Raw genomic sequence first — 70,390 nt, 5'->3', positions numbered from 1 at the left:
GTAGTAGCATGTTTTAGCAGATGGTAACAAATGGAGAGCCATCATGAAGTACAGTGTGCATTGACAACAAATCATTCAAGAAATGCATCAGTTTACTCTGAAGCAAACAGTTCTCTAGTTATGCTGTTTTCCTCAGATCAGCATGAATGAATGCAAATTTCCTTATTTTAACAACCATATCCATCTGAATCTATGGTGCATATGAAACTGAAAGTAACAAACGTGTTATGTGAGGTTATCTTGTAACAGCAAAAGATGGATACCAGGTAATCAGCATACTGCGACAACGAATGAACTCCTTGCACGTAATCAGCACCAGCATCTTCACTAGTCTTATTCTTGCCAAGATTGACTCCCAAAATCCCAGGGCCTGCTTTCCCTCCTTGCTTTACATCACTGGAGCTCGAAGTTTCCTCCATCTTCCTCTTACCATGTTGTGCCCCAAGACGCTTAGCAACTACCACAATTCCTTCACTGTTGAACCCGCAGCGATTGACTACAGCACTGAAGACAAAGCAAGAAAACACCGTTATAAGAAACCACCACACAACATTTTAATTTGTTTCATAATTAAAGTGGCAGCGGACAGTTTGAATAGCAGTAGCAGAACATGAAATGCTTACCCATGCTCTTTCAATCTGAATATTCGCGGCTTAGGATTCCCCTCTTGAGGCTGAGGTGTTACAGAGCCAACTTCCACAAAGCCAAATCCAAGACCCAATAGACCCTCCACAGCCTCAGCATTCTTATCAAAACCAGCAGCAAGACCAATTGGATTTGTAAAGTTCCTTCCCCAAACCTCTATCCCAAGAACTGGTGGATCAGGTCTCTTTTCTCTTGGGACAAATCCATGAGCCGCAGCAGAAACAGCCAAACGATGAGCAAACTCTGCATCTAGTAGCGCAAAAAGTGGATTCACGAGTTCTGTTGATTTGAATAGCCACCCACTGCATGATCACAAAGGTCGTATCCATTAGTGAATAGGCTCCTAGTTGATAGTTGTAGCCAAAAACGGGTACAAATAAGCAGGAACATATGAATTCCTAGAATACCAAATTGTGGCTATTTCAAGCACCTATGGGGTGCTTTCGTGCTATTCAGATGTAATTAAAACTTGTTCTAATGAAAAATTAGGTCCAAGAACTTAGTGGCATGTACCAAAACGTGGCCTCGTCGGTAGTACTCACGTAAGCACCTCCAGCAATGGCCAATCCTATCATGGCCCCAGTCAAAAGCCTACCCTGCATATTGACGAGGAACAAGGACTAATTAATAAAGTAAATGACACAGTAAAGGGACAGGTAATCACTATAATAACTGTATGATCAACTCAATCTTTCATAAGGTCCTTCACAAGCAACTAATTTAAGAATGCACTTTTTTCAAACAAAAGAGGACAAGTATTGTTGTCAAAATCTCAAGAATAGTGCAGTCAGTAAGATTCTCCATCTACAGGAACATCAAGTCCGGTTATTATTTCCACCTTTGTATTTGTGTTCAAATCATGATGGGACAGAGCACGAGTAAGTAACTGTGCTACAAAAGGTCACACAAAAATATTATCTTTGATCAAAAGAGGTGGCATAGACCAGATCACCGGCGCAGCGTGCCACCACTGGCGGCAACCAGTGAGCGCGGCATCTAAAACACGCCAGCTGCTTGCTCCATTACTCGAGAGGAAGCGGCGCGCGTGAGGAGCAGAGCGCAGCGCGCGCGCGCGTGAGGTGTATGCGTGAATGCCAAGAAGGCGGGGGGTGGCTGGGAGGGACGCGTTACCTTGCGGGGAGGCGGGGGCACCTTAATGGGCGCTGCGACGGCGGAGACCGTCCTGCTGGCCTGCCGGGCGCCGGCGGGGGCGGGGGCGGGGGAGCGCCACGGGGAGCCGCGCAGGAGGGCGCCGCGGAGGGAGCGCCGCCACGCGCTCGCGGCGGCGGAGGACGACATGGCGGGGGCAGGCAGGCGCGGGGGCCGACGGCGGCGGCGGGGCGGGCGGGCGGGCGGTCTGGTCGGCGTGGGGAGCAAGCAGAAGGGGCGGGGGCGAGGGCTCAGGCGTGGAAGAGAAGTAGCAGACTCTGCTTGGGCTGGGCCGGGAGACGGGCCCAGGCCGGCCTATATATATCGGCTCGCCATCTTTTCTTGCTCGCTCGACCGGATTTTTTTATTTCTTCTGTCCGAAGAGACCAGTAGAAATAACTCCATGCGCTACAACTTGGGAAGCAAGGCAGAAATGGCTTCTTGATAGACAAGCCATACCTACTCGTAGGCTCTCGAATGCTGAGATAGCAAGTACTCCCTCCGTCCGAAAATACTTATCCTAAAACGATGCATTTTGTAAAACAAAAAAAAACGGAATCAATAAATCCCGAACTAGCCTCGTTTTAGCTTCTCATTCCGAACGTGCTCATTGCCATTGGATCGAAACACACACATCTTGACGCTCCCGGCTGGCCACGTAATCCCAGCGGCTCGTTCGGGACGAGGGCGAAGTCTCCCGGACAGCGGTGACGACGAGGGAGCCGAACATGCGGCGGCTGGATCGAGCGCGTAGAGGCGCACTGCGCGCGCGATCTCGCATCATCTTCTGTGCAAGCAAGTCGTTGCGCCATCAGGGAGCTCGAGGCGGCCATGTCGTGCACCCAATCCACCGAGTGTCGCCTCCTGCACCAAGATGTCGTCTTCGCCCGCCTCTACCAGGCCCGCCCTCCTCTCCTGGGTGCAATTCGTCGAGCAGCTTGTGCGCGGCCAGCTGGTCTGCTGCTCTCGTGTGCGGGGGTCTGATAGGCGGTGAGCAGGATCTTGCGCTGGGGTCTGGTGGGCTTGGTTGGTGAGCAGGATCTTGCGCTGGGGTTCAAGTTCAATGCCAAGGGCACCATAGACTGCGACAGGTACCAACAGAAGATGTTTTCATTTGTTATTTGCTAGTGTCGCAGGATTCTAGATGCAATATGTGAAAGGATCGATATAGTTGACTAGAGGTGGGGGGTGAATAGGCAACTAACATTTTTTTAGCTTTTCTTTACCAATTTAAACTTTGCATCAAAGTAGGTTGTCTAGATATGCAACTAGGTGAGCAACATATATAATGCAACAACAACAAGCACACAAGCAAGCAAGGGATACAACACAATAAGCTTGCACAAGTAAAGGTAAGAGATAACCAGGAGTGGAACCGGTGGAGACGAGGATGTGTTACCGAAGTTCCTTCCCTTTGAGAGGAAGTACGTCTCCGTTGGAGCGATGTGGAGGCACAATGCTCCCCAAGAAGCCACTAGGGCCACCGTATTCTCCTCACACCCTCACACAATGCAAGATGCCGTGATTCCACTATTGGTGCCCTTGAAGGCGGCAACCGAACCTTTACAAACAAGGTTGGGGCTCTCTCCACAACCGAATTGGAGGCTCCCAATGAAATCACGGAGCTTCACCATAATGGAATGTGGCTCCAAGGTGGCCTCAACCGTCTAGGGTGCTCAAACACCCAAGAGTAACAAAATCCACACAAGAAAGTATGGGGGAATCAAATATTCTTCGGTGGAAGTGTAGATCTAGATCTCCTCCTTCTATCCCTAGCAAATCAACAAGTTTGAGTGGCTAGAAAGAGAGAGATCGGGCAAGAGAGCTTGAATGGCATTAATGGTGGAGAGAGAGAGAGGCAAGAGGTAAGTGTGGTAGGTGGAAGAACCACCCTTATATAGCAAACCCTAAAATCCAACCGTTACAGCGGAAACAGCACTGCAGCGGTACAACCGCTCCTTGTCCCGGTACAACCGGGACTCACGGATATACTACAGAAACCCTACCAAGCAGTACAACCGGACAGGCAAGCGGTAGTACCGGTTGTGAAGAACAACCGGAACAACCGCTCAACCACCGCTATGAAACAGAAGCGAGACACCCCTGTGAGCGGTGATCGAGCAGTAGTGCGCCAGTGCAACCGCCTGGCCCTAGAACCCTGGGTGGCTAAGTACTAAGCGGTACAACCGCTTAGGGCACCGGTGGTACCGGTGTGCGGAGCACAACCGAAACAACCGGGCCACCACCGCCCGAGTACCGCATCAAAACAGAACCATGACCGGTTGTTGAGCGGTACCTGGCCGGTACACCCGCCGATGAACACCACAGAAATTTTAAGCATGGGGCGGTACCACCGCCCGGAGGCAGCGGTACAACTGCTTGGGTATGCACTGGGATGTTCAACCCCAGGGTATCACCCCTGGGGGAGTGGTTGGGTCGGTGTCAAGGGCCAGCGGTACAACCGCTCGAACGAGCGGTACAACCGCTGAGGGTACACAGCAACAGTTGAAAAGAAGGGGAGCTCTCTCTCTCTCTCTCTAACAAGAAACGGAAGGCAAAGGTGGGTGAGGAAAAAGTGTGCGTGCAATGATTCACCCAACTCCTTCCGATGTGGATTCCCTCTTAATAGAACGGGTTTCCTACGACCAAAGAGATAAACACGTAGACAAACATCGTCTTCGATCTTTTCCTTCCAGAGAGAATAACTAACCGATGCAAGCCTAATCACCGAGAACCTGAAGCACTTAGCACAAGATTAGACCAACAAAGGGTTGTCATCATCATCCAAAACACAAAGTAGGGAAATGACCTTACAATATGTTTCGTCAACTAATGTTTGTGTGGGTTCATGGTATAATTGATGGCTACGCATGACTCTGAAACTCATCTAAGTAATCTGGTTCGCACTTTGTTCCTTTGTAGATCGATGCTACTACTGATGAAGTTGGTAAATTTCATTTTTATTAACTCTGGCAAATTTATTTCATTGGTCATGGTTAGTATTTTTGACCATGGCAAATTTAGTTAACAAATCATGGAAAATTTTATTTTCTCGTTAATTAAGCATGGCAATTTTATTTTCATTTTGATCACGGTAATTTTAGTAATTGACAACTACAAATTTAGTTTATACACCATGGCAAATTATAGTTTCATGTATTTGCATGTCAAATTTACTTTAATTTCCAAGACGATGGCAAATTTTTAGTAGATCATCATGGCAATTTTACATGACAATGTCAAACTTTTCTTACCATGGCAATTTTTTCAGTGAATTTGCCATGGCAAATTCACTAGACCTCCCACGACAAATTCACAAACATGCCCATGGCAAGTTTGTTTTTTCAAGCCGATGTCAAACTTTTCTTGCCATGGCAAGTTTCTCTTTTCAAGCCGACGTCAAACTTTTTCTTGCCATGGCAACTTCTTTTTTCAAGACGATTTCAAATTCATCACTAGACGTCCCACGGCAAATTCACTTACATGCCCATGGCAAGTTTCTTTTTTCAAGCCGATGCCAAACTTTTCTTGCCATGGCAACATTCTTCTTTCAAGACGATGTCAAACTTTTCTTACCATGGCATTTTTTTGTGAATTTGCATGGCAAAATTCACTAGATGTCCCACGGCAAATTCACTAACATGCCCATGGCAAGTTTCTTTTTTCAAGCCGATGTCAAACTTTTCTTGCCATGGAAACTTTCTTATTTCTAGACGATGTCAAACTTTTCTTATGATGGCAAATTTTTTAGTGAATTTGCCATGGAAAATTTACGTAAATTGCCATGGCAATTTTTATTTTTTATTGCCATGGCAAGTTTTACTTTTTATTTGCGGTGGCTAATTTACCTTTGTTAACATGGAAAATTTCCCTAAATTCCCATGGCAATTTTTAGCTTTTATTGCCATGGCAAGATTTACTATTTATTTGACCTTTATTAACATGGCTGATTTTACTTTTTTTTGCCATGTCAAATATATGCAAATTTTAATATGATTTTGGTTATGATCATGGAAAATTTAACTATATGCACCATGACCATTCTTTCTTCCTTTTTGCAACATGGCAAATTTCTTTCGCACAGGACCATGGCAAATTAAGTCTATGCATCATGGAAATTTTATTGTATGGATCATGGCATTTTGTAGTCTACATTTTAGTCTATGGATCATGCCATGAGATTATAGCCTATGCATTTCTATCATAAGATCATGGCAACATTCCGTAGGTTTTTTCATTTATTATTTAATACGCAATTTTTTTGCCTTGTACAATGGGAAATTTACAAGTACTTTCTTTTTAAAAATTAACATCCCCCTCCCCAAAAAAAACTTGCCATGTATTTTTTTTTAGAAAATAAAATTTGTAAAACTTGCCATGTGTAACATTTTTGCCTTTGTTCATATTCATCATCACAATTTCGTACTAAATTTTCTTTATTTATCATGCATGTTTTATTTTTGTAACGTACTGAACGTAGCCATTTTTCGTGTGTCTCCGTTGGCAATTAATCACTCATTGTAAATTCTAATGCGGTATCATTTTCTGAATTTTCTGTATTGTACAGTTTTTTCTCTACTAGCTTTACATCTGTCTACATTTTTCTCTATATTTTTGGTGCACAGGGATTTTTGTTTGGGCCAGGAAGCTAGTATTGGGCCTGTCTGGTCAGGCGTTCGTGCTGAGAGGCTGTTCGTATCAAACAGAACAGTTCGGTCGATCCCTGCTCCCGTGCCGAACGAAATGTTCGGTCTGGTGCCTCCCCAGACTGAACGTTCGACCGTTATTGGCGTCCAAAAAAAAGGACGACGCAGCTAGCGACAAAGAAATTAAGGCCATGCTTCATTGCCAAAGCTTCCACAGTGGAGACTTCCGAGGCAAAAGGAACATGGCAACAAGCAGCAGCTACAAATGTGTTGCGGCCATCCTAAATGACAGCTCTCGTTGATCCTACTATTGTATGGTTTGCCTTGGAGACTGGATGCATGTTCTAACACCCAATTTAGCCAAAAAGAATGAAAAATGGTATCAAACAAAATCCAAAAAATTGAACAGACCAGTAGAAATACTTCATACAACTTGGCGAGCAAGGCACAAATGCCTTCTTTTTGACAAAATGGAGGACTAGGCAGTAGCCTAGTGGCAAGGGTCGCAGTGGCGAACCCTGCGTCCACGGTTTGACTCCCGTCGGGAGTGAATTTGTGGCGTCTCACCCGGGTGGGCTCCTTCTATAAAAAAATACGTCCTAGGTGCTAGTGCTCATAGATCTTTTTTTTTGTTGACAAATGTCTTCTTGATATAAAAGTCATAATTTTCCATACAAAAATCTCCATCATGATTTTTCCCCATTTTTCATCGCTTCATAAAATACGTTTTGAAGACAATACAAATGTAGATGCCCACATACACCCACCCTGTAAAATACCACTTTTGTAAATCAAAATACAACAGTTGGCACTTTGGCACATAATTAATATGTGTTAGCTCTAAAAATGATAAAATGTTGTATGAAACCATATATAAATGACAACAATGTAACATTAGCATGAGAAAAACTATAGATATGTTTGACATGTATTAGTGCACTGCTTATATGATATGGACATATTATATGTACACTTCTATGTCATGAGCATGTGGGCCTATTTGGTTCTCAGCCTACGGTTGCCACGCCTAACCTTAGTTATACCACAACACTTTAGGCATGTGTTTGGTTCATCGTCACACTTGTGGCTTGCCATAGTTTTCTAGTTATATGGTCCACACGTCACATGCTTAATTTTTTGCCAAATTTTGTCACACTTATGGTGGCCATTTTGTTAGCCACACTTTTTGTGGCAGCCACACCTTGTCTAAGGTTAGTTGTGGCAAAGTTAGTCATGAACCAAACAGACTCGTAATATATATTCACATACGCTTTCTTTTATGCACCATTGTAATTGGAAGAGATGCTGCTAGTGTGGTTGACACCCTCATTAGAATTGTTGGTGACACAAATGAAGTTATATGTGTGTAGAGCTCATGATTGACATAGAAAGCCGGTGTTCAGGGACGGAGCTGCCTATGTGGGACTAGGGTCAACCTACCCCAATTACTTTTGCAAAACAATCAATATATCTTACTCAATTAGCACTAAGTGTTTCCTTATTTGTAAAAGCTGAACCCAATGTAATAGAGATGACACCACCAAATTTATTTTCTAGTTTCATCCGTCAGTACTGAAAACCGGCAGATTCCAGTAGGCAAGGAACTTCATAAAAGAACAAAAATTGGTATTTCATTTGCTAAGAAAGCGTCCATTGTTGGCAATGCAATCAAAGTCTTGCCCTGTTAACACAATATTACGTTGTGCACATATCGTCGTGGGCACCAATCTAGGTTTATCGTACAGTTTGTGTAAAGGGAGGGGTATTGGCCCCCTCCCTCTTCCTCCCAAGCATGTTAACCATTATCATACCGGTGAGGGTTTTAATCACATCTGCACATTATTAACCTACACATTATACTCTGTCTAAGACTTGGGTAGTCATAGCCAGCAAGGAATGTCTTGTTACCTTCTTTGACAAGATGGTGACACTCACCTTTGTCAGGAATGATGTCGGTGGGCAAATTAACGAGTGATTACGTGGTTATTTTATGTACTACTTATATGGGATGCATGACGAGGTGAGGGAGGTATCCGCAGCATGAGTGTGGTGGGTGGAGGGAAATTCACCTCCTTGTTGTGTAGGTTCAGTTATGCTGCGATGAGGGATGCAATCAAATTTCATATATGTTAAGTCGGTGACCTTATCGTAAGCATTTTCAATGCTGACACATTTTATATAACTCGATGTCTCTTATAATGGCATGCATGCCATTTTCCTTGATATGAACATGTGCATGTGACATCAACCTCAACCGTATTGCCTTTACCATCCACCCGGACGTCATTTCCGTCATCCTCAACCTATTAAAATCCCACCATCACTGAAAATTTCATGCTCAACTATTCAGATGTGGGATGGAGGTTTCCTGACAACCCAAACTTCTAGGTGTCGGAAGTGCAAATCATCTATATTAATCAATGTAGCCCCTCTGTAAACCCTTTTTACTAATTAATCAATGACGCAAATCTTTTGCCTAGGTTTCGAAAAAGAATTGGCCTCTTAAGTGCCATATTGGAGTACCATGTGTTAATAATAAATAATCGTTGACATTCTAGTGATCAATAAAAACTACCTTTCTAGTCCTCCTGACAACATCACCAAAATGAGGATTCCACCGTTTAGCCAAAAGAAACTATACTCTTCCTAGCAATTTTTTTTACTACTCCCCTTATTTCATATGCATATATATTTTTATAAATGTCAACTTTGTAGAGATTGACCAAGTTTATTGAGATAAATACCTTTTTTTTTGCTGGTGAGAAAAAAGTACCAAATTAATACTCCCTCCGTTTTTATTTACTCTGCATATTAGAGTTGACTGAAGTCAAACTTCGTAAAGTTTGACCAAGTTTATAGGAAAGAATATAAATATTTACAATAACAAATCTATATGATGCGAAAGTACGTTCAATAATGAATCTAATGGTATTGATTTGTTATTGTACATGTTAATATTTTTGTCTATAAACTTTGTCAAAGTTTATAAAGCTTGACTTTGACCAAAGCTAATATGCGGAGTAAATAAAAACGGAGGGAGTACAATGTAAAAGCATATCTCATGTTGTATGCAATGATATTGATGATATATATTTGGTACTATAGGTGTTGATTTTCTTCTTCTGTAAACTAGGTCAAAGTTGACAAAGCTTGACTTTAGACAAAAGTTATATACAAACCACATTTCGGAATGGAGAGAGTATGAAACAACTTTGCAAGATAAAAGTTAACATAAATTTTACAGGGTCAATGCATACACTTCTGCATAAATTAGTGATCAATGTTTTATAGGATTGATTGCATTTTTCTATTCGCAAATCTAATACGAGTGCAAACGCGTTTGACAAACTTGCACAAACCAGAGCTGAAGCTGTTAACGTGACAGGTTCCCACACCCATTCACATACGTCTTCTGAAACCTCGCTCGCACAAAACCGCATGACAAATCGCACCCGTCGGCCATGGCGTGCCAGCAGTCCCGCGCCTACGCGGCCATCCTCCAGCGCAGCGCCGCCGCCGACCCCCGCCGCGTCGCCTCCCTCCACGCGGCGATCCTCAAGCCGGGCCTCCTCGCCTGCGACCAGTTCCTGGCCAACCACCTCCTCATCGCCTACTTCAGGTCGCCGCTCCGGCCCCGCCGCCACGGCCTCCGCCTGCTCGACGAAATGCCCCGCCGCAACGCCGTCTCCTGGGCCGCCGCCGTCTCGGGGCTCGCGCACGGGGGCCGCCCCCGCGAGGCGCTCGCGCTCTTCCGCGCGATGCGCCGCGAGGGGGCCCCGCCCAGCGAGTTCGCGCTCGTCAGCGCGCTCAACGCCAGCTCGCTCGTCGCCGGCGGCCCGCACGCGCACGCGCGGCAGCTCCACGCCCTCGCCGTCCGGCTCGGCTTCGAGTCCCACGCCTTCGTGCTGAACGCGTTCCTCGCCGCGATGGTCCGGCACGAGCGGCTCGCCGACGCGGTGCGGCTGTTCCAGTGGGCCTCCGGGCGCCGCGACGTCGTCTCGTGGAACACGCTGCTCGCCGGGCTCGCGCGCCGCTCGCGCACGCGCATGTGGATTCTCTGGCGGAGGATGGCCCGGGAAGGCGCCGGGGCCGACGGGTTCTCGTTCAGCACCGTGCTCTCGGGGCTGACGGCCGATGCCGACACGGTGAGCGGTTTGCAGGTCCACGGACAGCTTGTCAAGAGCGGCTTCGGCGACGATGTCTGCGTGGGCAACTCCCTGGTGGAGATGTACACGAAGAATGGGGCCCTGGAGTCCGGCGCCAAAGCGTTCGCCGAGATGCCCCAAAGAGACGTCGTGTCGTGGACGGAGATGGCCGCCGGTTGGCTGCACTGTGGCGAGCCCGCCAAGGCCATCGGAGTCCTTGGTCCCATGATGCTCGAAGGAATTAGGCCGAACAACTACACATTGGCGACGGCAGCCAATGCCTGCGCGACCCTCGCCGGTCCGAGCGAAGGGCGCAAGGTTCATGGATACGCCATCAGACTGGGAGAGGGCTCCGATGTCGCCGTGAACAACGCGCTCATCGACATGTACTCCAAGTGCGGCCTGGTGGACACCGCGCACAGGGTGTTCCAGTCGATGCGGCAGCGGCCCGTCATATCCTGGACAACGATGATCATGGGGTTCGCGCGGAACGGGCAACCTCAGGACGCCGTGAAGGTGTTCGACGACATGCTTCTGGAAGGCGTCGCGCCTAACCACGTCACGTTCCTCTGCGTCCTCCATGCCTGCAGCCAAGGCGGGTTCATGGAGGAAGCCTGGATATACTTCAGAGCCATGGCAGACAAGTTCGGCGTGGAGCCTGGAGAGGACCACTACGCCTGCATGGTCGATCTCCTCGGGAAAGCAGGCCATATAGAGGACGCCGAGGAGCTGATATCGCGGATGCCTTTCCGCCCCGGGGTTCTGGTCTGGCAGGCGTTGCTCGGCGCCTGTCAACTCCATGGCAATGAGGCTGCAGCGAAGCGAGCTGCAGAGCGCGCGCTCGCGCTCGAGAAGGAAGACCCGTCGACATACCTGCTGCTGTCGAGGACGCTCGCGAGTCGGCACGATTGGGGCGGCGCCGGAAGGTCGAGAGGGCTCATGGGGGACAGAGAAGTCATGAAGCTGCCTGGGTCTACCTGGTTGCAGTCCATGCCCGAGACTGAGAGTGCCCAGGCTTGCACAGCATGAATGAACAATAATGCAAAATGTACATTTTTCCTGATGGAAGCACTTGAACCATTTTCTGGCCTGAAAGGCTTCAGGCTACGAAGGAAAGTAGGTATTTCAGTTATCTGAGTGAATGCCATTTTGGCTTGGATGGAAGTGAATTGGCAGTTTTCGTGAATGGATTTCTGCATGATCCAGCTGGTAAGAGTCTAATGTGATCAATGGCTATCAATTCTGTACAGGACAAACTAGTTATCCATTGACCTTGCTTAATAACAATTAAATAAGTATACATCCTCCTGATAGCCCTTGATATATGCTCTTTTTTTCAAATACAACGAAAGCCATACATAGTCCTGATCGTGTAGGTAATTAGTAATTACAGACTAGAGCTCATGGAGTGGGAAAAACTGTTCAATGTGCAAGCTGTGCAGCTCAAGCCAGTGCCATTTGGCATCCTCTGAAGCATGAACCATTACAAGAATCGGTCCTGCAGACTGCAGGTGATGATATCAGGCGACATTTGAGGTCTCCAGGAGAGGCTCGATGTAGTCCTTGAACTTGGCCTTGTTTATCGCGCCTTCTCTTCGGCTCCCTGGCACCTCCTGCCCATTCTTGAAGAGGATCAACGCCGGGAGACCGTAAACCTTGTACTTCTCGATAATCTGAGGATTTGCATCATGGTCGATCTTGACGATCTTCAATCTCCCCTCATATTCCTGTTTCATGAAAAAAAAAATCTATCAGAGCTGGTGATCCGAATTAAAAACAGACTTCCCTCCAAATTCTTTAGACCACACCGAACATTTAAATGTACCCTTAACCTGCTTTTTGTTCAGAAAAAAGAGTGGGTTATGCGCAATCTAACTAGTTGATTTTTCATATATAGTACATCTGTACATGGATATTTACAAAACAATGGTCAGTTGATCAGAGGGTTTTCCATGACAGCTAAAAATGCCAATGTTGGAAATTGCAAAGCAAGTCTCTCCATTGCCCATCGATCTTCCATACTAATTTAGGTTCACAACATGAACCGCATCCTTAAGGCTATGGGTAGTCTTATGCAGTCTACACCTATTGTTGCTCGTATTTTCACAACCATGGTCGATCATACACTACCCCTGATTCCTTACAATGTCTAGGATTCCTTAAGGGTTGATGCCATTGCTTTTGGCAAAGCATTTTGGGCCTTTGTTCTAGCACTTGTTATAGACTCACTTTGAAGGCAGCTTTCCCTTTCTTTTACTGTTGTACTATGTAAGATGTAGTACAGCTGAAACCACAAATGCAGGGATTGCTGAACTGCCCACAGATTCACAAACGCCGTGACAGGTCAGGTTGCTGGTAAGTGCTGAGTTTCCCCTTCTTTGCTAAGCTGCGGCCATGGAATGCAGTTCATGCATCCACTGTTAACAGACCCTGCCAAGGACTTGCGGAAATTAATTCCTACGCCATTCATAGTCTAACTCACAGAATTGGACTTGTGTGCCCTGTGTGGTTTGGTGTTTTTGCGATTCGCAACTGGAAGAACACGACGAAGCACCAGGGGCATTTTCCGTCAACCAAAGCGGGCCGGCAGCGCGTACCTCGGAGGCCCAGTCGACGACGGGCGCGACGAGGCGGCAGGGCCCGCACCAGTCGGCGACGAAGTCGACGAGCACGGGCAGGTCCGACTGCATCACCTCCGCCTCGAACTCGCCCTCCCCGACCAGCTTCACCGCCCCGCGGCACCGCACGCGCGCCAGGGCGAGCCCCCGCGCGGGCGCGCGGCAGAGGAGGAGCGCCCCCGCCGCCCGAGGGAGCGCGGCGGCGGAAGGGAGCCGGCGGGAGGAGGAGAAGGAGAGGGGCGAGCGGAGAGGGGGCGCGAGGGTGGACGCGGTGGTGCTCGGCGCGGATGCCATGGGAGGGAGGGAGAGGGGGGAGGAGAGTGGGGAGGAGCGCAGCACGATGCCGATGAGGCGGAATCTTCTGGAAGGTGCCACCTGGCGAGGACAGCACGGGCGGGTTTGTTTGTGATGGTGAGGCGCGCAATCCAATCCAATCCAGCCCACGGCCTCGTTCGGCCTGGTCTATCCAGCACGCATTTTCGTGTGGCCCATGTATAACACCACAAAGAGGTTTTCTCGTCAATTAAAAAAGAAGATGAAAAAACCCTCATAAAAAAAACTTGGCGCCATTTTCTCCTTCGGTGTCTCCGATGATGGCGCTCGTGGCTTGTTTGGAGGCATGCTTAACTAGGTGTTGGTATCCCCATATTTCAAAAATAAAAATAAAAATGAAATCCTTGTACCCTATACTATTGGGTTCTACTCCCTCCGTTCCATACGTTCTAGAGTTTTTTTCACTACATTCGCAATATTTAACAACTAATGTCAAAAACATTCTTATATTAGGGGACAGAGATAGTAGTGTTCATCGAAGTATAGTTAATGTCTTTTGTCTGGAAAAAAGGAACGGATGCAAGAACTAGCTTTCTTCCTGTTTGGCAGTGCTTTGCTTGTGTTTCCAAGTTTCAATCCCATGTAACTCCTTCTGCTAGCTTCAATGCAAATTTTCGTTAAAATGATCTACTGATAGCTGGATGGTTACAATCCCTACTTGTGAAACAGATCACAGGGAACAAATCTCACACCAGCAAGGAAAAACTCTATCAACCACGGGGAACAGCGCTCTCGATGGATTGCATTTCCGGAATCACTGACAAGGTCCTTGAGTTACGGAATTGTGATCCACCGGACCGGATGCATCTCTTTGGTCACAAGTCACAAGCGACCGCTGAATATGCTACCAGCAAAGCTCACACACTTACACCTTGGTCCCACCTCACCTCAACAAGCCTTGACTCATTCCTTTCCCGCATGATAATAATGTTTCCAAGGCACATGAGGTCTGGCTGACTTGCGGGGTCCAGCCACTTGGTCGTCTTCTCCTGCTTGAGGAAGCGCTTCAGCTCGCTTGGCCATAGCATAGCATAGCATGATCATGATCACTGCTTTTCTCCAAACGGCACTGCATACGGGCCGCGTAACATCTTTCACTAATTGTGTTTCTAGAAAAGAGAATAACCTTATGAAATTCTTGGAATTTTTTTCTGTAACACGGCATGGCAACTCTGGGCAAATAAATGATTACGAGTGAGCGTCTACACAATTGTAATTTACAGTGCCTTTCAAATTCCTCAATGCACCAGAACTAAACATGCACGGTGGCCCCTGATAGTCCGTTCCTGCTGCTCGCTCTAATGGAGATCTATGCCATCCGTCACAGGACAGCACCTCCAGTGCCTGCAGCCCTGCATTCATATTCACCTACTACTCATTAGACGAATGCTAAGAACATTCACAGGACAGTGCCCCCTGTTTCATTACAAACTGTCAAAAGACAGTCCGAATTCTCAAGATTCGTCATGCAAAACATAACGCGACGATCAGTCAAGGAAATAAGGGAAACTGCAGCAATCAATACATAAATATCAAATCTGATACATCGGGTGTTCGTCTTGATGTCTCACTTATTGAAGGTACAGCAAATCAAACCATGGAAAGTTTGGAACGGAAATTTAAGAGGCAAACCATTACAAGCTTATTTTGAAACAGCACACAGGAAAGCAAACACAGCAAGTAAACACACACGCATAATGCAATCCGATGATTCCCGGCGAGCAGCCTTCTCCAAGAATTGCACTCAATTTGGTTCTACTCATCTTCTTCCGCACCGTGTATTTCCTGTCCAGTGTGAGTTACGACAGGCTGGTTTGGATGTGTGGAAAGTGCTTTTTTGATAGCAGTCAGGTTGCAGTTGCCAATGAGCTCAACCCGGTTGAGGCGTGGAAGGCGGTTGATTCCATGAATTGATTTCATCTCTCTGAATTTCCAAACTAACTTCTCTATCTTGGGGTTCTCGTGGAAGCTGATGTCAGTAATGTCTGATCCTTCTATCAGAATAAACTCAAGATTTTTGAATGTTCCTTTCTGAAGGGTCAGCTTGGTTTGGACATATGACTTGTGCCGGAGCCTGAGACAGCGTAACCCACTGAGCTCGCCAAGGGGTACCATGTCTTCTTCTCCCAAATGAGTGTCGCGCAGAGTTAACTTTGCAAGTTTGTTGAGCACCCTGATCCAACTAGGCAATCCTCCCCTGATGCCACAAAGGTTTAGGCTCTGAAGATGCTTTGGAGGTGAGAATGCTGTAGGCTCTGCTGCATTAATGTCTGTAATCTCAGGGCCATCTGTTGTTTCCACACGGAGTGAGAGCGAGAGGAGGCTCTTATTCAGCCTCTCAATTGCCTGGAGCAAGTGCTTGAAATTATTTCTGTTGCTTCTGAATACAACACCTAACTTTCTAAGCTCCAGTAGCTTCCCAATCTCAACCAGCTGATCTTCCTTGCCAGAAACATCAACATGGCACAGTATCTGCAGATTTGTCGCCTTATCAATTTCACTAGGCATGCACACTGTGGAAAAGGACTCTATGTCTTCGTTTGGGTCTTGAGCGTACCCAGCTAGCATATGCTTTAGCATTGGAAGCACTACAGCTTTTTTAGCAAATGATCTTACAGCTGTTTCCCGAATGTCCAGTGTTTCCAACTGTTGAAGATACTCTATCTTCTTGGGTAATTTGGTAATCTTAGTCCTCCGAAGGTTCAGATATCTTAGTTGAAATATCTCGCAGATGTTGTCCACATGGTAATCCTTCAAACCATCAAAGCCTTCGAGATCCAGCACTCTAAGCAACCCCAGACCAGCAAATGAGGGCAGCCTTTCAAGGAACTTGGTAAGGTCATCCAAGGTTTGACCATCTTCAGTATCAGTTGAGTGCTTGCGAATGTTCCAACAGGAGCTGGGGCGAGGAGATGCCTGAAGTGTCCCTAAGACTTGTTGCAGTTGGCTTCTATTATGAATGGATATCCGACGACCGAAATCTGGCTGGAGATCTGCATCCACAAACTTCTCCTCCCTGGCAATATCGCCGATGAACTTTGATATCAAACCATTTAATCTGCAGCTCTTGACCTTCCCTGCAGCACCAATGCCCCTGGGAAGAAGAAATCTTTTTGCAAGAAGCACATTGAAGCAGCGCTCAGCTTCATCCTGTGCAGCTGACCCGTTTCTCCCGGTGATCTGGTTCTCAGCTGCCCATCGCCTGACTAAGCTCGTTCTTCTGATATTGCCATCATTTTGGGGGAAGATAGATAGATATATCAAACAGTTCTTGTAATGGAGAGGGAGGTTGTTGTACCAGAACATTAAGATGTGCCGAATATTGCCAGGAGAGTCACTAGTTAGGTCATTGCAGAGGCTCTGAAGCTCTTCTCTGTTCCTCATAGGATTGACATAGAGAACATGTAAGAATGCCTTGAGGCATAAGAGATCGGGTGCACATTTTGATAAAATGGACCAAATGACTTGCTTCAGGGTGTCATTTTTGGGATTATTCTCAACAAGGCAACCCGCTTTGCCAAAGAAGAACTTGGCAAGAGGCTCTAGAGGCGGGAAGATATTTGGAGAGCAGGAACGGGCTAGAGCAGATGAGTGGGTGATCACTAGAACTGCAGAATGACCACCAGCAGCAGTACAAGGGAATCTAGATATGATTTGGCGGCATAGTGATTCATCACGGACATCATCAAGAACAACCAAATACTTGGTTTGTTGCCAACCTCCCAAACCCGTCTTGTGAGATGCCATGGATTTGAATATGTCATCAAATACCCATTTGACATGAGTCTCCCCGACCGTCACCCAACATCTGAAATCGAAGAAGTCCTTTATCTGACTGTCTTCATACACTTCCCTTGCATAATTCAGATTGGCATCACCTGATTGCACAATTGAGATGACCTTGGGACCTAATTTCTTGTCTCTTGACCCTGTGATAAACCCCAGCTGAAAATCCTTGCGTGGCATCTTGTCTCTTGAACCCGTGATACACCCCAGCTGAAAATCCTGCCGTGGCATCTTGTCTCTTGACCCTGTAATACACCCCAGCTGAAAATCCTGCTGCCGCATCTTGTCTTCTAGCTGAGCCGGCTGCTCTTTGAGGCCTAGGATCTTCCTCCTGGACATCGAGCGCAACATCCATCTCTTTGAGGCCACTGTTGCCAAGCCCAGCCTCCTTTTGTTCCTCCCCTGCCAAGACGTCCCGGCAACTGAAACTGAGTCGGGCTTGCTGTCAGTCCACTCCTCCACGGGAATTTCCTGTGATGGCATCTCATCTTCTGGCCCAGTCCATTGCTTGGCCACCAGCATATCCGTTTGTGTCTCTTGCTCAATTAACCAAGATACCAGCATCTTCATATCACCCTCAAAAATCTCAGCTGGGCATTCATCTTCCTCGCCTAACAAATGTAGGCTCCTGGGGTCTTCCTTCCCGTTGGTGTCCTCTCCACCAACTTCCTGAAGTTGATTTTCCCTTGCCCGAGGAGTAGGATCGCGGATGCCGTACCTAACGCGCCTTTCGCTCACCTCTTGAGCCCTTGCTTTGAGCTCCTTGATTTTTGTGGCGAGCTGGTGTTGGGTCGGCAGCAACCCGAAGGGAGTTTCTAACCCAGAAGGATGCAACATGCGCATCATTTTACGGTTAAAATCTATTTTAAATATACCGGCAGCAGGACCTTGTCTGTGAACGTAGATGTCGACGCAGTTTTGGCACTCACGGGCGACTTCCCTAACCTGCTTCGTCCACACCTCCATTTGCAAGTCCGTGCAGTCGCCATCAACGAAGTTGAGGAGGAATCCATAAACACTCTCCATCTCGTCCTTGATGTACTGGACGTTGCTGTGGACGCTGCTCAGCAGCCTTGCCTCGTCTTCAATGAGCCTGGTGAGGCGTCCCAGTAGCGAGTCTACTGCGCCGTGTGCTGACCCAATGGCCAGGTCAGCCATCGCCTCTCTCTGCTCTGTCGTTGTACCTACATGGAATGAACGTGAGCCAGAGTGCAAAGAGAAAGAAGAGAACAAGAGCACCGAAAAGTTATTCTCTAAAAAGAGGAACGAAAAATGCGAGGGTGAGCTTTTTACCTTTTCTCCGAATGAATTGAAGCTGCTAGTAACGATCTATGCGTTACAACGATGATCCATTTTGCAGTGAGCACATCGAAGGAAGGGGATTAGGACTAGATGCTGGGTGAAGCTTGTGGCTGGGACCTCTAATGCTAGCCAAGATCAGGATGCCGCTCGACACATACTGCATACAGGGACGGTGAAGGAAAGTGCAAACGATGCACGACAGACTATCCCACCTATTCTATTCTGTCAGATTGCAAATCTGGTGTGGACTAATTCAAACGATGGCCCCAAGTATGCTAATTATGTTTCCTGTTAGATGCCTTCTGCAGAATGCAAGGTCATGATTGAGTTAGTTAAGCAAAGACAGCTATAGCCCGCGGTTGTACACGCACTTCCAGGCAGTATTCATGTAGGACTGACTGAATCAAATCTTATACTAGTACGATCAGAACATGGCGACCATTAGACTACCCACAATAGGAGTAACATAGATAGTAACATCACATATATCTAGATAAAATAGATGATGTGGCAATCAATAAATGAAGGAAGAGAGGCATGTAGTAACATAGCTAGTTACTACTAGTATGAGTAACATCACACATATCAAGACAAGATGAGTCTATATCATAATAAATGAAGTGTTGCATGTTACCACACATATGTTACTCCCCACTATAGAGGTAGTAACATAGAGTATTAACATGAGCGCTCATGTTACTACTCTATGTTACTACCCATTGTGGCTAGTCTTAATCACGACAGGCATCACCAATTTTCAATTACCTTCGATGTATGTATGTGGTCCAGCCTAGCTTAGGAGTTTGGAGTTTATATTATAACCTAGTACTCCTACGACTCCTACTACGATAACAAAATGCCGGCGATTGAGAATATCGAGCGGCAGTTGACATGTCCCTCAATCATAGATGAAATAGAGTGGCGTTCAGCCAAAATTAAAGCACGCTAAACCGCAACAACCACACGAATAATGTTTTGTTGTTGGCATCGACCTGTCACGCCAATATAGTTTCTCTGCCAGTACCAGTTGACCATCGGTAAAACTATTCCTGTCTGCCTCTATTGTTCTAGGCTGCCAGAAAACATCAGGAATCTTGCTCTGAATGCAGTCACAGTTGCTTTGTCAATGCAGACGGTGTCAAGGAAAAGGTGGTTACTTTTGTTCCTTGAGAGCTTACGATCAATTATGATCTTCAGGTTTGGGGGCTTTGAAGGATATTGCCTTCTTTTCAGATTAATTCATGGAAACCAAGAACCCGGGTTTTTGGATTTGGGGGCTTTGACGGATTTAGATTATAATTCATGGAAACTAAGAACCCGGGTCTTCGAATTTGGAGGCTCACGCTGGATACTCTCTTTTATCAGTTTATTTGGTCTACTAAAAAACCTGAGATTCTCGATTTGTAAGTCCCCTTGCTTTGGAAATAGGCAACCACTGATTACGTAATTTAATTATGCCTAATTTTGGTTCTCAATGTGGACCCGGCAAAATCATCATGTATTAATTCATGGTCATGTATTTAATTACGTTCACCTTGGTTATAATGATCATGACGGCCTATACCAGTAACTAGCTAGGGCCGGTTTCGCTCGCGCTGCCTCCAGGGGGGCGGCTCGGGCGAACCCTAGCCGCCGCCGCCCCCGACCCCCCATCCACCTGCTTCCCCAGCCGCCGTCGGAGGAAGCCGGCGAGCGAAGCTCGTCCGGCGGACGGCGATGGCGGGCTCGCCTCCTTTTCTCCTCGAGGGGGCCTCTGGCTGGCGCGCAGCGGTGCCCCTGGGCGCCATGCGGGGCGGCGGAGTTCGGATGCTGGGGTGGCGGCCCCAGGGGTTCTTGGCGGGGCTGTGCAACCACGGCTGCATGGGCAACGTGGGTGGCCGGCCGTGGCTTCCGGTGGCGGCGGATCTGGAGTCCCCTGTCCAGATCTGTTTGTTGCGGGGGTGTTGGACCGGGCGCCGGCCGGCGGCCTCCAACGGCGTGGTTGGGGACGGCTTGGTGCCGGCGGCGTCCAGGGTCAGCTCTGTCCGGCAGCCGGCGGGGCTGGTCGTGGCGGCGCATCGCGGGGGCCAAGGATCCACCTCGGGCCTGGTCCTTCGCCTGGATCAGGGGCCGCGGGGGGCTTCCTCGGGCGCGGCGACCGGCGCGTCGGATCTGAGGCGGTGGCCTCGCTGGTGCGGACGGCGCTCCTCTGGCGGCAGGGAGTGCTCGTCGGTGAGGTAGGCCGGATCCCCTCGGCTGCGTGGGCAGCGAGGTCCCGGTGGGCGCTGGTCATGGCGTGGGGAGGTCCCGGGCTCCCCTCGTCGGATCGGAGGCGATCTGGTCCGCTCGTGATGCATGACCTCCGGCCGGCCTGGATCTCCGGCGTGCACGCGCCTGCTGATGTTGTGGCTGGTTCGGAGGTGGCGGCAGGGTGCTTGGCCGGGGGAAACCCTTGGCCGCCGGTGGCGGTCACGGCGTCGATGGCGTCCCGGACGCCATTCCCTCCTTGGTGGCGGCGCCAAGGCTAAACCTCCCCTGTCTCCCCCCTCCCCCTGCGCCCGGGTGAAAACCCTAGCCCCTATGGCTAAGCGGCGGCGGCGCCACAGCGTCGTTACCTTCTTGAAGGCGCCGACTTGGGCATGGGGATGTTCGGTGTGCATGGCGAGCTTGTCTGGTTCCTGGTGGCGGCCCATCTGATCTACCGCGTCGCAGCTCTGGGCTGTTCTCGTGGCTGCGGTGCTTATTTTCTGGCCGTGTCTCCGATGGCGACCTCGCCCTTCCTCACCTTGTACTTGCCGTGGTGGAGCGGTACTTCATCTCACTCATTGATGGCGGCGGAGATCGGCAGCATGGCGCCGTGGAGGCTCGGCGTCCGATGCGCGGAGATGGACTCGCGCAGGAGGAGGTAGTTGTCTGGCGTCATGGTGACGTCGATGGCAGTAATGGCCTTCACAAGGTAGAAGATTCAATATAATCTGAAGACGGACCTGTGGAAGATGGCGGCGACGACACAAGAGTGCGTCTGACCGGATTGTGCCCCAGACCCGGTATGTGGCTCGGCTGGGGCTTCCGGCTTTTGATGTTAGGTTTAGGTGAGTGGTTTGGGTAGTGGCCCAGCTAGCATCCCTACATCATATGGATAAGAGGAGCGGCATATGTTGCCAAGATGGTAGTTTCAGGTATATTGTTTGTAATACTTTGTAAGGTCCTCGAGAATAATTAATAAAGTGGCCGTATGCATCTCCCAGATGCAGAGGCCGGGGGTCATCCTACTTTTCTAAAAAAAAAAACCTTGGTTATAATGATTTTGAAGATGAGTCTAACGAACTACTCCCTCCGTCCCACAATATAAGAGTGTTTTTGACACTATACTAGTATAAAAACACTTCTATATATAGGACGGAGGGAATAGTAGAAAGAAGGGAGTAACGAGCATGTGTCTGTACGTACGATAAATTAGGTGTTCTTCCAATGTCCCATTAATTTATTTGAGGCACACAAAACCAAATCATGAAGAGGTGAGTAAATTGTAAAGAACTTGTGTTTCATTGAAATAGGCAGTTTTGTATTGAAAAGCTATTGGACTGCAAATTTTCAAATTACATCATGTCTATCCAAAGATTCAAAATTTTACCTGAAAGCATGTAGTTGCCTTTGAAGCAAAAACTGACTAAATAGCAGAACCATGATAGGTGTTGAAATGCAAGACTTTGATATTTGAGAATCACCAAAATTTGCTAAAACTAATTATAACAGAGTGAGATGCTTATGGATAATTAGTTGAAGGCTACGTGCATCAATCGATGCAGAGGCCGGGTTTTTTACCCCTCTCCTTTTTTTTTTCAAAAGAGAGTGGGATGGCTTGGTTGAACTCTGGGCAATAGCTTTGGTTGAACTCCAAACTTGTACGCATCAAGCTTTTTGCATGTATCAATTATCCCTTCAAAGTCCTCATAAAGGTTTTTTTTTTCTTTTCTTTGGTTTCTTTGTCTCTTTTTCATTTCCCACTAGCTTTTTCCTTTTCTTTCATTTTACTTTGGTTTAGTTGTTTTTCGTTGGTTTTTATTTTATTTTATCTTGGGTTTTATATACACGATTTATATATATATATACCCAATACATTTTTCTAATACACTTTTTTTTTCAAATACAGGTTTAAAATTTATTGAATACACGGTCACAAATTTTTATTCATACATTCAACATTTTTGAATGCATGATTAACACTTTTTTAATATATGGTCAAAATTTCTTTTATACACATTTTACAATTTTTTTTCAAATTCTTGATTAACAGTTTTCAAATTCAAGTTTAGAATTTTTCCAATACATGGTCAACATTGTTTCTATACACATATAACATTTGTTTCAAATGCTTGATTAACATTTTTTTTATACATGATCAACATTTTTCCTATATAGATCTAACATTATTTTTCAAATACAAGATAATATTTTTCAATACATGGTCAACATTTTTCTATGCATATTTAACATTTTTCAAAGCCTTGTGTCGCAGGGTGATATCTCCTTTTTGTTGACCCGGTATTGGAACTAAAAAGAGTATCCCACACCTATTTCCCAAGTGGTGACCCTGGGTTATCGAACCCATAAGAGAAAGATTCCCTTGAAGCGATGGTCTCTAGTAAGCTTTTGCTAAAGTGCCAAATCTAGCTTTTGACCGATCAACAAACAAATAGTGATTCAGACACTTATAGTAAAAAGAAGGTACGGGGATGATGTCTTAATGCTTATAACACCTGGCTGAGCCGGCTTTTTTGGAGGCATGCTCAGCCAAGTGTTGGTATCACCAGATTCCACTAATATTCCCTAAAAACAAATTTCAATAATAAAAACAACCCAGATGGTGTTGGTATCCCCAAGATGAAATACTTGTAGCTTGACTGTTACAATCCCTACTTGTGAAACAGATCACATGGAACAAATCTCACACCAAGAAGGAAAAACTCTATCAACCATGGGGAACAACAAGGAAAAACTCTATCAACCACGGGGAACAACACGTGAGGTCTGGGTGACTTGTAGGGTCCAGCCACTTGTCTCCTTCTTCTCCTGCTTGGTCAGCTTCGCCTCAAGTGTTGATTCCCTCTTCTCCAGTTTCGTCAGGTTTAGAGCCAAGTGCACCTTGCTCTGCTCCCTCCCTCTCCGCTTCAGCTCGCTTGGCCGTAGGTATGGTCACGTCTTTTCTCCCAATGGCGGCGATCATCTTTCAATGATCTTATTTTCTTTTTAGAAAAGGAGAATAACCTTATGGGATACTTGGAATCTTTTCTGGAACACGGGATGGCAACTCTAGGCAAATCATGAGCGTCTTCACAGTTGTAAGAGCATCACCGCCGCGAGCTTGTATGCGTAAATGTTGCGTGGTCGAGCCAAATAAACCTAGGAAGTAAGTAAGGAAGGAAGCCCAGTGTGTGAGCTTGCTTAGGCTTAGTGGGCCTTGAAGCCTTTTAGTCACACCAGAAATCTCAACGTGTTAGATTTTTCTCTAACAAAATAATTGAGAACCCTCCCATCGAGTATTTTTTTTCTACGTAGAACACTTGTGTATTACCTTTTGGCACCAATTCATTCGTTCATTCACTCAAACGGGAAAAAAACTTTTGGCGATGAATACTTACTTTATCACAGGACACAAATTGTTGCCATCTCAAAAAAAGGGGGGGGGGGGGGGGGGGGGGCATTGTTTGTCAAAAAAATGTTTGTCATTATTGTTAATATTTCCCTTGATTAATTTACTTGCTAGTAATTCTGTTGTGATTCAAGTTAAAAATTAAGTCAGAGTTCACTAATTAAATCGAGTCTGAAAGAATATTTAGAGCCGAGAACGCAAAATTTACAGGACACAAACTGATTGTTACGCACATGCATGACTCGTTCGATTGTAAGATTTAATAGAAACTTACTGTAGGTAGCATCAATGGCACTCGGCTTGGGTGTAACAAGTTTCAGTGCTCAACCATCAAGTCTGAAAATTTCAGAGTCTGAGGGCTCACTTTTCCGCTCCGGTTTAAATTCAGAGTTCAGAGTAGAAAAAACATACCACATGGAACTCATTGTTCACTCAACTTGTTTGTTAATTTGTGCAGGCTGCCTCACTCAACGGTGGAATGCCGCGTTGTTTTGAGGAGCCATAGCTAAGGTACATTCCCTGCTGCATCTCAGGGCCTAGGAACACTTGATGTGGCTGTGGTTTGGAATATCTTGTGATGCTCTTCTCTCTGAATGTTTAGTTCAACTGAATCCCCGTACATGGCACCATACCTGTCATGTTCAAACCCAACCCCTGTTTACTTAGACTTGTCAACTTATAGTCATGTTCAATCCCCTGAATCTCTCCTCTTTATGTCAAGTTCAGTTGGTAATCAGCCTTACCGAGTTTGCTCTGGAGAAAGAAGCAATAGTGTTATCACTAGGCTCTCCTCTTTGACCATCCCCCAATTGCTGCTCTTCTCCTTCTCTTGGTCCTCGTCACGTCGATTGCTCATCATGGCATCTTCCGCAAGTCTTTCATCTTTGCTACATGTAGATAATTGTTATAATTTTTGGATTAATTCTGGAGTTGTATTTTATTATCAACTGTCAGCACATTGCCTCCATGCAGTAAGTTCACTAGTGAAATTTATTATCTACTCTAAATGAATATGCATAAATGTTGGAGAAATAAATTGCAGAAATAAGAATGATGCATATCAGATAGCATTTGTACTTATGGCTGCATGCATCGATTGATGCATAGGCCGGGGGTTTTCGTCCTTTTCAAAAAAAAAGATAACATTTGTTCTTGGATTTCATCACATGCCTTCAATACTTTCAGTGAAACTGTGGACATTTATGAAAAGACACAAGAGCTTTTCGCTCAAAGTCCTCTAATCACTGCTGCAGTTTAAGATAAGGGATTTCTCAACATAATTAGTTAAGCCCAGTCCCAATGTTCTGAAAGCGTAAGAGCTTGTGTCATACAGATGCTGCTATGATAATGGAAAATACTGATAAAATAGTTGTGGCTCAGAAGCGTCTGAAGCAAATCACACGTAGAAGTTGGCCATATTATTAGATTCTTGCAGCCAAATATGGATGTGTTGGGGAAAAGGAACAGTAAAAAATCTTTGTTGTAAGATCTCTATTTTTTTCAGCTCTGATTCGAGTTAACTTGGATCCTGAAATATTTTTAAACACATACTTACTACTCTCTCTGTCCCATAATACTTATATTATGGGACGGAGGGAGTACTATATAGCTTCACACTTGACTTGGGTTCACACAAGAAGTCTGAAAGATTCAGGGCTAGCGTTCAGCTCTGATTCAAATTCAGAGTTCGGAGTAGAAAATTTACGTACCACTTACTGTTTACATGCAGGCCACAACTCTCTCTCTCTCTCTCTCCCTTTGCACTACACAACTGAAAATGCTTCTCACCGATGCCGCCATGTTGGTTTTGGCACATGAATGTCTCGTATGCAACTATGCAAGCATACAAAAGGGAAGGATCTGAGCCAGAGAAAATCATGGAGCATCATGGCGGCGTGGGGAAAAACACGACATGCAGATGGACGAAGATGAACCGGATCTCATACACGACGCGCCTCAAAAGGCACACGTAGAGGCGGAGAAAGGTGGGGCTATGGGGCTGAGGCAAAATAGGAGTTGTCTGAGGGCTGTATAGCACGATGCTCAGTTGTACCAATATGGGGTTGCCAGAACCGCCTGACCTCACGCCCATCATGAGGTGTGCATGTCATGCCCATGTCGACGTCTGACGTTCTTCAAGATTTTGACCATTGAAGGAGCAAAGTGTGTTTCTCTCTAGTTGAGAAATTTGTCTCATGGAGCTTGAGCAATGGACGCGCGTGATGGTGCTCCGCTGGCTTTCAAGATGGGCTTGAGCCCCATTATTGTATAGAGCCACGTGCGCAAAAGTGGGTGGCCGTGAAACCCGACAAACATGAGCGGAGAAAATGTCTTTGGCTTAATTTTGTTCCTGGCAAATTGTCAATACGGTTTCCCCTCAGCAAATAAAAATAAAAATTGCCAATACGATTGTGTTCGTGATTCGAAAAAACGGCCGAGCAGCAGGTGCAGTACACACGAAATTAAAGGGAAAGCGGGGTGTCGTTTTCACATGAAAGGAGAGATGAATTCGGATGGGCCACGCGTCAGCGGCTGGCGCGGCCCACCTGTCGTAGCACCATCATCAAAGCACCGCAGCGCGTCTACCGACCAGCTCGTGAGCCAGGTCCACGCAGCGAATGAGAAAAACAAAACCCGATCCATCTCGCCGGTCTCCGGCTTGGCCTTGACGACGCCCGCTGCCGCTGACGCTTTCTCCCCCCTTTATTCTTCCCTCCCTCCCCCCAAAACCCCCCACCCTCCGCGCATGGAGGCGCGCGCTCCGGAGACGCGGGCCGGCTAGACCCCCCCCCCCCCCCCCCCCCCACCCCACGCGCTCCCTCCCCGGCCATGGCCATGCCCACGGCGGCCGCCGCGCTACTCCACCCCTCCTCCGCCGTCGCCGTCGCCGTCGCCGTCGCCGCCCCGTCCCCCTCCACCTCTTCCTCGGCGCGCCGCAGTGCCCCTTCCTCCTCCTCGGCGCGGCGCGGCGGCAATGCCTCCGCCGGGCGCGGGGCCGCGGTGCGCGCGAGGGTCGCGGGGGCCGCCGCGCCGGTGACCGCGGCGGCGGCGGAGGGCTGCGGCAGGCAGGAGCCCCACTCGGCGCCCGCCGTCGAGATCCCCGTCACGTGCTACCAGGTGAGCCCGTCCGTCCCGGCCCTAATCCGCCCCCGACTTCGACGAATTCCCCGGAAATGCGGGCCCTGCCGTTGCCGCCGCGCCGCTCCGCGTCGGTCGCTCGATCCGCTGCCGCGGTTACGGGCGAGCTGGCTGTGGGTTTCATCGTCAAAATTCAACGCCCTCGCATCCGTTGGAAACTGAATTTCGCTTTGGTTTGGACTGTACTGCCGCCGCGGACGGGTTCCGAGATTTCGTAGTTTTCTCCAGCCCAAAGGCGGCTGGATCATGTCGTCTTCCAGTTTATGACGCGTCCGTCCAATTGACCGTGCAGATCCTGGGCGTCACGGAGAAGGCCGAGAAGGACGAGATCGTCAAGTCGGCCATCGAGCTGAGGAAGTCGGAGATCGAAGACGGGTACACGGAGGAGGTGTCCACCTGCAGACAGGTTGCTCATTCAGTTCAGAAATTACGTGAACACAGTTTTTCTCGGAATCATATGCAGCCCGCCCCAAGGTGTTTAACGTTGTGCTGCTTGTTGGTCTGTTGTCAGGCTCTGCTGCTGGACGTGAGAGACAAGCTTCTCTTCGAACAGGAGTATGCAGGAAGCACCAGGGCCAAGGTTCCGCCCAGATCCTCTCTTCATATACCCTGGAGCTGGTTGCCTGCTGCCTTGTGTGTCTTGCAGGAGGTAATGTGTCACATAAACACCTCCCAGTCAAAAGATTCCTATGTGCAAATGAAGGGCAGTTGTCAGTTTTGGTCCGTTTAAACTTGGTTTAGGCCTTTCACATCTGTATCGCATGGGATAGTCAATGTCATGGGTGTGTCCTGTTCTCTGAAGTTCACCAAAACAGCACAATATTTAGTTGAACATTGACAGTGTTTCTTGTTTTTCCTATGTAGGCAGTTTGAAAAGTTACAGGCTGTTAATGTTAAAAAAAAGTACATGGTATTTTAAGATTTGTCTGTGTTTCTTGAAAGGCTAATAATTAAAACAGTATTATGACAACTCCATGGCCAATATCTACAGTGTTATTGCAAGGAACATGTAGAAATTAAACCATGCCCATCTTTGTACTAGGTAAGTGTAAAATACTGAAATGTATGTCAATATCTGTAGTATTTGTAGTAAGGAGCATGTAGATACTGAATAATGCCCATCTTTTGGACTAGATAGGTGTAAAATACTGAAATGTGATCGATGATCACTTTGATGTTTTAAGGGCTCAAGCATGGAGAATCCTAGTAGCCTCTGTTTAATACAGTTGAATGTGCTTGTCTTATGACCATGTACTGAAATGTTTCACATCTGTATCACATGGGATAGTCAATATCATGGGCATGCCCTGTTTCTCTGAAGTTTACCTAAGCAGGAAATATTTAGTTGAACATTGACTGTGTTTCTTATTTTTCTTATCGCGGCAGTTTGAAAAGTTACAGGCTGTTTAAGGTTTATCTGTGCTTTCTTGAACAAAATTATGAAATCTCCATGGTGAATATCTGTAGTATTATTGTGTAAGGAGCATATAAAATTCAGTTATACCCATCTTTCGGACTAGGTAGGTGTAAAATACTTAAATGTGATTGATGATCAGTTTGATGTTTGTGATATTTAAAGGATCAAGCATGGAGGATCCTGCTAGCCTCTGTTCATCACAGTTGAATGTGCTTCTTATCATCATGTACTGGCTTGTTTGTTTATTGCCAGTGTAAGATACCAATGCCCGTAATGTTTGCAGGTTGGGGAAGAGAAGCTGGTTTTGGACATTGGTCAGGCAGCTCTTCGGCGCGCTGATTCTAAGCCATATGTTCATGATGTACTTCTTGCAATGGCACTAGCTGAAGTAAGTACTATGCATGATTAAAGTGAAAAAAGCCGCTTGCTACAATGTTTATTATGTACATCTTTGGCAATTTGGAATAATTCCATGCATTTTCCTGTAGTGCTCCATTGCAAAAGCTAGCTTTGAAAAAAGTAAAGTATCTCTTGGCTTTGAGGCTCTAGCACGTGCTCAATATCTTTTGAGGAAAAAACCATCTTTAGAGAAGATGCCCCTTCTTGAGCAGGTAACATGTTATTGCTTTCACCTTACAGATTTGTCCATGTATGAAATCATGTCATAACTTCTCTTGTTGGGTGAACTAGATTGAAGAATCACTTGAAGAGCTTGCACCAGCTTGCACTCTAGAGGTTTTAAGCCTGCCCCGTACACCTGAAAATTCTGAACGCAGGCGAGGTGCTATTGCAGCTCTCTGTGAATTGCTTGGACAGGGACTTGATGTTGAGTCATCATGTAGAGTTCATGATTGGCCTTATTTCTTGGGCCAGGCAATGGACAAGTTATTAGCCACTGAAATTGTGGAACTACTTTCTTGGGACTCTTTGGCTACAACTCGTAAAAACAAAAAATCGTTGGAGTCCCAGAGCCAGCGGGTGGTAGTTGACTTTGACTGCTTCTACAGGGCAATGCTTGCACACCTTGCATCTGGATTTTCAACCCGGCAGACTGAGTTGGTACCTTTTTTCTTCTTCTACTTGTGCCTTATAGGAACCAAACTGTCCTGTTTGCTGCTTTTCCATTCTTTAATGTACATTACCTCTGTGCAGATAAGTAAAGCCAAAACCATCTGCGAATGCTTAGTTGCATCTGAGAACACCGACCTGAAATTTGAGGAGTCTTTTTGCTCGTTTCTTCTTGGAGAGGTGATAAGCTAATCTCAATTTCTATAAATTTAGTAATGCACAATTGCACATTACTAGGACTAAAGGCTTGCTCTCAGGAATCTGGCGCCACAGTTTTCGAAAAGCTTCAGCAGCTTCAAAGTAATGGAAGTTCCAATTCAAGGAATTATGGGTTAGCTAAAAAGAAAGACAGCAGTGACAAGGTTACTGTCAACCAGTCACTGGTATGTTGCATCTTGCGATGAGAGCAAATAAGTTGTACTATGCTATTCCCTCTGTTCCTAAATAAAAGACGTTTTTGCAGGAACAAATAAGTTGTACTATGCTACTCCCTCTGTTCCTAAATATAAGACATTTTTGCAGCTCAAAATGAAGGATATATTTGTCTGAAGTTATTACTGTGCCTATGTTCTGTTGACACTGTCCCATGCTTGACAACTTGTCTTTACCAGGAACTGTGGCTGAAGGAGGTGGCACTTTCTCGTTTTGCAGATACAAGAGATTGTCCGCCATCCTTGGTTTGTGCCATACTATTTTTAATAATTAAATCCCTCACAACATTCTCTGTGGATTAAGTTAACTATCAATGTCATCTTATGACAGGCCAACTTCTTTGCTGCTCCTAAGCGCCTCATTAGCACTTCCAAGCAGAAACTGGGAGCCACGAGAAGGGTCCTTTTGAGCTCTCAGACGTCTCCTAGTGCCAACACATGCAACAGAACTTCAGGGCAGCAGAATCCAAGATTAAATTCTACCAGCCATCTCGGGGAAGCTGTAAAGCAGCTTGCACCAACCACCCTGGGGGGCCAAGGCCATTCATCAACGGATAGGCCAGTAAATGGTTTAAGTACAACATCTGTTCCTCTGAAGCGCAATCCTGGATCCCATCCTGTAAGAACCTTGGAATCGTGGGGCCTGACTGGGGATGTTATAGGAAAAATCGCTTACACTGCAGTCCTGGGGGTTGCCCTATTTGGTACATTAAAACTGCTCAGGTTTCAGTTTGGTAACACAAAACCTGCCCCCTCAACTAGAGAATCTGCAGCCACATCTTCTCTGAATGAAGCATCTACATCAGACGGTTCTTTCATCAGTATCAGAGTTAGGGAACAGTTTGAGAAGCTGTCAAAAATGCTTTGGTTGAACAACAGGCTCCATTCGAGAAGTGAAAGAAGTGATCTGTCTCCTGGTTCTAGTGATGTGGCTGCTATAGCTCGCAAGGAAAGGATGTCTCTTCAAGAAGCAGAAGCGCTTGTGAAGCAGTGGCAAGATATCAAGTCCGAAGCTCTTGGCCCTGACTATGAAATTGATATGCTCTCCGAGGTCCTCGATGGTTCGATGCTCTCAAAGGTAAGTTGCTTTTATCAAGTAGCATATGGAGTTCATGCATGATTGTGTATGCTGTGCATAATCAAATCAAATACCCTCTTGTCGAGCAGTGGCAGGACTTGGCTTTATCAGCAAAGGATCAGTCCTGCTACTGGAGATTTGTTCTGCTGAATCTCTCTGTTGTCCGAGCCGAGATCCTGCTGGATGAGGCTGGTGATGGTGAAGTGGCGGAAATCGATGCTGTTCTCGAGGAAGCTGCTGAGCTCGTTGATGACTCCCAGCCCAAGAAGCCCAGTTATTACAGGTACTTGAGAACATGCCATTTCTGTCTATCACTCTTTCATTCTGCTCCAAAATAAAATGGTACTGATGGTTTGTTCTGTTATACCTGCAGTACCTATGAAGTTCAGTACACGCTGAGGAGGCAGGATGACCGATCGTGGAAAATCTGCGAGGCTGCTGTCCGGGACCTGTCATGATGTCTGCCAGAAGGACGACTAACGCATCATCTCATAGGACACGGGGCAGCGTCTAAACAAAGTTCCAGCACACTAGATATCTGTAGGTCACTAGTCTTAGGTCAGCATTGAACCAATTCGAATGCACGAAACCGTTCGATGATCTGCGCTGGGATGCTGTAGCTGCTCGTGGTGACTTTGCATCAGGATTTGACACAATACCCGCTGATTTGCTACGTTAGTACAGAATGCTAACTTCTGCTGATTTCACATACCCTTCAATTTTTTGCGCTTATACGTTGTTAGTTTGCGACATGTTGTTGGGCCTTGGGTGCCCTGCGCGGTGTAACTGAACTGTGTCAGCCATTGTTCATTGTTGAAAGACCAATGCAGTTTGCTTCATTTCGCCCCCTTTGTTTTGAGTTCTGAACACAGGCTTCATGATGATGATTCCCTTGTCCACCCCTTTTGTTTTTGAGGTTTCCCTTTGTTTAGGCTCCACAAGCTTGTACTTCAACTTTGAGATCCCTGTTGGATACGGTAGGAACATTATCATTGACCTTTGTGTTTTGGAATGGCTAAAAATTCGACGTCAGAAATTTGGGCAATTTATATTGGCGCGAGGATGGCAAATTCAGTTTGCAAGCACGGCAATTTCCGGCCAAAATATGAACCGGGGAGGATTTGCCATGTTCGTTTTGCCAATGACTAAAAATCTGACGTTAGCTTGATATCCGGGTCCTTTGTGTTTTATATATGGTCATTTTGAGATAAAGATGGCGCGGGGTTTTCAGCCTATTTGATACTAGATTTTTCTAGTTAAATTTACACCATAATCCTTTCTCCACAGCAAATACATTGACATCATGTTACTGCCTGAATGTGCCAAAATTAACCTGTGAATGAAGAAAATAAATCGTTTTAATCGGGAACAAAACTAGCAGTAGTATTACTGAACTAGCTGAACCTGTGCAGTGGCATTGACATAGCCGCTTGGATCTCACCGTCAGCCTCGCCAGCCAGCCCATGCGGCCTGCGGCTTCATCAGATCGCCATCGCCGCCGCTCCACAGCCACAAAGCCGCCGCCTTTCAAGCCCGCCTGCCCTTCCGCGCTCAGGCACCACCCTGCCGCCGCCGACTCTCCTCCATGGCAGCCGGCGCGTGGCCGGCGGCCGCCGCGGCGGCGCGCGCGGCGGCGCGCACGCTCGGGCGCCTCGTCCCCCGCACCCACTCCCACTCCACCGCCGCCACCACCAACTCCTCCCCCTCCTCCCCGGCGCACACCCTGGACGACTACAACCGCCTGCTGGCGGCCCTGGCGCGGGACGGGGACGGCGAGTCGGCGCTCCGCGTGCTCCGCCGCATGCGCCACGGCTCGCCCGCGGCCTGCGCGCCCACGGCCGCCTCCTACGTCTCCGCCATGTCGGCGCTCGCCAAGGCCGGCCGCGCCGCCGACGCCACGGCGCTCTTCGACGACATGCTCGCGCACGGCGTGGCGCCCGACCGCCGCGCCTACTCGCTCCTCCTCCACGTCTACTCCACCCACCTCGGCCTCCCCGCCGCAGGCCTCTCCGTGCTGCACTGGATGTCCGGCCTCGGCGTCCGCCCCAGCGCCGTCGACTACGCCGACCTCATCTTCTCCTTCTGCCGCGCGGGCCAGCTCCCGGACGCGCTCCAGCTGCTCGACGAAATGCGCGAGCTCGGGTACCCGCTCCCCCCGCACGTCTACTCGCCGATACTCCAGGCCCACTGCGACGCCGCCGACATCCCGGCCGCCGAGGCGCTCATCGCCTTCATGCGCGCCTCCGGGGGCCGCTCCGGGTGCAACCCCGACGTCGTCATCTACAACATCTACATCCACGGGCTGTGCAGGGTCGGGGACTTCCATGCCGTGCAGAGGGTTATCAACGACAGCGTCTGGAACTGGTGGGTGCCGGACGCGGTGACCTACAGCACCTACGTTGCCGGGCTCTGCCGGGCTGGGTACATTGAGGACGCGTTCAGGCAGCTGGACATCATGGTCGCCAAGGGGCTACAGCTCACCGTGGTCGGCCTCAACATACTGCTGGATTACGCCGCCAAGGATGTAGATATGTGGGTTGCCAAGGAGGTGATGGAGCGCTGCGAAGAGCTGGGCTTCGAGGTCGACGTCGTGACGTACAACACGGTCATGGAACATTTCTCCAAGAAGATGCAGTGGCTGATTGCCCTCAGGCTGTTCACCGATCTGCTCAAGAAGCCCATAACACCCGATGTGCAGACGTACAACATCTTGATCTCATCCCTGTGCCGAGCCGGCAAGTTTGAGCTCGCCAAGTTCGTCTTCAGTTGCAACGGGTTTGTGGCGGACACCGTCACCTGTAACATTCTGATCCATCAGTTCTACGGTGCTGGAAAGGAGGGTGAGCTTGGGTTCTTGTTCTCCGATGTTGACGCAGGGAAGATTACCCCAGATACAATCACATACAACACGCTGGTCGATTGCCTCTTTAGGTCTGGGAGGAGGACCGAGGCTGCCAATCTGGTCAGGCACATCGATGGCGGCTACCCTGCGGAGCCCGTAGCGCATCTGGCTTTCTGGTTGGTTAGGAGCGGAAATGTTCGAGAGGCTTTGAGTCTGTTTGATGACATGCTAGTGAAAGGAGTCGCTTTAGATGCTATGGTTTTCGCCAATGTGATCAAGGCATTCTGCAGAAAGGGTCCAGGGGAGTGCACAGATATGACACAGCTGTGCTCTGTGCTGGATAGGATGCTTGGGATTGGATGATCCTTATCTTGCTCTCTTGCTGATATTGGTTGGTCTCATTTTTGAACCTGTCCTGTTGTATCACTAGGAGATAGCAACTGCAAGTAAAACACCTGGTATACTGAAATCTGTTATGTTACTTTGTTCAAATTTTTTGCTTTGGTAGCAAATGATGTTCTAACTTGGTATCTTGTGTCAACAGTTCTGGTCATCTAATTCGTCAACAGCAGAACTTAGCAAGCCATAGGAAGTTCCAACAAGGATGTCCGAATTTCCATCACCATCCAAATCAACCACAGTTGGAGATGAATATGCATGGGCACAGAAGTTCCTGTCTTCGATACTCAAATCGAGGTCTGCTGTCCATTTAACGTGTTTTGTGTCAAGGTTAAAAAGAACTATAATGCTTGCAATATATTTCCCTATGTCAATCCTTCCTAGCTCTTTTAAATGCTATGCGTTATCATAGCTTCTAGACTGCAAAAGGTACACCACCACGGTAACACAGGCAAGATATAATGAAAGTGCTCATGTTGTGGCTGAAAGTTCTGCATTAAGAAAAAAACATTTCAATCATATCCAAAAGATAGCACAGCAAGATAAACAAACACCTAGCTTCTGCTTTAGCACCTTCGGTTCATTACTGGAACAAGCATGAAGCAGAACAAAAACAATCAAAGCAAAGCATAAAATTAGTCAGGTAAGCAAATGCACAATCTAACTGAGACTAGCTACGAAGCACCATCATCAACCAACCAGTCCATGGTAAGAGAGAACAAAGGGGTCCTATTTTTGGAAAATTAATCTCGGAGAGGACGTTCAGAGATTCTTATTTATAAGTCATCATCCCGATGTCATGAGCTGATGAGCAACACGTACGAAATGCATTAGTAGCAGAGAAAGCAGCCGCACTCGTGGCTAAAGAAGTAAGATACAGCAACAACCATTTCTTGTACACCGTTGTTGTCAATGTCTGCAATTACCTGTAGAAAGAATGTCAAACCAAGTAACCAACTCAAGAACATTAATAGAACAAACATCAAATATATGTAGAAAAAGGTTCTCTTACTGGGGTCGACAATATGTGAGCATATATGTGCACATAATCTTCCGCTTTCTCATGCTCTTGTTTCTGTACAATCCTCGTCTCCCCACGTGGTATCGTCAACATAATCATCATAATCATAACTGTACTCTTCAGGGAGATAACATACATCGTAATCATAACTGTACTCTTGAGGGAGGTCTTCTGCATCCCGAAACAAATCGAATGATGCATTAGCTTCCTCGTCTAAGGCTCATCATTTTCAACAGTTGCTTCTCCTGTTGTCCCCGCATCATTTCCATGAGTTTCTTCTGCATTTCCCGTTTGATCATCACTTTTATCTGCTGTTTGAAGCAACCTTCTTTGTCGTGGTGTTCAGATTATTCGGTAACTCCATATTCTCTTTTCCAGTGGTAGAATTAGGCTTTATTTCAGCCGACAGTAGCTCAGATGGATGTTTCAAGGGATCAGCTCCCTGCACTGTGTTGGTCAGGAAACGTCATAATGCATCCTTCCTGCATGTACACACCCACAGCACAGCCGTATGGATAATCCACTATCCACATCAGAGTAATGCAATGATTATTGTGTGCATGTAACATCAATTTTCTTTAAAGCCTTATCAATCCTCATACTGGTTAGTGGTGACAACAGACTAATTGTACATTTGTTTATACTAACTCAAATATGTGGAGAAGTGAACTGTACAATCAAATTTCTTCGTCTTCTTCTTTTCCGACCTCCACTCATAGCTACCATGGAGCTAAAACCCAATCTTTCTTGTGTGTGAAAAACCTAACAGCAAAAAGCGTGTAAATTACACATGGCCCTCCTATTTGTTTGTGCCTTTTCTGGCTTCGGTTGAAAAACCCAAAATACAAAAGCAATAACCCAAACAAATAGCAAGTATTGTGCTGAGAGGCTCCGGTTAAAAAAATATATTCCACTTCTTTTTCATGGGACACACGTAACAGAAAAATAAAGAATAACACATATTAGTTACACCCTCTGTTCCTATGCGTAAATCGTAAATTTCCGAGCACCCCCAAATAGGGCCATTATGCACAGTGAACTGCCTGCATTCACATATTTTGCATTGCTAGTCTGCCTACGAATACAGAACTGTACTAATTCTAGAAAAAAAGTGACGAAGAAACTACTGCATATTGGGGAATCAGCTGGCCAAAAGTTAGATTTTATGATGATGATGTTTTGTAAAGCCAGAAAGCCAGATGTCATTGTCAATGACAAGGACACTATGCACAACTAACCAGGCTTAGTGGGCTTATTTCTCCTCTTTTACAATCTTTCATACCATCACAAAAGCCCCTCGAGTTAGAAGATGGTATCCTCCATTTTGTACATCTTCACGATCACACCGAGCAATTTTCTCCATGCATGGAACATGAACATGAACATGAACATCAGCATGCATTGATTTATGAAAGAGACAGCCTAGCATGGGCGGCAAGAGTTACTCAGGCTAGCCAAGGAGACTGCCCATGAAACCACACCCCAAGGCCAATAACCTTGAGGGAGGAACAAGACACAGGCAAGTCATTCTTGGCTATCAGAGATAAGGCCCTTGCAGCCATGTAAGGCTTGCTCTCTGCTAATGCATTACCACTACTGAACTTCGGTCTCTTCAGTTATAGGTTTGCAGTGTTTCTTCCATCCAGCATCTATTTATATGTGCACGTCCTAGGGAACAAGATCTAATGGTCGTGTTTGGTGCTTGTAGGCCTCTACCAAAGTATCTTATCATTACCGGCTTTTGGGTTAGCAGAATATATTCTAGATGCCAACGTATATGGTTTGTCAAATATCATGATATATAACTATTTTATGTTGCATTTTGAATTATAGAGATGAGAGCATATTGACTCCTCTGAAAGCGATTCCTGATATGATGCTCAAATCTGCTTAAAGCTAGCTAGCATGATCAATCCCATATCTTTGCTAAAAGGACATGGAAAGTTGAATTGCCCACCTAATTAACCACATTATCACTATAGTGATCAAACAGAGGGAACACACTACTCTTTACACAGCATGGAGTGATAATTTCGTCTTTAGATAAGCAATAAAGGATGGAAACATGACCAAATGGAGCGATAATTATGTGCATCATATGTGCAGGCCAAATGGAGCTCAGGTTCACACTAAAGCAACCAGATCAACATGTATCAGGATTGGGAATCACATTCTTCTGCTTATAGAACACCAGATTCAAATACGATGAGTTCACTACATTTTATAGATCAACTAGCAGAGGATCCAGTGGAGTGCACTGATATGATTTAACTGTGTGTTCTGTGCTGGATAGGATGCTTTGGCTCTGATGGTTCTCTTTAGCCACTTTAGATGGCAGTGGCCTCAATTCTGAACTTGTACTGTTGTATCAGCAGCAGACTGAAATCGATAGTAAAACACCATTTTGGTCTTCTTTATGCAGTACATATATCAGCATAATATAATCTGTCACACAGAAATCTGTATGTTCCTTTCTTCAAATTTCCTTTTAATGTCAAAGCATGCTCTAACTTGGTATCAATATGTCAAAAGTTTTGACCATCTGATTTGGTATCATTGTCAAAGCTCTAACTTGTTACTCTTGGCAGCCTTCAGAGTCGTTGGACCCGATCAACTGTATGTCATAGGACTTGCTTATATTTCTGGCTAGTCACATTTTCACTAGATATTCTTCTTTCACGATTAACATGGCAGTGAATATGTCGTTGTCTAACGAAATATTCACGCTGCAAGGAAAGAAATGGGCTTAAAAGTACCAGCTGGAATATATATATATTCCTGATAGATAGATGTTGTAACCATCGTAATTCGTAGCCATTTGTGCGCTCTAGTTATAATAAATCATTGTACGTATGTCTTTCTGATGCCACTTAACCTTTACATCGGTTAATCTTCTTACTACAAATGCTTAGTCCACTGGCTTACAGGTGCTAGCGACAGGAGCCATTTGTGGGGTTGCAACAACCAACAAGGTATGCTGCACTGCACTGGAAAGCGGCAGCTTCAGCTCCAGTGTTTCTGTTGGTCTTCTCACCTGAATTCACCCCATTCGTACTGGCCTAAATAACTTTCTGCTGATACTTCGCGTGACAGTGACACTTATGTACAAATGCCTGAACTTGTTAAACCCTTTTTGTTTCCTGGGTGATACAGAAGACTGCCAACACAACAGGCACATATTATGAATAACATAGAGCATGATACTTAATTATAACATACACAAGTTTACACATACATCTGAGAAAATACACACTTCCTCCGTAAAGAAATATAAGAGCCTTTAGAACTTTACGGAGGGAGTACTAACAAAGGAGAGTACCATAATATCTCTTCCCCACATAACATGATGATCACACAGAAAAAGCTCAACAGCCTAGGGATATTGCTACCCAAAAAATGGCTGAAAGGACAGAGCTGGACAGCTTCGAAGTATTCAGACAACTGTTACTCTTAACAGTTTCATGGTTGTGCAACCAACTGTATACTTACACTCCCATCCATTCACATTTGCAGTATATATATGTTGTTTCTTCACGATTACCACGGCAGCGAGTATGCTGTTGTGTTCGGTGAAATAGTCATGTTGTAAGGAAAGCAACTGGTTTCAAAATTCAAACTTGAACCCACGCATTCCTGACAGATGTGCGTGAAATTTACAGACCCCCTTCAACTTTTTTTTGGTTCCATTAAACCACCAGAACTGACGAGAAGCAACAACAGCATTCCTGGGAAACTTTGAGGCACAATGCAAATAAGACTTGAAAACAAAATGTACCGAGCTTGATATGAACTGCTGTGATTTTTCTGTTGATCTCACCTGCATTCACCCAAATCCTCCTACAAGCTTAAATAATGCAATGCTTAATCCTTTTTGGCTTCCTGGGTGATACAGAAGACTGGCACACAGTGTGGATCAACATAGAACATGATACACTTACAACAGGCACAAGCTTACATCTGAGCAAATAAACATTTACAAAGGTGAGTACCATAACATTAGCTGAGTGTCATAACATGATCATACACAAACAGTTCAACTTACCGCTAATAATAAAGAAGCGTACTGATTTTAGAAAAAAGTGATGAAGAACTGTACTGCATATTGGGGAATCAGCTGGCCAAAAGTTAGATTTGCTGCTGATGATGTTCTGTAAAGCCAGAAAGCCACATGTCATTGTCAATGCCTCAATGGCTAGGACACTATGCACAACTAACCAGGCTTAGTGGGCATATTTCTCCTCTTCTATAATTTTTTATATACCATCACGAAACCCCCTCGAGTTAGAAGATGGTATCCTCCATTTTGTACATCTTGACAACCGCACCGAGCTAATTTTGTCAATGCATGGAACATGGACATGAACATCAGCATGCATTGATTTATGAAAGAGACAGCCTAGCATGGGCGGCAAGAGCCACTCAGGCTAGCCAAGGAGACTGCCCATGAAACCACACCCCAAGGCCAATTAAGCCTTGAGGGAGGAACAAGACATAGGCAAGTCATCCCTGGCTATCAGAGATGAGGCCCTTGCAGCCATGTAAGGCTTGCTCTCTGCTGATGCATTAGCATTACTGAACTTCGGTCTCTTCAGTTCTTGGCTTGCAGTGTTTCTTCCATCCAGCATCTATTTATATACGCAATTCCTAGAGAACAAGATCTAGTCATGTTTGGTGCATGTAGGCCTCTGCCAGGGCATCTTATCATAACCGCCTTTTGGGCCAGCAGAATATATTGTAGGCGTCAACTTATATGGAATGTCAAATATCATGATATACAACTTTATGATGCATTTTGACTTATACGATTTTTCCTTGGGATTTGTGAGGTGGGGGCATATTGACTCCTCTGAAAGCGATTCCTGATATGATGCTCAAATCTGCTTAAAGCTAGCCAGCATGCTTAATCCCATATCTTTGCTAAAAGGACACGAAAAGTTGAATTGCTTATCTGATTTACCACATTATATCACTACAGTGGTCAAACTGAGCGAACACACTACTCTTTACATAGCATGGAGCGATTATTTCTTCTTTTTTTTTGCGCATGATGGAGAGATTATTTCGTCTTTAGATAATTTGAACATATTTTAATCTTAAAAACCAAGCTACTCTGTTGACAGATATAAAATGTACCCCCTCTGTAAAGAAATATAAGAGCTTTTAGATCACTACTTTAGTGATTTAAACGCTCTTATATTTGTTTACGGAGGGAGTAGTAACCATTCTATTAAATAAATATGCATTGTGCTCCTTGTATGGTGTTTTTCCAGCAGTTTTAAGAATTAACATGCCAGTGAAATTCAGGGTAAAAGCAAAAGTATTAGCATCGCTGATATCTAATGCCACATGACATCTATGTGGACAAGTTCGGAGCTATTTCCAGTTGTATCAGAGATGAACAGATGTTCCAAACGACAATTTTGCAGAAGCCATACATGGATCCCATGATTGTTCTGTGAATCTCAGGCGATACTCGTTTTTTGTCGCAACTTTGACTGTAAGGAGCTATCATAAAACTACGATTCTAAGAGGTGTCGGTGAAGTTCTTGCTGTTTTTAATTTTTTTTGCCTTCATGATTATCACAACAACGAGTATGCCGTTGTTTAATGAAATAGTCATGCTGCAACATATGACATGCTTATAGTTCTGGCGAGTCACATTTTCACTAGATATATGTGTGATAGATGTTTTAATATACCTTTGGTCCAGCCATTTGCTCTAGTTATATTACATCATTATTAAGCTCTTGTTGATGTCACTTATAATAAAATTACATCCATTAATCTTCTTCGCACAAATGCTTGATCCACAGGCTTACATTGCAGTGCAACAAGGTACGGTTGAAATTCTCTTTGGTCTGGGACTTGTAGAAGTCCATCCATCCACAACATCATAGACCCAGGTTCTACCTCTGCGATTGAAGATTACTTTTCTTTTTGGTTGTATTAAACTACCAGAACTGATGAGAAATAACAACATTCCCGGGAAACTTCGATGCAGAATCTACCAAAATGGACGACCCTTGGCTTGTAAAGAACACTTCAAAACAAAATGGACCAAAACTGCTGGAGTTTCAGCGTTTCAGTCTGCTTCACAGGAAAGCTGCAGCTGCAGCTTCAGCTCCAGCGTTTCTGTTCATCCTCTCACCTGCATTCACCCCATTCCTACACGCCTAAATAACTTTCTGCTGATATTTCGCGGTGTCTGCACGTCGACAATGGTGCTTTTGTACATAAGCCTGCACTTGTTTAACCCTTTTTTATTTCCTGAGTGATACAGAAGACTACCAAAATAACGGCACTTGCAACATACACAAGTTTACACATACATCTGAGAAAGTACATAAGTAGTACTAACAAAGGAGAGTACCATAACATATCTTCACCCACATAACATGATGATCACACAGAAACAGTTGAACAGCCTAGGGATACTACCACCCAAAAATGACTAAAAGGACAGAGCTTCGAAATATTCAGACAACTGTGACTCTTGGCAGTCTTCAGGGTTGTGCGACCATTGTCATGATTATTTGCACTTCATAATTTTCTTTCCATGATTATCATGGCAGCGAGTATGTCGTTGTTCAATGAAATAGTCAGTCTGCAAGGTAAGGAACTGGCATCAAAATACTAATTTGGAACCCATCTATTCCTGGTAGATGTGCCTGAAAATTACAGATCCCCTTGATAACCTTTTTTGGTTCCATTAGAAAAGAAGTGATGAGAAGTAACAACAACATTCCTGGGAAACTATGATGCACAATGGACAGCCCTCGGACTTTATGATTAAGAACTTGAAAACAAAATGTATAGAGCTTGATACAAACTGATGCAGCTTTGGCGTTTTTTCTGCTGATCTCACCTGCATTTCACCAAATTCCTACGAGACCAAATAATGTAATGTTTAATCCTTTTCTTGCTTCCTGAGCGATACAGAAGACTGCCAAACAATGGCACACAACATGGATCAACATAGAACATGATACTTACAACAGGAACAAGTTTACATCTTAGAAAATAAATATGATCATGCAGAAACAGTACAACAGGTTAGGGATACTACCACTGGCTAAACTGGACAGCTTTGTAACATAGCTCTAGCAACCACCAAACACTACCCACACAATCTACGTTCACACGACAATAACAAAGAGGGACCAAGCAACGACGACTTGATTCTTCTCGTCTATGCTGGAGGTGAGAGCGATGACTATTCCTCGGTGGTTCTCCGGCCACGACCCCTCCACGACCTTCAAGCTGATTGTGGCCTCGACAACTAATTTTAGAAAAAAGGATGACGAAACTGTACTGTATATTGGGGAATCAGCTGACCAAAAGTTAGATTTTATGAGATGATGTTTTGTAAAGCCAGATGTCATTGTCAATAACAAGGACACTATGCACAACTAACCAGGCTTAGTGGGCTTATTTCTCCTCTTTTATAATCTCACATACCATCACGTACAAAAAAACCTCAAGTTAGAAGATGGTACATCTTCGCGACCACACCAAACTAACTTTCTCCATGCATGGAACATGAAGATCAGCATGCATTGATTTATGAAAGAGAAGAAATTTCAGCCTAGCATGGTCGGCAGGAGCCACTCAGGCTAGCCAAGAAGACTGCCCATGAAACCACACCCCAAGGCCAATTAAGCCTTGAGGGAGGAACAAGACACAGGCAAGTCATTCTTGGCTATCAGAGATAAGGCCCTTGCAGCCATGTAAGGCTTGCTCTTCGCTAATGCATTACCACTACTGAACTTCGGTGTCTTCAGTTCTTGGTTTGCATTATTTCTGCCATTCAGCGTCTATTTATATAGGCCCATCCAAGAGAACAAGATCTAACCGTGTTCGGTGCATGTAGGCCTCTACCATAGTATCGTATCATAACCACCTTTTGGGCCAGCAGAATATATTGTAGGCGTCAACTTATATGGAATGTCAAATATCATGATATATATACAACTTTATGTTGCATTTTGACTTGTATGATTTTTCCTTGGGATTTGTGAGGTGGGAGCATATCGACTCCTCTCAAAGCGATTCCTGATATGATGCTCAAATCTGCTTAAAGCTAGCCAGCATGATCAATCCCATATCTTTGCTAAAAGGACACGAAAAGTTGAATTGCTTATCTGATTTACCACATTATATCACTATAGTGATCAAACAGAGCGAACGCACTACTCTTTACACAGCATGGAGCAATAATTTCGTCTTTAGATGATTAAAAAAGGATGGAATCACTTACTGGGTTTTGGTTGTAGGCGCAGCTCACTATTTTGTCATTTCATTCTTTTTTTAATTAGGTGTGGTAGAGGGGGGATGTAAGAGCTTAGTGGGTTTTAACTCTTATGGAAACATGGGATATGAGCAAAATTGTTGGGTAAAAATCGCCCAGAGCCCAGTGATTCCACGGTTTGATAGGTGAGGACATGCAATAAAATTATGTGTGTGCACCATATGTGCAGGCCAAATGGAGCTCAGCTTCACACTAAAGCAACCAGACCAACTTGTATCAGGATTGGGAATCTTCTTCTGCTTACAGAACACCAGATTCGAATATGATGAGTCCACTATATTTTGTAGATCAACTAGCAAAAGGTCCGGTGGAGTGACACAGATATGGCACAACTGTGTGCTCGTGATTGGATGATCCTTCTCTTGCTCTCTTGCATGTGGCCCTGATGGTTCACTTTACATGGCAGTGGCCTCATTTTTTAACATATACAAGTTCTGGCCATCTAATTCGTTGACAACCATGACATTGTTAGTGCACTTTCCCTTTTATCTCTGTAAAATGCCTGCTTGGTGTGCGAATACCATCGAACTAGAATAAGGTGAGCAGTTACTCTTGACCGTCTTCAGAGTAGTTGGACCCGTTCTACTGTATGTCATAGGACATGCTTATAGTTCTGGCTAGTCACATTTTCACTAGATATTCTTCTTTCATGATTAACATGGCAGCGAGTATGCCGTTGTCTAATGAAATAGTCACCGTGGAAGGAAAGAAATGGGCTTCGATGTACCAACTGGAATCTATATATTCCTGATAGATGTTGTAACCATCGTAATTCGTAGTCATTCGTCTGCGCTAGTTTGATTGCAAGCTCTCTTTTTTATGCCACTTAACCTTTACATTGATTAATCTTCTTCCTAGAAATGCTTAGTCCACGGTCTTAATTGCAGCTGCTAACGACAGTGTGCGAAGCGGAAAACGTCTTGCCTGAATGAGAGGGGACGCCGTACATGTTATAGGCAGGGGTGCGAGACCCTGGTAGCGCGTACAGTTTGGATCTCGTACAGGAGAGAACTTGGAGATCAAGCTAGCTAGAGATAGAATTATGAACTAGAGATAAACCTCCTATCCTAACCTCCAAGATACGTAACAACTCCAGTTAAAATACTGTACACATGCGCACAAGTCATACGACACATACGGCCTGTTTAACACCCTCCCTTAATCACAACTTCATCAAGTTGAGATTATGCTTGAAGTCTTCAAAGCTTCTTGTAGGCAAAGGCTTTGTGAATCCATCTGCAAGTTGATCTTTGGAGTGCACAAAGCGTATATCAAGTTGCTTCTGAGCAACTCTCTCTATGACAAAATGAAAATCTATCTCTATGTGTTTTGTTCTAGCATGGAACACTGGATTTGCAGAGAGATATGTAGCTCCAAGATTGTCACACCATAAGCAAGGAGCCTGTTTACTTCGTATGCCAAGTTCCTTCAGCATGGACTGAACCCATATGATCTCAGCTGTGGCATTTGCTAATGCCTTGTATTCTGCCTCTGTGCTCGACCTGGACACAGTTGCCTGTTTACGTGCACACCATGATATCAAGTTAGGTCCAAAAAATACTGCAAAACCACCAGTAGAACGTCTGTCATCAAGACAACCTGCCCAATCAGAGTCAGAGAATGCACTGACTAAAGTAAATGGTGATTTGCTAAAGTTCAGTCCTAAGTTCAGAGTGTGCTTGACATATCGAACTATGCGTTTTGCAGCTGTCAGATGAACATTGGTAGGTGCATGGAGGAACTGGTAGACTTTATTAACAGCAAAAGAAATATCAGGCCTGGTAAGCGTGAGATACTGAAGGGCTCCTACCAGACTCCTGTATTTTGTGCTGTCTTCTTGACTCAAGAGCTCGCCTTCTGCAAGGGATAGCTTTTCTGAGCTGGATAATGGAGTAAGAGAGGGTTTGCATCCTTGTAGCCCAGCTTTCTTGACCAAGTCAGTGGCATACTTTTCTTGAGAGAGAACAAGTCCATCCTTGTGCTTTTTCACCTCAATCCCAAGAAAGTAATGCAAGTCACCAAGATCCTTTAGAGCAAAGTCTGCACTCAAATCCTTAAGAAGTCCTGTAATTGCTTCATCAGATGAGCTAGTCACGATGATATCATCAACATATATGAGAACAAATATGCATGTGTTGGACTTGTTGTAGATGAACAATGACGTGTCAGACTTAGACGGAACAAAACCAAGTGCTTGCATTTTGTGACAGAGACGAGCATACCATGCTCTTGGAGCTTGCTTTAACCCATATAGTGCTTTATCAAGCTTGCACACATAAGAGGGAGCATTCTTACTCTCAAACCCAGGAGATTGTTTCATGTACACTTCCTCTTCCAGAACACCATGGAGGAACGCGTTCTGAACATCGAGCTGTCTGAGACTCCACCCTCTAGAGACAACAATAGATAAGACAAGGCGAATAGTGGCCGCCTTTACTACTGGACTGAAGGTGTCCTCGTAGTCTATGCCATACCTCTGTTTGAAGCCTTTTGCAACCAATCTAGCCTTATAACGATCAATGGTTCCATCAGCTTTCCTCTTGATCCTGAAAAACCACTTGCAATCAATCAAATTTTTACCTCGCTGTGGGGGAACCAAGTGCCATGTTTTGTTTCTCATCAATGCCATGTATTCTTCATGCATAGATTTCTTCCACTTCTCATCACACAATGCTGCTTCAAGGGTGTTAGGCTCATCTGGTTCACCTGTGGAACAAACCATACCATACTTGGTTATATGCTTGTAATTAACGGGTTGAATTACCCCTTGTTGCAGCCGTGTGCGTCGTGGTTGAGAAACATCAGGATTGGTGGCCACAGAGGATCCTGCAGACTGCTCATGTGTGACCACATCAGATCCCAATGAAGATGCTGTCGGATTTTCTGCAGCTGATTGTTGAAGTAGGGCACGTGAATTTGGCGCAGAAGATCCCGTCGGTGCATGTGCATGTGCATGCAGCTCGTCATTGCGTGATGATGGCATATCTGCCTGGATCGCCGCGCCGGTCGGGCCCTCCCTGCGTCGCGCGTCGCCACGCCGCGTGTACGTCACCGGGTTGGTGGCGTACCTCGTACCGCAGGCTGATGGAGACTGGTGCGGGGCCGCGTCCGCCCGATCGCGCGTGTCCCCCACGAGCCGGTCACGTGGATCTGGGGAAAGCGCGGCACGCGCGCCCGCGCCTGCGGCTGCCCCCGCGCCTGCTGCTGCTGCCCCGTCAGCAGGGAAGGATCCCGAGGCGCCTGCACCTGCCTCGTTCGCAGGAACCGATCCCGAGGAGGATCCGATTCGCTGCAGCTGGGCAGATCCCGAGGCGGATCTGTTTCCCCCGGGGAGGCACATAGAATATGGCTCAATGTGAGCCGTTTTTTCTGCAGTTTCTGCGTTTGCTTCTGTAGTTTCCGCACTGCTTCGGTCTGTTGCATCAACACAAAACTCATGCACATCATTAGATGGGTTAGTCAATAGGTCATCAATATTTGGTCCCCCTTGATCAAAACTAGTGAGATGAGAGGGCAAAAGAAGGATTTCTTTGCGAAGGAGTGCACCAGCATTGGGATGGAGGTCAGCAAACGGAAATTTTGTTTCATCAAAGACCACATCACGTGAGATGTAGACACAGCCAGTGGAGACATCTAAACACTTGACCCCTTTATGCTGTGCACTATACCCTAGGAAGACGCACTGTTTTGAGCGAAACATGAGTTTGCGATTGTTGTAGGGACGAAGGTTGGGCCAACATGCACACCCAAAAACACGGAGAGACTTATAGTCTGGTTTAGTGTGAAGAAGTCGTTCTACTGGAGTTTCATTATTAATGACACGACTAGGTAGCATGTTGATAATGTGAACGGCTGTGAGAAAAGCTTCGTCCCAAAACTTGAGAGGCATGGATGCGCCTGCCAAAAGGGCAAGACCAACCTCGACAATGTGCCTGTGCTTGCGTTCAGCGGAACCGTTTTGTTGGTGAGCATGCGGGCAGGACACGTGGTGTGAGATGCCAAGATGTTGGAAGAAGGAATTTAATTTTTTGTATTCCCCTCCCCAATCGGATTGGATAGCGATTATCTTGCGATCAAACTTTCGTTCAACAAGTGCTTGAAAGTTTTGGAAAACTTGAAACACATCGGATCTCCTTCTGAGGAGATAGATCCACGAGAATTTGCTATAGTCATCAATAAAACTGACGTAATACGTATGTCTACCAACGGAGGTAGGGGCTGGACCCCAAACATCGTAAAAAATGAGTTGCAAAGGTTTGGTAGAAACACTAGTTGAGATGGGATACAGCAACTGATGACTTTTAGCTCGTTGACATGAATCACAAATAGTTTCAACACGACGCTCACCAACAAACGGGAGCTTATTTTTCCTAAGCAACTTTTCTACTAAAGAAAAAGAGGCATGTCCTAGACGATCGTGCCATCGTGTGGACGAAAGCTTGATAGCACCACAAACTTGTTTATTGTATCTTCTAAACTCCGGAATCAACGGGTAGAGCCCTCGATCACATCTACCTCGATAGAGGATTTTCCTCGTGACCTGATCCTTAATCAAGAAGAAAAAGGATGAAATTCGAGAGAAACATTATTATCAAGGGCAATTCTATGGACGGAAAGAAGATTTTTGTGTGCACTAGGGACATGCAAGATTTTCTTAATGTGTAGTTTTCGACTAGGGGTACGAAATATAGAGTGACCAATGTGACTTATACCCATACCTTCTCCGCTAGCAGTATGAATTTGATCTTTGCCGCGGTATTTTTCCTTCATGGTGACCTTCTCAAGCTCGTTCGTGATGTGGTTTGTGGCGCCGCTATCGACGTACCAATTTGTGTCAATACTATAGGAACCATCAGCGGCAGCAGCTACCTTGTCGTCGTCTTGAGAGTCCTCATCATCATCATAATGGTACCAGCAATCCTTTGCTGTGTCACCGGGCTTCCCGCAGATTTGACACCGCGGAGTCTCTGGACGCGTTCTGTTTCCACCACCGCGCCCGCGCCCGCGACCTCGGCCACCCGAGCGCTGAGGAGAGTGGCCGCGGTCGTTGCCGCCGCCACCGCCAGATCGCCCTTTGGAGCGAGGAGAGCCACGCGAGCGGGAGCCACCACCCCGGCCGCGTGATGCCAGGTTTGCGGAAGATTTGAAGCCGCCGGATCCATGGAACTGTGCCATGCGCTGGTCGAAGTTCGACAGCATGGCGAAGAGCTCGTCAAGGGTCGCGGGAGTAACACGGGTGTCGAGGGCCGACACCAGTGGCTGATAGTCCGCCTCCAACCCGTGGATGGTGTACGAGATGAGCTCATCGTCCTGGATGGGCTTGCCCTCCGCGGCCAGCCCGTCGGCATAGCCACGCATGGCGGCGAAGTAGGAGGCAACCGAGAGGTTACCCTTCTGCGCGTTGATGAGGGAGGTGCGTATGTTGTTGATGCGACTCGCCGATTGTGACAAGAACATGGCCGCGAGCGTCGTCCAGAGCGCGCCCGCCGTGGTGACCGTGGTCACCGTGACCAGGACCTCTTTGGTGAGGTTATTCAGCAGGTAGACAAGGACCTGCTGGTCCTCCCGTACCCATATAGGGTGGAGAGGGTTGGGCGATGAAGTCTCCTTGCCATCCTTGGTGGTGACGAGGAGCTTGACCGGCTCCGGGTTGGTGCCGTCGACGTAGCTGAAGACGCCGGCACCGCGCAACTGAGGTGTGATCTGCGTGCGCCATAGCACGTAGTTCGTGCGTGACAGCTTCTCTGTGACCTGGTTGTTGAGGTTGGGCGAGAAGGCGCCGGAGGAAGACATGGCTAGGCTAGATGGGTTTGACAGAAGCTCTAGATGGGAAAAGGAAAGGCTCTGACTACCATGTGCGAAGCGGAAAACGTCTTGCCTCAATGAGAGGGGACGCCGTACATGTTATAGGCAGGGGTGCGAGACCCTGGTAGCGCGTACAGTTTGGATCTCGTACAGGAGAGAACTTGGAGATCAAGCTAGCTAGAGATAGAATTATGAACTAGAGATAAACCTCCTATCCTAACCTCCAAGATACGTAACAACTCCAGTTAAGATACGGTACACATGCGCACAAGTCATACGACACATACGGCCTGTTTAACAGACATGAGCCATTTGTGGGGTTGCAACAACCAAAAAGGTATGTTGCACTGCACCTGCACAGGAAAGCTGCAGCTTCAGTTCTATCGTTTCTGTTGGTCCTCTCACCTGCATTCACCCCATTCCTACAGGCCCTAAATAACTTTCCTTTGATATTTCATGCCACGGTGACACTTATGTACATATGCCTGCACTCGTTTAACATTTTTTTTTCCTGAGTAATACAGAAGACTGCCAAAACTACATACACAAGCTTAAACTTACATATGAGAAAAATACATACTAACAGAGCAGAGTACCATAACATCTCTTCACCCACATAACATGATGATCACACATAAACAGTTCAACAGCCTAGAGATATTATACCACCCAAAAAATGGCTAAAAGGATAGAGCTGGACATCTTCGAAATATTCAGACAACTGTGACTTTTGGCAGTCTTCAGGGTTGTGCGACCATTGCCATGATTATTTGCACTTTATGGTTTTCTTTTCATGATTATCACGGCAGCAAGTATGCCGTTATTCAATGTTCAGTCTGCAAGGAAAGAAATTGGCATCAAAATACTAACTGGAATCCATTTATTCCTGATGGATTTGCCTGAAAATACAGATCCCCTTCAACCTTTTTTGGTTCCGCTAAACCACCACAACTGATGAGAAGTAGCAGCAACAACATTGCTGGGAATTTGATGCACAAGCACAATGGACTTGTAATTAAGAACTTGAAAACAAAATGTACAGAGCTTGATACACATTGCTGCAGCTCCAGCTTTTTTATGTTGATCTCACCAAATTCCTACAAATAATGTAGTAATGTCGTTTAACCCTTTCACTACTAGGAAAAGGCCTACTAATGGCGCACCTAATTTGGCCATTAATGGCGCATTAGTGGTGCGCCATTAGTAGCACGCCATTAGTATATTTTACTAATAGCGCACCACTGGTGCGCCATTAGTATACTAATGGCGCACCCCAGATGCCATTAGTATATACAACAGTGCGTCATTAGTATGCCTCCCAGGGGGCCATCTATACCCAGGTGCTTTGGCATACTAATGGCGCACAACAAATGGATGCGCCATTAGTAACTTCGGCATACTAATGGCGCACTGTTTAGTGATGCGCCATTAGTATCCTCTGGCATACTAATGGCGCACTATGATGTGATGCGCCATTAGTATGAATATTATGTTTTTTTATTTTTTAATTTTCTGTTTTTTGCACAGGTTACAAAATGTATAATTGGACAAAATATAGATAGCACACATCAACAACAGATTCATCGAATACAATAGAAGATTAGTCTCTGAATACAATTCATCATTTTAGTCTCCGAATACAATTCATCATATTAGTCTCCGAAATCAAAAGACCGAACAAAGATAGAACATTACAAGTCTCGAGACCGCGAGTAGCGAGTTTGTCGAAATTAATACTAATCCTAACAAGTCCTACTAATCATCATCATACAACTTCTACTCGTTATTAATAACAAGTCATACGATCATCATCCTGATAGTCATCGAACCAACCCTACTTAATTGTTCTTAGCACATGATCATCAGTATTAGGCAGGACCTAAAATACCCTATTTAAGGTAAAATAGCATAAAACAATATAGACCCTGACTCTCCATTATGGAGAATGGAGATCATCCTGTCTCCAATTCTTGCGCGGCGCTTCCTTTTGCTTCCAAGAACCTCCTTACGACTGTCCATACATTTTTTCCATTCTCTGATTAGCATGTCTCCACTTCTTCTAGAAATCCGGTATGGACAGTTGAGATTTGTAGGATGACCTGGATATAAGTTCAAAACTTGAAGGCTGCCATTCTGATACATCAAATGAGGCACACAATCCTCTGGGATTCTCTGTTGAAAAACATAGTAATAACTTCATAGTTAGCAATGATGTACTAGTTTTAGAAGTATGCAAAAGATGCACGGATGTCGTAATAGTAAGAAATCTTACCAGGGTATCTCCATGGTAGTTACCGTAGTTCAACACGTGCACTAGTGGCACGTATTGACCATAATGTTGAGGAGTTTGATTGTAGATATTGTAATTCTCAAGATCAGTACAAAATCCGACCAGATGATTTTTCTCCTGATAAGTTAACTCGGAGCCAGCGGTGTAGTGGGTTTTGTCTACCATTTTCCGCACATTTTTTGAACAATCAAAATAAGCTGTCAATGGAAATAAGTTGTCAACTATTTTGAAATAAACAATATAGATTAGTTAATAATTAACTATGTTTGAGAAACTCACATAGCGGTAGAACTGGAGGCGTATCAACAAGGACCCAAATTTCCATATTGTCTTGGTCGATGCCAGGATCACCAAGATCCATGGTGACAAGCATACCCTCATCAAAACCATACATCTTGCAAAATGCTTCCCAATTTTTGCAACCAAAATGGGTTACGCTCTCAGCATTATACAGATTTACTTCAAAATCCACATCATGATGTGTCCTTAGGTGAATTTTCTTCGTTTCAAAATTTTCATGATCTTCAAAATCCATCCTCTCCAAGACATAGCGTCTTGCATGGCATGGGATAAACTATACTCGAATTGTAAAAGATGAAATTACACGTTGGAATAGTTGAAGTCATGCTTAATTATGAAAAAAACACTTGTCGTCGTTGCGTACCGTTTCAACTTCGAAGGTCTCCTCGAGCTTAATGCTGAAGCGCCGATCATCGTCCAGGTGAGGCCTGTCGCACAGACCTCGACCGTCGTGGCACCAGTCGCACTCCCCCGAGACTTTCGTCGTCCGATGACGACATTTCCTATGTTCATAATTCAAAACTACATCATCTCTGTTGGGTCCAATAAGATAATCCACAGTGTGGTGAAAACACGCCCATCCAAATAGAATATGTGGTATGGGCTTTTTTAGTAGGTCATCCTACCAGATTAGGGTTTATCGATGACGAGCAACTGACATTAGTAATAACTATGAGTAGATATCACACTTCTATATGAATAACACAAGAGGCAGTTGATCCTACTTAATTAAGTACTAAGATACCCCGGCCCATGCATTAGTCGGAAGTGCCCCATATGTCCTATTTTTAGCAAAGTCATGCTAAAATTCACGGAAAATTTCAGCATGACCTTTGCTGAAAATAGGACATATGGAGTACCCGAATTTGCCGGAACGGAAGTTAATCGACATTCCGGCAAACTCAAGGGCCTCTCGGGTGGACAAGGCAAAAAAGGCCTCCATCACAACATGGAAAATACATTGGCATGTCAAGAATTGATACATCTTCTTGACCATCTACTACAATTGATACATCCTATCAAGAATGGTACACATCACCATATATTGCAAAGATGTACTGGTCAGCAGCAATTTTAACAAGATGTACTGGACAGCAGCAAATTGAGCAAAAAAATGTACTGGACAACAGTATATACAGGGGGAGAGGAAGAGGGGTTGGTACCTTGGGAGAGGAGGGTGTGCTTGGCTCTGCCGCCGTGCCTGAGTAGCAAGCACCTACGCCCCTGCCTTGTTCCACTTGTATCCTGCAGATCGAGAGAGGATGAGATGAATCAGATCAGTTGCTCATGCTTTTTACAAATTGTAGCTACTGTTTTTTATACCTAAACAAAATTGCCCTAACTATATTTGCTACTGTTTTTATACCTAATTTTTTGCTACTGTTTTTTTAATTTGCTACTGCTTTTTTTAATTTGCTACTGTTTTTATACCTAAACAAAATTTCCCTAGCTATATTTGCTACTCTTTTTTTATTTGCTACTGTTTTTATACCTAATTTTTTTGCCACTGTTGTTTGGACTACTCCGTCAGCTCCTATGACTGCCAGAATAAGTGCCATAACATTTTTGAAGCTAACCTGACTACCCTGGCTGTGTTGTTTTGTTCCATAGTTGCTTTTTGTGTGTAGATTACTACTGGAGTAGTATTGTAACTAAACGTGTTACCGTCTGAGTATTCCACGGATGTTATTTGGGTACTTCTGACTAGATTATAGATTTTTTAGAAACATCTCTATTGCTCTGCTCTTTCTAGAACTTCAACTTTGACGTAACTAAATTATAGCTGTAGCTATGTAACTAAATCTGTTATTTTAGAACACCATTGGTGTTAATTGGGTACTGTCTCCTCGAAAGTGCAGTCGACTTTAGATTTCGGTTGTATTGATTTTCTGAACAATTGGAGAAATGATTCATAGTAATGTTCACTTGCTACATGCATGTTGTGTTATAGACTTATAGTGAGAAGGTGGTAGTCCTATACTCTGCTCAAGTTCTTCTTTCTGGTGCTTGTTTGTCTGACTGACTCCTGCAGCCCTGCTGCACCAGTTTGATGTATCGGTAAAGCAAGTTCAGACTATCTCTGGCCGATGGTAGCCACTTTGCATCTTTCGATGTTTAGGCAGCTTTCTTGCCGGTTGTTGAAAAAATATTTAGGTGGAACTGTTTGGAGCACATACAATTTTGGAGTTTCAGTTTCGTCAGACTATATATGAATTTAGTTCAACAAGTGTGTCAGTCCATCACAAAACATCACCAGAAGAATATATACCTTGACGCTGCCACTAGTAATTCGATTTAATTTAATACATGGGATGTAGCCTTTCTCCTATGTTTTTCAGCTACGGAGAATAACAATTCTTCAAGCTCGGGAATTGAATTCTATGATAGCAAATTATATGATAATTTTCTGAACAATTGTATTGATTTTCTGAACAATTGTATTGATTTCGGTTGTATCAAGGGGCAGATCATGCTCATCCTCTTCCTGGTGGTCTTATTCATCATACTCTTCGTTCTAGTGTTCTTGACATAGCAACATACTACTCGTATAGCATATAGTGTAAGTTGTGTTCCACATTAAGCATTCAAAGAGGAAGGAGGAGGCCGGAGGGGGAGGGAGAGGTGGGGCAGTACCTGAGGAGGCGGAGGAGGCCGGAGGGGACAAGGAGGAGGTCGGAGCGGCGCGGCGGTGGCGCAGACGAGGAGGAGGGCGAGGACGAGGACGACGGGGCGGCGGCGTCGGGAGAGGAGAGGGGAAGGGGATCGAGGGCGACGTCGAGGGGCGAGGAGGAGGTCGGGGCAGCGGCGTCGGGAGAGGAGAGGGGAAGGGGCAGCGGCGTCGGGGCGGAGACGAGGACGACGGGGCGGCGTCGAGGCGGCGGGGCAGCGGCGTCGGGAGAGGAGAGGGGAAGGGGACCGAGGGCGAGGGCGAGGGAGAGAGAGGGGATAGGTTTGGGCCGGGGATAGGCGAGGGCGAGGGCACAATACTAATGGCGCACCACCCCTCGGTGCGCCATAAGTACATCCATACTAATGGCGCACCTCACCCTGGTGCGCCATTAGTATTTTTTTTTGATTTCTGCTCGAGCCAACAGGTTATCTTCCACCTGACCTAATCCACACCAAGTTCCCTGTACTAGCTCGATTGGTCAATAGCCAGTTCTCACACTAGGAGGTCCTGGGTTCGATTCCCAGGCTCCACAATTTTTTTTATGCATTTAAAATGCTGTTTGATATTTATTTGTGTTTAAATATGTTCAAACTTGTTTAAATCATAACAGTAATATTTTTTTATAAGACAGTAATAATTATTTAAAAAATATCATCAAACAGTAATGCCGGTGGAGCGGGGGAGGGTGCGCGGGGTGCGGGGGGCCGGTGGACCGGGGGATGCTCGGCGGCGAGGGGGACCGGATCTGGCGAGGTGGGATAGCGATCGAGATGGAGGGGGATCGAGATCGAGTGTCCATGAAATTTAAAAATATTCATGATAGTTCAAAAAGTGCCCATGAAATACAATCGAGAAATGAAGGCTACGATTTAAATACAATCGATCTTAGCTAGCTAGCTATCTGTTCACAATCTTCTTGCCCTTCTTTTTCGCAAATGGAGTTCTTCTGTGGAACGGACGTCCTTTAGGTAGGGTGGTCCCGCTTCTTCTTGTGGTGTATGCTGCTACTTCATCATCGTCGTCATGTTCGATTCTCGGGTCGCCGTACTTGTCGAAGTCTTGCTCATTGGCTACTCCATCCATTCCGATGATCTTCCTTTTGCCTCTCCTCACGACAACACGACTGGGCTTTGACGGGTCGGTAATGAAGAAGCATTGGTCCACTTGGGAAGCCAGTACCCATGGCTCATTTTTCGCGGTGACGTTTGCGCCTGCGGTCTTGGATTTGGCTTCGGGTATAACCATGGTGGTGAAATACCGGTCTTCTTTTAGGACGCTCTTGGCCCATCTGACATGGAACATCGGGACCTTCTCTCCAGCTTAGCTCAGCTCCCAGATCTCCTCGATCCTTCCGTAGTATCTGTCCTTGTCGTTACCGGTGTAGGATTCCATCGTTACCCCGGAGTTCTGATAACCATCGCTCTTCATGTCCTTGGCCTCGGTGTAGAATGTGTAGCCGTTGATATCGTACGCCTCATAGGTCATCAGGTTGTGCTCGGCGCCCTGTGACAAGGCGAATATGAGTTGTTCTTCCGCGGAAGAATCCTCATGTAAAGGGTACGACAGAAGCTTCTCATGTCATTCCCTGGTTGTTTCGGTCCTTCGATTAGCATACGCATGTGAATGTACTTCCTCTTCATGCACAACCAGGGGGGAAGGTTGTACATCCACACAAACACAGGCCAGGTGCTATGTGTGCTTCTCTGGCTGCCAAATGGATTGACTCCATCGGTGCTCGCGCCCAGCACGATGTTCCTTGGATCGTTCCCAAATTCTAGGGTGCCAACGCATCCTTAGGGTGACTCAGCATCTTGTCTTTTTTATCTATCTCCGGATCATTTGCGTCATCTTCTCGCTTCTTCTCCTCCCTATCCGCGTGCCAACGCAGGAGCTTTGCTACCTTAGGGTCCGCGAAATACCGCTGCAGACGAGGAGTGATCGGAAAGTACCACACCACTTTTCGAGGAGCTTTCTTCCTCTTCTTGTATCGAGTGACGCCGCACACCGGACATATGGTAGACTCCGCGTGCTCGTCCCGATAAATGATGCAATTGTTCATGCACACATGGTATTTCACGTGCGGTAAATCCAGAGGACACACAATTTTCTTCGCCTCCTCCAAACTGGTCGGGCACTTGTTCCCCTTGGAAAGACGTTCGTGCCAGAATGACATGTTCTCGTCGAAGCATGCGTCGGTCATTTTGTGTTTTACCTTCATCTCCAGAGCCATGAGCGTTACTTTCAGGCGGGTATCCTCGGGCCTGCATCCTTCATACAATGGAGTAACCGCGTCTAACTCAAGTTGATCCATCTTGGCTTTCTCTCGGGCGGCAGCTCTTGCGTTATCCGTCTGCTTGAGAAGCAGCTCTTGAATATGAGGGTCCTGCACCCAGCCCATCGATGGTCCAGCGTCGTCTGCTCCGCCGGCATCATCATCTTCATGATCATGCCCGTCGTCTGCTCCGACATCTTCCTCATCATCATGTCCTGCATCTTCTACATGATGACTGTGTACAGCATCACCGTCGTGATCATCTCCTGGGGATTCTTCGTCTTCTCGCCCGCCCGAGCCGCGGTGGTTGTCTTGCTGCCCTTCCTCATTTCTTGCCCGGCCCCCATGGACGACTTCGTAGTCATCTTCATCACCTTGCCACCGATAGCCATCCATGAATTGAATGAATCTATGGTGCAAATGAGGTGAAAAAGAGGAGGCACCCGAGACAAGGAGGAGGTGGAGAGAATGAAGTGGGGAGAAAGTGAGTGTGGGTAGGAGAGGCTGTCCAAAATATCTTGTTGCTGCCCACTTACTAATGTCCCAGGGTGCGCCATTAGTATGTTTGAACGGGCGCACTAGTTAATTTTTTTTGATACTAATGGCGCACCCTGGCCTTGGTGCGCCATTACTAGTTACAACTAGTAATGGCGCACTGTGTCTGGATGCGCCATTAGTATGTTTGGACAGGCGCACTAGTTAAATTTTTTTTTGATACTAATGGCGCACCCTGGGACAGGTGCGCCATTACTAGTTACAACTAGTAATGGCGCACTGTGTCTGGATGCACCATTAGTATGTTTGGACAGGCGCACTAGTTAAATTTTTTTTTTTGATACTAATGGCGCACCCTGGGACAGGTGCGCCATTACTAGTTACAACTAGTAATGGCGCACTGTGTCCGGATGCGCCATTAGTATGTTTGGACAGGCGCACTAGTTAAATTTTTTTTTATACTAATGGCGCACCCTGGGCCAGGTGCGCCATTACTAGTTACAACTAGTAATGGCGCACTGTGTCTGGATGCGCCATTAGTATGTTTGGACAGGCGCACTAGTTACTTTTTTTTTGATACTAATGGCGCACCCTGCGCCTGATGCGCCATTAGTAGTTTCAACTCTAATGGCGTATCACTAATGGCGCACCGCTTGTCTGGTGCGCCATTAGTGTCAATCCCATCTATAGCCCTTTTTCTAGTAGTGTTTTCTTGCTTCTGAGTGATACAGAAGACTGTCAAACAATGGCACACAGTGTGGATCAACACAGAACATGATAACTTACATGTCAGCAAATACACATGATCACTGAGAGACAGCTCAACAGCTTGGGAATGCTACCACTGAAAATGGCTAAACTAGACAGCTTCGTAACATTTCGTCAACGCTCGAGCAACCACCAAACACTACCCACGTTCACACAACAATAACAAAGAGGGACCAAGCAACGGTGATTTGAATCTTGCAGGAACCAAGGTCGCACACGCCGTGGCTCGTGCTGGAGCACACCAGCTTGAACTCAGTTGTACCCCGAGCAAGAAAACCAGACAGAGAGGCGTCCATAGCAACCAGCAGTTTCTCTCTTAAATCAACAGAAACAACCCGCCTTGAGAGCTCGATTGCGCCATCCGGGTCGACAACGAAGCAGGACGATCTTGTAGAAATATGTCTTGTTATTTCCAAACAAGACATATTAATCCAAGGCTGGTCCAAAGCAACGCTTATGTGTTCGATTGCTTAGTGGTTCAAGGTTAAAATTAGATAAAACATAAATGTTGGTCAGCTTAACATGCAACTACTCCATAAACACATGGTATTTCGGTACATGAATGAAGGCAACATGCTGTGATTGGGAACATAGTCAGATCAATACCTATAAAAAGAGTGCCCACGGAGGAAGATACTAGGATTTTGATCTCAACGGATTGCCTTGAACTCTGAATCAAACATAAAAAAAAAATCTACAAGCGCAGAGCAGATTAGAAGACCGAAAGTACGAGATTGACTGAAGACAGTAAAAGAAACAGACACACGGATAGATGCACTGTCAGGATGGATGATATCTTAAAGAGCTACTATCTACCCACTCTAATGCATCCATCTTCCATCCTACCAACACAACACAACAATTCTCAAAAGAACTAATTAAGCTTGACGAACGACAACCGACGGCTCCATCCATCATCATGGCCTCGGGCTTCACCACCACGACGTCCCTCCGACCTTCTTCAGTCACACCACAAGCTAACAAGAGACCCCCAGCAGCACATTCCTGAATACTACAAACATCAGTTCTACAGCTCACAAACAAAAACGTTTCTCCTCTGTTTTTTTTTGCAAGATTTCTCCTCCATTGCTAAAACAGCTGAGCAAAATACTCGGGAGTCCCAGGCTTCTTCAGACTCTCCTCCCTTTTTACTTTTAGCTGGACTTCGAACATGACCGGAGCAAGGTGTATACACGATTGCACGGGATGGGCCCCTTAGCAGCAAGGATCGATCGCCAGAGCTGATGAGCAGTAACAACAACATTCATGGAAAACTTTGATGCAAAATCAAAATTGCCACAAAGGAAACAATGTACAGTAAAGAAGAAAAGAACCTGAAAAGAAAATGTACTGAGGTTGATACAAACTACTGCAGCTTCAGAGTTCCAGTCTGTTTCACAGGAAAGTTGCAATTTCAGCTCCAGTGTTTATGTTGATCTTCTCACCTGCATTTCACCCAATTCTCACAAGCCTAAATAATACAAGACTTGTTTAATCCTTTTTTTCTCCTTCCTGAGTGATACAGAAGACGGCCAAACAACAGCACACAGTGACTGAGGATATGTTAGCATAGAATATGATGCCCACAGCTCACGATGGGAATGGGCCAATGTTACCCATTGGGACACTGGTCCGGCCAATCAAGGCTGATGGGTTCTCTGGATGGCCAACCCTATTTGGCGCGCGGGTCGCTCGTTAGCGACCACGCGCGCACCCCCAGCTCCTGCACGTACATTTTTGGGCCGGCCCAACTAGCTTTTTCCCGGTTTTGAAAAGGTTCTAGAACATTTGTAGACCGGTTTTTTTTCTCCTTTTTGTGTTTTTTCTTTTCTTTTTTCATTTTTGTTCTTTCCTTTCTTTTTTTCCATGTTCAATTTTTTATTTTCCCTTTTTCATTTTGTGAACATCTTTCATATTTGTAAACATTTTTTCGAAGTCATGATATTTTTCAAATTTGCGAACCTTTAGTACAGATTCTTGAGCATTTTCCGGATTCATGATTTTTTTTCTTAAATTCGCGAACTTTTTTTTAAACTATGAATATTTTCTCAAAACTCATGTACATTTTTTGAATCGACTAAATTTTTTGGGGAGGTATTTTTAAAATTCATGAACATATTTTGTTTGGCGAACTTTTTTTTGGTAACGCATGAACTTTTTTGAATTCATGAGTCAGCAAACATTTTTTCAATCAATGAATTGTTTCTGTAATTCATGAACATTTTATTTTATTTTTTTGAGCCTTTTTGAACCGCGAACATTTGTTCAAAATCATGACCATTTGTTGAATTTTTGAACATTTTAAATTCAATAATATTTTTTGAAACAAATCAATTCCGAAAACCTCTTTTAAATGCAAGAATATTTTTTTGAATTCGCGAACAATTTTCAAACTCTTGAACATATTTTTTAAATCTCAAACATTATTTGAAATTTAGAACAATTTTTAAATCCTGAACAATTTTATAGAGAAAAAGGAAAGTAACAAAAAGAAACGAAAAATCAGGAGCGCCGCGACCCCATATTGGCGTCCCAAAAACACACGCTAGGTGAGTAGGGGGTGCACGCTAGGTCGCTACACAGCGGCCCGCGCGTGAAATAGGATCTCCCTCTCTGGATCGACTTCCTAAAAAAATTGGGCCAGGGGAGCCGGTCATCATCGGCCCACCGGGATAAGCGTGTGAACCCAAAATTTGTTGCCCAAGCTTGTAGTCTTGCTTCCCTAAAACAAAAAAAGCTTGTAGTCTTGCATTACAATGCACATGCATGCCTTTGCAGGGTTGTTACACTAGTGTTTATATGAATTTTTCAAACTATTGACCAAAGATTGCTTTTGTTTCAGAGTTACAAATATGCTACCTTATGACACAAAACACGATTAGACCTTGTTCTCTAGGACGTGCTTATGAAACAAATAGGAGGGCCATGTGTAAACAAACGGGATCCATCTTTGCAAGGTCTCCTCTCCTCAGTCATTGATTTGCAGTAATTCTTCCTTCCAGCATCTGTTTATATACGCACGTCCTAGAGAACAAGATCTAATTGTGTTTTGTGCATATAGCTAGGTCTCTACCACATTATCTTATCATTACCGCCTTTTGGGCTAGCAGAATATATTCTAGATGTCAACTTATATGGAATGTCAAATATGATGATATGCAACTTTATGTTGCATTTTGAATTATATGTTTTTCTTTCCTTAGGATTGGCGAGATCAGAGCATTTTGACTCCTCTGAAAGCAATTCCTGATATGATGCTCATATATGCTTAAAGCTAGCTAGCATGATCCCATATCTTTTCTAAAAGGACATAAAAAGTTGAATTGCTTATCTGATTTAAGTGATCAAATAGAGGGAACACACTACTGTTTACAGAGCATGGAGTGATAGTTTCATCTTTATAGATAAGCAAAAAAGGATGGATACATGGAATGATCAAGTACGCATGACACATACCAATGTGATACTAAAGACAGTTTACTCTATAATGCAACATGATATCTATATGCGACCATATATTTGAGTGAAATTCAGGTTAAAAGAAAAACATGACATCCATCCTTTTTTGGTATATTTACATCCCTCCTCTGAATCTTAGTATTGTTTACTCTATAATAATTGGTAGTTGGAAGCAAAATATAGCATATAACATGGTAAATGCCTTTGGTAATAAGAATATACCAATTGCTATTTGAGAACAAAAAGGCTAATCAGTGATCTATATATGTCGATGCATATAGAAAACTCAGATTCCAACTTGGTCACTGTGCAAAGCAATAGGCAAAACAACATTCAAGAACAGATTGAAATCATGAAAAAAAAACCATCTAAAACTTGGATTATTGTGACTATGTGGCTTAAGTAGGCCAAATGTTGAAGAACCAAAGTAAAATATTGGATTTTAAAAATACAAGATATGACACTGTATACAAAAACTGATGTGCAAGTGAAAATTGCTTTTGGAGCTTGGCCTCCATGGAGGCCGTTTTAAAAAAAAATCAAAATTCATTTTATATTTCAAAAAAAAAAACATACATACAAGGAGGCATAACACACATGTGTGTAAATTTTCAGGACGAAATACGTCCAAATGAGGACTGTGCAAAAAAGACAAATGTATGGCTTTTCAACACATGATACTATTCATCCCAAAAGTCCATGATTATCAGATAAAATTCATCACCGCAACAAACACATAATAAAAATCACATCAGATGGATCACAATCATGCAAGCGTCTTCCTTGATTTGCTTTCCTCAAAGGGACACGGAGAGAACACAGGCTCGCCGCACATGCCGGGGGCGTTGCCCGCGAAGCTGTCGCTGCGGAATTGTCCGGTGCTCTTGGGGATAGGTCCGGTAAGGTTGTTGTTGGACACATCGAAGCTCTCGAACCTGGCGAGGTCGAAATCAGGAATGGTGCCTTGGAAGTGGTTGTCGTTGGCGTTGAATCTTATGAGGCCGTGAAGGTGGCTGAGTCCGGCGGGGATCTCGCCGGAGAAGTCGTTCCTTGAGACGTCGAGCGCGTGGAGCTTCCCGAGAGGTTGCCGAGGGAGCTCGGCAGGGCGCCGGAGAGCCAGTTGTGGTCGACGTAGAGGTGGGTGAGTTCCGAGCAGGCCGAGACGCGGGCGGGGAGGCCGCCGCGCAGCGTGTTGTTCTGCAGGCTCACCACGCGGAGCGCCGGCGCGGCGCAGAGCAGCTCCGCGTCGATGGTGCCGTTGAGGCCCAGGGACTGGAGATCGATAGCCTTGATCAGGCCGGCGTCACTCGCGCCGTTTTCGAAGCACCTGACGGTCTCTCCCCACTTCGAGGCGCTGCCGTCGCACGGGTCGGTCGACGCGTCCCAGCCGAGCTCCAGCGGCAACGGCCGTGGCAAGGAACTTTGTGGCACAACTCACTGAACCCCGGTGTGCTGAACTGAGACCTCTGATTTTCATTTTACTGACGTGAATTAAGGAGCCCGGGATATCGATATGGCTGCATGCATGGCGCTGGCTGGCACTCGCGGGTCCTTGCAAATTGCAAGTGGACAAGAACGGCGAAGTTTACAAAGGCCGGTGTGCCTTTGGCGCGTGTGCTGTGGCCATGGCAACAAGGTGGAGGCACCAGATGCCGGCCGGCCGGGGCGACGGCACGAAATGGTAGATTCGTACACGCCTCACGAGTCGCGCCTCGATCATGGATCCGATCATCCAGCCACCGGGGAATCTCTTCGTTTGATAAACTGAACAGGGATCTCATTTGACGTGGTACTAATTTCATAATTTGGAAGGCATGTTGGTTGCGTCCGTGTTGTTTGGTTGATCGGCCGATTCGTTGGTGATTATGTGGAATCAACCAAACGATTACTGGCGGTTGTCGCTCGCTTCTTCATGTACTACAGCTTAACATTTTTTTTCAAGACAAACTTCCAATCTATCTATGATCACTAATGGCAATACAGAGAACACTAGAGGTAATAAAAATTAGAATCATGTTCATGAACCACCTATCGACGACTGGAGCTTAATAGATTTGTGCAATGGTGTGTGTTCACTCTATGTATGACTTATGAGGCTAGTGCTAGGCACCAAGTGGCTGTAGCCAACCAAAAAACAGCCGCCTCGTCAGCCCTTGGATGTGCTCAATCACAGCCATCAGATCGTACGCCGGCAGTCCGCCAATGACTCGCTCGTCGCCTCGCTGTGAGCGCCTTCTCGCAGAGGACAACACCGCTGTATCCCCTCGGCTGTCACAACACCATCGGTCATCATAGCACCTCCCTCACAACCTACATCACTGTATCACCACACTGTCTGAGCGTCACAACACAGTTTACAGCATGGGGGCATCCGTAAGCAACATCGGCTCATAGCACACGCAACATCCATATATAGCAGCACCGCTCTAGCGTCACAGCACGTTTTGCAGCATGGGGTCATCCCTAAGCAACATCGGCTCGCAGCATACTCAACATCCATAGTAGCACCGCCGGCATATTGCAAGACGGCTGCAGCACGGCTCACAGCACCGCCGCCCGCGGCAGCGCCGGCGGCACCTTCACAACACCGCCTGTAGGGGAACGTGTTACACACAAAAAAATTACGCTAAACGATCACATCCAGAAAAAAAATGACTACTTGTGTGCTTTTTCTGCTGCTAGTTTAATGACTAGAACAGAACAGTGAAGCGAACCAAACTTAGTAACTAATCCGATGCTAAAATTCCAAAGAACAGCAATGAGATTTGGAAACGCTATGCACGATCCATGAGAAGAAGAAATGGAGAATTTGCCTAGTGTAGCGTAGGGATCATCGCGAGGGATTCTCTGGTAACTCATTGCCCTTTTTTTTCCTTTCTTTCCTGCCTTCCAACTATCGGCTGGTTCTATAGTTGCAGGTAATTTGTGTCTGTGTGCTTCCTTGCGTCTTTATGGATAGCCCGCCCATGACTCGCTCATCACCTCACTGTGAGCGTCTTCTCGCAGAGGACAACGCCGATGTGTCCCCTCGGCTGTCACAACACCATCGGTCGTCATAGCACCTCCCTCACAACCTACAGCACTGTATCACCACACTGTCTGGCGTCACAAGATAGTTTACAGCATGGGGGCATCCCTAGGCAACATCGGCTCGTAGCACACGCAACATCCATACCAGCACCGCTCTAGCGTCGCAGCACGTTTTGCAGCATGGGGTCATCCCTAAGCAACATCGCTCACAACATACGCAACATCCATAGTAGCACCGCCGGCATATCGCAAGACGGCTGCAGCACGGCTCGCAGCACCGCCGGCCGCGGCACCTTCACAACACCCCCTGTAGGGGAATGTGTTACACATAAAAAAAAACGCTAAACAATCACATCCAGTAAAAAAAGACTACTTGTGTGCTTTTTTTTGTTGGTTTAATAACTAGAAAAAATGAGTACTTGTGTGCTTTTTCTGCTGCTAGTTCAATGACTAGAACAAAACAGTGAAGCGAACCAAACTTAGAGCATCTCCAGCCGTTGGCCCCCCAGGGGGCGCGTAAATCGCCGCCTGGGGGCGAGCCGGCGCAAAAAATCAGCCTGGGGGCGAGTGGGTTCCCAGTCACCGACCCCAGGGCCGCCCCCAGACGCTGTTTATGTTTAAAAAAAAGAGTATTCAGCAAAGTTCGGCTAAAATTCGGCAAACTGGGCATATATTCGACATGTTCGACAATTTGTTGGAAATATGCCCTAGAGGCAATAATAAAATGGTTATTATTATATTTCCTTGTTCATGATAATTGTCTATTATTCATGCTATAATTGTGTTATCCGGAAATCGTAATACATGTGTGAATACATAGACTATAATATGTCCCTAGTGAGCCTCTAGTTGACTAGCTCGTTGATCAATAGATGGTTACGGTTTCCTGACCATGGGCATTGGATGTCATTGATAACGGGATAACATCATTAGGAGAATGATGTGATGGACAAGACCCAATCCTAAGCATAGCACTAGATCGTGTAGTTCGTTTGCTAAAGCTTTTCTAATGTCAAGTATCATTTCCTTAGACCATGAGATCGTGCAACTCCCGGATGCCGTAGGAATGCTTTGGGTGTACCAAACGTCACAACGTAACTGGGTGGCTATAAAGGTGCACTACAGGTATCTCCGAAAGTGTCTGTTGGGTTGGCACAGATCGAGACTGGGATTTGTCACTCCGTATGACGGAGAGGTATCTCTGGGCCCACTCGGTAATGCATCATCATAATGAGCTCAATGTGACCAAGTGGTTGGTCACGGGATCATGCATTACGGTACGAGTAAAGTGACTTGCCGGTAACGAGATTGAACGAGGTATTGGGATACTGACGATCGAATCTCGGGCAAGTAACGTACCGATTGAAAAAGGGAATTGTATACGGGATTACTTGAATCCTCGACATCGTGGTTCATCCGATGAGATCATCGAGGAGCATGCGGGAGCCAACATGGGTATCCAGATCCCGCTGTTGGTTATTGACTGGAGAGTCGTCTTGGTCATGTCTGCGTGTCTCCCGAACCCGTAGGGTCTACACACTTAAGGTTCGGTGACGCTAGGGTTGTAGAGATATTAGTATGCGGTAACCCGAAAGTTGTTCGGAGTCCCGGATGAGATCCCGGACATCACGAGAAGTTCCGGAATGGTCCGGACGTAAAGATTTGTATATAGGAAGTCCAGTTTCGGCCATCGGGAAAGTTTCGGGATCACCGGTATTGTACCGGGGCCACCGGAAGGGTCCCGGGGGTCCACCGGGTGGGGCCACCTATCCCGGAGGGCCCCATGGGCTGAAGTGGGAAGGGAACCAGCCCCTGGTGGGCTGGTGCGCCCCCCATGGGCCTCCCCCTGCGCCTAGGGTTGGAAACCCTGGGGGTGGGGGGCGCCCCACCTGACTTGGGGGGCAAGTTCCCCCCCTTGGCCGCTGCCCCCCTTGAGATTGGATCTCTAGGGGGCCGGCGCCCCCCAGGGCCCCTATATAAGGAGGGGGGGGGAGGGAGGGCTGCGCACCCAAGCCCCTGGCGCCTCCCTCTCCCCCCGTAACACCTCTCCCTCTCGCTGAGCTTGGCGAAGCCCTGCCGAGATCCCCGCCGCTTCCACCACCACGCCGTCGTGCTGCTAGATCTCCATCAACCTCTCCTTCCCCTTGCTGGATCAAGAAGGAGGAGACGTCTCTCCCAACCGTACGTGTGTTGAACGCGGAGGTACCGTCCGTTCGGCGGTAGAATCATCGGTGATTTGGATCACGACGAGTATGACTCCATCAACCCCGTTCTCTTGAACGCTTCCGCTCGCGATCTACAAGGGTATGTAGATGCACTCCTCTCTCTCTCTCTCTCGTTGCTAGATGATTCCATAGATTGATCTTGGTGATGCGTAGAAAATTTTAAATTTCTGCAACGATCCCCAACAGTGGCATCATGAGCTAGATCTATGCGTAGTTTCTATGCACGAGTAGAACACAAGTTGTTGTGGGCGTCGATCTTGTCAATTTTCTTGCCGTTACTAGTCTTATCTTGATTCGGCGGCATCGTGGGATGAAGCGGCCATGACCGACCTTACACGTACGGGTGCATAAGGTGGCTAGCGGGTGTCTGTCTCTCCCACTTTAGTCGGATCGGATTCGATGAAAAGGGTCCTTATGAAGGGTAAATAGAAATTGGCATATCACGTTGTGGTTTTGGCATAGGTAAGAAACGTTCTTGCTAGAAACCTATAGCAGCCACGTAAAAATTTGCAACAACAATTAGAGGACGTCTAACTTGTTTTTGCAGCAAGTGTCATGTGATGTGATATGGCCAGAAGGATGTGATGAATGATATATATGTGATGTATGAGATTGATCATGTTCTTTTAATAGGAATCACGACTTGCATGTCGATGAGTATGACAACCGGTAGGAGCCATAGGAGTTGTCTTAATTTATTGTATGACCTGCGTGTCATTGAATAACGCCATGTAATTCCTTTACTTTATTGCTAAACCGTTAGCCATAGTAGTAGAAGTAATAGTTGGCGAGACAACTTCATGAAGACACGATGATGGAGATCATGGTGTCATGCCGGTGACGATGATGATCATGGCGCCCCGAAGATGGAGATCAAAAGGAGCAAGATGATATTGGCCATATCATGTCACTATTTGATTGCATGTGATGTTTATCATGTTTTTACATCTTATTTGCTTAGAACGACGGTAGCAAAAATAAGATGAACCCTCGTTAAAATTTCAAGAAAGTGTTCCCCCTAACTGTGCACCGTTGCGAAGGTTCGTTGTTCCGAAGCACCACGTGATGATCGGGTGTGATAGGTTCTAACGTTCGCATACAACGGGTGTAGGCCATATTTACACACGCAATACACTTAGGTTGACTTGACGAGCCTAGCATGTACAGACATGGCCTCGGAACACAAGAGACCGAAAGGTCAAACATGAGTCGTATAGCAGATACGATCAACATGAAGATGTTCACCGATGATGACTAGTCCGTCTCACGTGATGATCGGACACGGCCTAGTTGACTCGGATCATGTATCACTTAGATGACTAGAGGGATGTTTGTCTGAGTGGGAGTTCATTAATAATTTGATTAGATGAACTTAATTATCATGAACTTAGTCTAAAACCTTTATAATATGTCTTGTAGATCAAATGGCCCACGCTAATGTCAACCTCAACTTCAACGCGTTCCTAGAGAAAACCAAGCTGAAAGACGATGGTAGCAACTATACGGACTGGGTCTGGAACTTGAGGATCATCCTCATAGCTGCCAAGAAAGCATATGTCCTGGAAGCACCGCTAGGTGAAGCACCCGTCCCAGCAAACCAAGACGTTATGAACGCCTGGCAAACTCGTGTTGATGATTACTCCCTGGTTCAGTGCGGCATGCTTTACAGCTTAGAACAGGGGCTCCAAAAGCGTTTCGAGCAGCACAGAGCATATGAGATGTTCCAAGAGCTGAAAATGGTTTTCCAAGCTCATGCCCGGGTCGAGAGATATGAAGTCTCTGACAAGTTCTACAGTTGTAAGATGGAGGAGAATAGTTCCGTCAGCGAACACATACTAAAATGTCTGGGTTGCACAACCGCTTGTCTCAGCTGGGAGTTAATCTCCCGGATGACGCGGTCGTTGACAGAATCCTTCAGTCGCTTGCACCTAGCTACAAGAGCTTTGTGATGAACTTCAATATGCAGGGGATGGAGAAAACCATTCCTGAGGTATATTCGATGCTGAAATCAGCGGAGGTGGAGATCAAAAAGGAACATCAAGTGTTGATGGTGAATAAAACCACTAAGTTCAAGAAGGGCAAGGGTAAAAAGAGCTTCAAGAAGGATGGCAAGGGAGTTGCCGCGCCCGGTAAGCAAGCTGCCGGGAGGAAGCCAAAGAATGGACCCAAGCCTGAGACTGAGTGCTTTTATTGCAAGGGAAACGGTCACTGGAAGCGGAACTGCCCCAAGTACTTAGCGGACAAGAAGGCCGGCAACACCAAAGGTATATGTGATATACATGTTATTGATGTGTACCTTACCAGTACTCGTAGTAGCTCCTGGGTATTTGATACCGGTGCCGTTGCTCATATTTGTAACTCAAAACAGGAGCTGCAGAATAAACGGAGACTGGCGAAGGACGAGGTGACGATGCGCGTCGGGAATGGTTCCAAGGTCGATGTGATCGCCGTCGGCACGCTACCTCTACATTTACCTATGGGATTAGTTTTAAACCTCAATAATTGTTATTTAGTGCCAGCTTTGAGCATGAACATTGTATCTGGATCTCGTTTAATGCGAGATGGCTACTCATTTAAATCTGAGAATAATGGTTGTTCTATTTATATGAGAGATATGTTTTGTGGTCATGCCCCGCTGGTCAATGGTTTATTCTTAATGAATCTCGAACGTGATGTTACACATGTTCATAGTGTGAATGCCAAGAAATGTAAGGTTGGTAATGATAGTCCCACATACTTGTGGCACTGCCGACTTGGTCACATTGGTGTCAAACGCATGAAGGAACTCCATGCATATGGACTTTTGGAGTCTCTTGATTATGAATCATTTGACACGTGCGAACCATGCCTCATGGGCAAAATGACCAAGACTCCGTTCTCCGGAACAATGGAGCGAGCAACCAACTTATTGGAAATCATACATACTGATGTATGCGGTCCAATGAGCATTGAGGCTCGCGGTGGCTATCGTTATGTTCTCACCCTCACTGATGACTTGAGTAGATATGGGTATGTCTACTTGATGAAACACAAGTCTGAGACCTTTGAAAAGTTCAAGGAATTTCAGAGTGAGGTAGAGAACCAACGTGACAGGAAAATAAAGTTCTTACGATCAGA

The 70,390-nt window shown here is 45.8% G+C and overlaps 7 protein-coding genes and 1 pseudogene across 7 annotated transcripts in view; 3 read left to right on the top strand and 5 right to left on the bottom strand.

Moving 5' to 3' along the window:
* LOC109733898 (dihydroorotate dehydrogenase (quinone), mitochondrial) overlaps window positions 1-2,077 on the bottom strand; it is a 3,930-nt gene extending 1,853 nt beyond the window's left edge. The window contains exons 1-4 of the mRNA XM_020293109.3: window positions 1,777-2,077; window positions 1,159-1,241; window positions 624-947; window positions 264-504 (exon numbers count right to left, since the gene is read on the bottom strand). Coding sequence (XP_020148698.3) covers window positions 264-504; window positions 624-947; window positions 1,159-1,241; window positions 1,777-1,944 — 816 coding nt within the window. The 5' untranslated portion in view covers window positions 1,945-2,077. The remainder of the gene's footprint in view (window positions 1-263; window positions 505-623; window positions 948-1,158; window positions 1,242-1,776) is intronic.
* Window positions 2,078-9,830: 7,753 nt separating this feature from the next.
* Window positions 9,831-11,771, top strand: LOC109733899 (pentatricopeptide repeat-containing protein At4g33170-like). The gene has a single exon (XM_020293110.3). The coding sequence runs from the start codon at window positions 9,902-9,904 to the stop codon at window positions 11,612-11,614; it is 1,713 nt and encodes a 570-aa protein (XP_020148699.1). The 5' UTR covers window positions 9,831-9,901; the 3' UTR covers window positions 11,615-11,771.
* A 74-nt stretch (window positions 11,772-11,845) lies between these two features.
* Window positions 11,846-13,629, bottom strand: LOC109733900 (thioredoxin X, chloroplastic). Its single transcript, XM_020293112.4, has 2 exons — window positions 13,183-13,629; window positions 11,846-12,312 (listed from the first exon to the last, which is right to left on the bottom strand). Exons 1-2 carry the CDS (start codon window positions 13,495-13,497, stop codon window positions 12,106-12,108), a joined length of 522 nt encoding a protein of 173 aa, XP_020148701.1. The 5' UTR covers window positions 13,498-13,629; the 3' UTR covers window positions 11,846-12,105.
* A 1,435-nt stretch (window positions 13,630-15,064) lies between these two features.
* Window positions 15,065-18,502, bottom strand: LOC109733908 (disease resistance protein PIK6-NP-like). The gene has a single exon (XM_020293118.3). It carries the CDS (start codon window positions 18,478-18,480, stop codon window positions 15,292-15,294), a length of 3,189 nt encoding a protein of 1,062 aa, XP_020148707.1. The 5' UTR covers window positions 18,481-18,502; the 3' UTR covers window positions 15,065-15,291.
* Window positions 18,503-27,004: 8,502 nt separating this feature from the next.
* On the top strand, window positions 27,005-32,227 carry LOC109733901 (plastid division protein CDP1, chloroplastic). Its single transcript, XM_020293113.4, has 12 exons — window positions 27,005-27,373; window positions 27,687-27,800; window positions 27,906-28,043; window positions 29,095-29,199; window positions 29,300-29,422; window positions 29,502-29,870; window positions 29,964-30,059; window positions 30,137-30,262; window positions 30,491-30,556; window positions 30,642-31,388; window positions 31,478-31,671; window positions 31,762-32,227. The coding sequence occupies exons 1-12, from the start codon at window positions 27,086-27,088 to the stop codon at window positions 31,844-31,846; spliced, it is 2,451 nt and encodes an 816-aa protein (XP_020148702.1). The 5' UTR covers window positions 27,005-27,085; the 3' UTR covers window positions 31,847-32,227.
* Window positions 32,228-32,829: 602 nt separating this feature from the next.
* LOC109733902 (small ribosomal subunit protein mL103 (rPPR7)) lies at window positions 32,830-38,071 on the top strand. Its single transcript, XM_020293114.4, has 3 exons — window positions 32,830-34,688; window positions 34,775-34,926; window positions 37,757-38,071. The coding sequence occupies exon 1, from the start codon at window positions 32,974-32,976 to the stop codon at window positions 34,591-34,593; it is 1,620 nt and encodes a 539-aa protein (XP_020148703.1). The 5' UTR covers window positions 32,830-32,973; the 3' UTR covers window positions 34,594-34,688; window positions 34,775-34,926; window positions 37,757-38,071.
* A 7,049-nt stretch (window positions 38,072-45,120) lies between these two features.
* LOC141041391 (uncharacterized) lies at window positions 45,121-49,751 on the bottom strand. The gene is made up of 2 exons (XM_073507538.1): window positions 48,677-49,751; window positions 45,121-47,372 (listed from the first exon to the last, which is right to left on the bottom strand). Exons 1-2 carry the CDS (start codon window positions 49,749-49,751, stop codon window positions 45,121-45,123), a joined length of 3,327 nt encoding a protein of 1,108 aa, XP_073363639.1.
* A 12,785-nt stretch (window positions 49,752-62,536) lies between these two features.
* Window positions 62,537-65,144, bottom strand: LOC141041390 (probable inactive receptor kinase At1g48480; annotated as a pseudogene).
* Between the last annotated feature and the right edge of the window lie 5,246 nt (window positions 65,145-70,390).

This window comes from Aegilops tauschii, chromosome 2, assembly GCF_002575655.3.
Source record: "Aegilops tauschii subsp. strangulata cultivar AL8/78 chromosome 2, Aet v6.0, whole genome shotgun sequence".
In the NCBI taxonomy this organism is placed as follows: domain Eukaryota; kingdom Viridiplantae; phylum Streptophyta; class Magnoliopsida; order Poales; family Poaceae; genus Aegilops; species Aegilops tauschii.
This window is presented reverse-complemented; position numbering and strand designations above follow the sequence as displayed.

Bases quoted from the DNA above. Each gene is read 5' to 3' on its own strand.
- LOC109733899 (XM_020293110.3), top strand. From the start codon at position 9,902: ATGGCGTGCCAGCAGTCCCGCGCCTACGCGGCCATCCTCCAGCGCAGC.
- LOC109733900 (XM_020293112.4), bottom strand. From the start codon at position 13,497: ATGGCATCCGCGCCGAGCACCACCGCGTCCACCCTCGCGCCCCCTCTC. The intron at 12,313-13,182 runs GTACGCGCTGCC...TTCATGAAACAG, and splicing joins TCGTCGACTGGGCCTCCGAG to GAATATGAGGGGAGATTGAA.
- LOC109733908 (XM_020293118.3), bottom strand. From the start codon at position 18,480: ATGGCTGACCTGGCCATTGGGTCAGCACACGGCGCAGTAGACTCGCTA.
- LOC109733901 (XM_020293113.4), top strand. From the start codon at position 27,086: ATGGCCATGCCCACGGCGGCCGCCGCGCTACTCCACCCCTCCTCCGCC. The intron at 30,557-30,641 runs GTTTGTGCCATA...ATCTTATGACAG, and splicing joins GAGATTGTCCGCCATCCTTG to GCCAACTTCTTTGCTGCTCC. The intron at 31,389-31,477 runs GTAAGTTGCTTT...CTTGTCGAGCAG, and splicing joins ATGGTTCGATGCTCTCAAAG to TGGCAGGACTTGGCTTTATC.
- LOC109733902 (XM_020293114.4), top strand. From the start codon at position 32,974: ATGGCAGCCGGCGCGTGGCCGGCGGCCGCCGCGGCGGCGCGCGCGGCG.
- LOC141041391 (XM_073507538.1), bottom strand. From the start codon at position 49,751: ATGTCTTCCTCCGGCGCCTTCTCGCCCAACCTCAACAACCAGGTCACA. The intron at 47,373-48,676 runs GTATGGGTATAA...TTGATGCAACAG, and splicing joins TCATACTGCTAGCGGAGAAG to ACCGAAGCAGTGCGGAAACT.